Raw genomic sequence first — 68,979 nt, forward strand, 5'->3', positions numbered from 1 at the left:
GTGGTTTGAAACAATCAAATATCATAGGTGGTTCATAATCCATTGACTTTTAGACTTCTGAGTGAGTATGGCCCCTATTGAATACATTAATGGGATTAAAATTTGAGCTCTCTCTTAATGATCTCCTCAAGATGAAGATATTGGGCTCCGACTATGCGACCTAGTAAGTAATATTGGAGCAAATGGTTGATCGGTGGTCCCTCGCAACGTGTATCTGCATTTTGTAAATAGGAAGGAATCTTGATATGACTTCCAAAAAAAGGTGGCAAATGGTGTGTTCTTGAGCTTGATTGAGACAAGGAGATTAAGACGTCATAAGTAATGCGAAACGTGGCTAGGCCAAGGTGGAGATTTGAGGTGAGATAATATTGGTGGACAAGGATGACTAAATTAAAGGGGAGTGAGCCTAACGTATGGGGGCATGGAGGGAAAGATCTATTGAGGTGTACGTATGAGGGTGTTAGGTGAATGAGTCCTACTTAGCGGAATGAAGGTAATGCAAATCTCAATTCGTGATACTATTAGAAACTAACAATACTGATGAAGCACAAGAAGCACGGGGCGCATAGAAAAAACTCGCAAATTTTTTTGATTCAATGACAAAAGCTGCTTACAAAAGAGAATAACACGAATATAAATTGAACAAAATATTAAACAAATCCTAATAAAATATATGTAGAAAACTTCTAAAAATTAAAGAAAATCCCTTAGAGTATTATTTAAGATTTTCGCATAAACAAAAAGAAAAAAGTTACTTCAAATCCATAAGATAACTATGTGAAATTTAAATCCTAAAATAATGTTAAAAAAGTAAGTTATAGTTAACTCGGATCAATTTAAGCCAAATAGCGCATATATCAAAACCTACAATCGATCTATCAACTGAAGTTTTCTAATGTTTGTGAGTGATTCACAAACATGCAGGATTGCACAAGATAAGAGACAAAATCCTCTTAAAGCACATGAACTATAATTAGCAAAAGTTGCATTCCTCTAAATAAAGCAGTCATTTCTACCAACGAAACCCAGGTAATCTAATTAATAGAGAAGGTCCAAAATTCACAAATAAAAATAAATGGACTAACTATATGCACATAAATAGGCTTATAAACAGAAAAATTAAGATTTGGAGACTCGTGACAATGGATTTTGAGATGAAAACAAATTACACTGGTTTTCTCTGGCCTTCATATAGAATTTATAACAACCAACGTTTTGGATTGGTTATATCGGTCTTGTAATTTGATGCGAGATTGGATAAAAATCAAGATTGCTTTTTAATTGTGTTTTCGTCTTCTCTAGGACGTTCAAACTATTTTAATATTTAGGTGACAAAACAAGAGGCCCTCAACCTAGCAAACCCTTAATAAATCATTATTAAAACATTTTTTTGGACTTCGACGTTCCTGAATGTTCCAAAAACTCGTTAGCAATCACGCCCTCATTGTTGGGAAAACTTCTCTTTTTTAAGATGACAAAATAATCTATTTGGTTATTAATTGATAGATGCGGATTGTGCCTCAAACGGGTGAGTTGAAATAGGTATGCTCTGCCACTACAAATGTAAAACAAGATATTAGGCATTGAGGTGTCCATGAGTTGAATGGACCCAATAGAAGGTTAACAAGTATGGTAGAACGAGGAGTCCATGAGGACTTGGAGGAACCATGAATAGGTGAAAAACTGAGTAAAGCCAAGAATGATAATATGCTTGGAAGGATTAGAGGATAGTAAATGAAAGTTAGTTTCTGGCGGGTAGCTTGAACAGACTCAATCTATTGCTAGGAGAGGCAGCTCCTTCTATCAACCGAACAGAAGAAGTTTTGACTGCTTCAATCACCTTGATGAGAAGACATTGACTATTTTTTTTCGAAGTCAAACAAAAGATAAGTGGTAATCTTTAAGGTCTGGAATTCGCAGTAAAGGATTGGAGTTTTTTTTTTTTTTTTTGGTTGAAAAAGATTTGGAGGTGAATTAGAGCAGTTTTTATGTTTTGAGCAAGCAGCCAAAGAAACAGATAGTTGACATAGGCAGCGTACTCTATTAGGGAAACCTCACTTTTTTCAGCGAGAGCAGATTTGCGCGGGCAGTCTATTCTCCAGCGATTCTGCCTTTCGACTCCAATGGCTCTTTGACCTCTTTGAAGACTCACCAATGGCTAGTTTGTCCATATGAGGGATTCAAAGCGTGATAAGGACCTATGGAAAATTGAGAAAGCTTTATAACTCTGAATTGTCTTGTTCTCTCTATTGCTAGTAAATGATTCACTTTGTTAAGGGTCTTATTGCCTATTGTAATATGTGAATTGAGAAATATACAAGTTCAACAGAGGTGATTGTGTATTAATAGAGTCATTTGTGAGCTTTGGGCAGAAGCAGCACTTGCTACTTTGTAACAACTCTTGAGATTATTAGTGAATTCCAGTTTTGTTGGTGTCTGTTAGTTTGGGAGAGTGGATATAGGCTTAACATAAGCTAAATCACTATATATCTGCTTGTTATTGTTAAACTGATTTGCATCTACCAAAGTTTAACTAAAAGTATTCTGCGAAAAATTGTCGAAAATAATTAAACAATTTATTCACCGCCTTCTAGGTAATTTTGTTAGCCTCAACACTCATCGATATCAAAACAAATGAGGAGCGAACTTTTGATAATCTAGTTATTGAATCTAGTAAGCTTTGTCAATTATCTCTAACTCTTTAATTAATGAAACTACAAGCATAATTTAATATTTAATACTTGTTTTGCTAAAAAACTCTCTCCTCGAATTGTCGTCTTGATAATGAAAATTATCACGTTTCAATTGCTCAACAATCCTGATCACACATGCTTATTTTCCTCAAAGTTGATCTTGAATCCTTTATCACATAGTTGCCTTATGCTAATCAAGTTGTATTTGAGTCATTTGACAAGAGAAACGTCTTTAATGAATAAGCTTCCCAACTTGATAGTTCCCTTGCCAATGATCTTGCCTTTGCCACTTCCTTCGAAACTAACATTTCCTCGAACAAATCTTGTTAGACGAATGAACTTGGTTAAATCACTAGTTATGTGTTGTTAATACCTACATTTTGGCAACCCATTTAATTAGTCATTGCATAGAAAAATTATGGATCTATCCTGAGCTCTAAACAAAAATATTATTAATAACATTTACATATTAGGAGCATTTACTAGTAATAATTCCACATAAATTGCATTTTGACTGGACTAATGCAGGGATGCTTTGAGCTTAAAATTAGCTGGACTAAGCTCACAAGAATGCAAAATTTGGCCAAACCCATTGCAGCGACCTCCCCTAATGGTGAACCACCAAGGGTTTGGCTAATGGATTATTAAATTTACATTTAGCTCAGACTCTTCTAAACCCAAACCAATTCGTAATCTAGATTAAATTTTTAACGTGCAAATTAATTTCATTTCAAAGTCTTCACTAATCTATCATCGGTGAGTCGATTAAAAACCTAATAAAGTGTTTAAGGGTGCTTTATTTCTATGAACCAGAGATTAAATGAATTTGGAGATTTGATTACGCTAGATTACTCTAACTCCCTTTCGGTACCTTTTCTCTTTTATTTTAAAAAAATGTTTTCCAAGTAACTTGGATTGATTTTAACCTAATCACTAACATATAAGAAGTGATCATTCGAGTGCGTAATCAATAAAATCAACACTCAATAATCAAAGCAAATAAATAAATTGCAATATAGAAAATGAAAGACAAACACCACTAACTATCGATTATTTTTTGGAATTTTCTATTTATGTAGAAATAAAGACTAATCTATATGCACTCACCCATCGGTGGCCGCGTTGGTTTGCGCTCAGTTCCTTTCACGAGAGGTCCTGGGTTCAAACTCGCCCATCGGTGATTTAAGTGGGGGGTCGTGGCGGTGGGATGCTGCGCTAACCCCCCTTGAGGACTAGTCGGGCATCACCGCTGGTTTGAGCCTTAGCTCGGCGGCCGCGCGGACATCTCGGTTATCAAAAGAAAAAAAAAGACTAATCTATATGCAATGCTGTAATACAAATTTTAAATCTAGATGCAACTATTTTAATATCATCTACATGACCTAATTCTAATGACATGCACATGTTATTTTTTGATTTTCTAAAAATTAACTACCCAAGGTAAAATGTTATCTTACTCAAACCAGGGAATAATTTAAATTAAATCATATTTTATTCAAAAACTTATCCTAACTAGATAAATATTATCCAAACATGCAATCTAATCTTGTAAAACTATACTAATCTAAATTATATTCTAAACATGCAATCTTAATCTAATTAGGAAACTATCCTATCCATTATGCAATTCAATCTTTTTGGTATTTGATATTGAAATTCTAAATCAATAATTAATGAAAATTAATTACAAAAAGCAAGATATTATCTAATTCAAATTAGGAAATAAACTAGGCTAAATCCTATTTTAATTAGAAACCAATCTTGAACCTCTAGATAATATCTAACATGCAATGTTATTTGAAATCTATCATAACCTATCATGCAATCTTATCTAAACATGTAATCTTTTTTGTATTTTATAGATAAGGAAACAATCAAACAAGATGAACATCCAATTGCACAAGATAAGCATCAAATCAAATGAGCTAGCAAAGAATATCCATCCAATCTAAATTTGGTAGCGAATAAAATCGGCAACTTGATCTTAGGGCTTAAATATCAAAATTACGAATTTTCCGTCCATCACAAGGCTTAGAGATTTGAATTACTAATTATGTGCGCGTCGCAAATTAGGAAAGTTTCCCAATTGGATATGCCTATCACTAAAAAATATTCAATTAGATCATGATAAACACAAATTAGGCAATACAATATTCAATTCAACTTCGAATAAAATAATTACCTAATTTGAATATTTGCTTTTCAAATTGGACAGTAGATGTTCTCATGAACGATGGCGACCGGCAGTGATTCTCGGTGCGGTGCTCTCGGTGAGGCCTAGTCTCGATGATGAACGACAAAGAGTGGCCGACGGTGATATTCATGGCCAGAGCCGGTTTGTGGCTTGTGGTCTTGTTCACAACCAAGGATTGTCGTGATGGGGCTTGGCAAACCTGCAAAAACAGAGAACAGCGAATTGCAATGGCTGGGGGAACTTCTCGACCGAGGAAAAATAGAGTAGCAACTCTGTCACGAAACGGGGCAAGGTTAGAAATAGCTCGTTGGTCGTGAGAGTAGCAATAATGGGCTCGGCTAGAACAAAGACAAGCTCATCGGGCTCGGCTGGAACAGAGGCAGAGAAGCTTGTGGTAGGGAATTCCTCGTCGTGGTGCAGGGGTCGTCAGATGGCGGGGGAAGCAGGAGTGTCATTGCGATGCAGTGAGGCGAGGCAATGAAGGAAGTAGCAGTAGGCGATGCCAGGATCTCGAAAACAGCGAGAGCGTTGGAGCAGAGGACTCCTCATCGGGAAAAAGTGTCAAAAAAGTCCTAAACCTTTTTTAATGCCAATTCAGTCATAAACATTTTGCATTGGTGTCAATTAAGTACTAAACCTTTTTTTAGTGTCAATTCAGTCATAAACTTTTTACATTTGTGCCAATTCAGTCTAAACCTTTTGCATTGGTGCCAATTTAGTCCTAAATCTTTTTTTGGTGCCAATTTAGTCCTAAACCTTTTGCGTTTGTGCCAATTCAGTTCTAAACCTTTTGTATTGGTGCCAATTCAATCCTTTGACACGTGAATAGCTATTAGCCGGAACCTTTTGTATTGGTGCCAATTCAGTCCTTTGACACGTGAATAATTATTAACCCGAAGGACTGAATTGACACAATTGCAAAATGTTTAGGACTGAATTGGCATAAAAAAAAAGTTTAGGACTAAATTGGCACAAATGCAAAAGGTTTAATACTGAATTGGCACCAAAAAAGGTTTAGGACTAAATGGCACAAATGCAAAATGTTTAGGACTTTTGTGACACTTTTCTCCTTCTCATCGTCACAACGGCAACGAGCAAGGCAAGAGGCAGCAGGCAAAGCAGCGGAGCGGTTATGGCGCCGTCGAGGTGGATGACCACTTAGAGGCAACTCGGCCGAGAGCTTTTCCTTCATGCTCTCTCTTTCTTACATTTTCTCTCTACTTCGAGATTTATGGTTGTGGACCTAGAATTATAAGGCATAAACACCTATTTATAAATGTTGTGAGATAGGTTTAACTGCATTTTTTTTTGGTCAGTAGGTTTAACTGCATTAAACGGGCCAAATTCCAACCTCATTAAAGGATTAATAGGCTATATTTCATTAAAACCAAGGCATTCACATTAATTCCAGCTCACATGGGCTTAACTTAACTTTAATAAAAGTTCGGAACCTTCTTTTCCCTCGTAAATTTCGACCAGAGAGGTCCCCATGGGCTTGGCCAAGTTCAATTTCGCTTGTGGGCTCAATTAAGCTTAAAACTCTTAACAAATTCCAGCCTTGATTATCTGGGTCTAACCCATCTCAATTAGAACTCATAAGCTCTCTTTTCCTATGTGATTTTCAGCCACTGTTGCCTCATGCTCGGCCGAATTTTGCTACTCCTCACTTTGTCAATCCATATAATTCAATTAAGTTTAAAACCTTAACTCACCGCCGGTCCAATTAAATACTTTTATGAATTTATCTATACGCAAAGTGCTCCTAAATTATATGCAATTTATTTAATTTATTTTTGCCATGGGTCGAGGTCAATCCCTAATTTTCTATGCAACAAATAACTAAATGAATCACTAAAATTTAGATGTCAACAACTATCCCTCTTTGAGGAGATCTTTAAGAGGTTTCATCAATGACAAATTGATGCCTAAATTTTGACAATGCAAATGCAATTGATTCTTTTTGGCGGGAAAGTGAATCTCATTTTTTAAATGCAATGCAATGTTATGAAAATGCAAGGCTTATAAGCAAATATGAACTTGATTAACCGGTTATTGAAGTTTAAATATCTTCTTTTTTGCTCTGCATTCTCCTTTTTTGAGTCATCGACAACTTGCTCCCTTGTCCTCGCTTCTCACCAGCCTTGAACTATTGTCCTTCTAGAGGGTCATAAATAATCCTTAAAGTTTGTCGATGAAATGGCTCTGGCCTGTTGACTCTCCTAGGAAGCGGATCATTAAACTCTTCTCCTCATACTATGGGCATGATATCTACAACATTGACACGAGGTCTCGGCAATGCAGAACTCATGGAAGAATCAAACATGTTACTTGGTTCACCCAATGTACAGATTGTTGGATCTCCTTCCCCATATCTTTGCTTGAATGATTTTTTCCTTGATGAACCTTTAACAGGGAAGCTAATGGTCGTTGGACCTAACCAATAGGAGGTAGAGCTTAGCTGACTCTTCGTCCATGATCAGGTTGCCCACTTGCCTTCATTTTTCCTTTACCTCAATCGAAAGAGTTATTCTCAATCTCTTGTTTGTATTGAGCACATAGATTCTTGTCGAGATCTTTACCTTTGAACTTGCCTAACATCATTCTAGTAATTTGAGGAAATAGATCGATGTCAATCTCCATGCTTTCCCTTTTTCATCAACATCAGCAAATTTAATTTTTCAACACAATGCAATTGGCAGTGTTGTGGCTCCATGAATATGCCACTTACAATATTTTTTATTTGCCAATTATTCCTTACTCAGGATATTTGGGCCTTCCGTCAATCCTGTTAAGCCATCTTTCAGGAGTAAGTCGAAAATTTCATTCATTTTTTTATTAAATTTAGGTGTCCTTAGCTTTAGTCATGATGGTTTATTTTACCTTTTCTTTTGCTTTTGTTGGCTTCGACGCTTGACAAACATAAGGCTTGTCGAGCACCATCTTGGCCACAACAATTTCGGCATTTTCCTTCTAATCTAGCTCTTCTTCAAATTCATAATTTTCCACCCAAGCCACGTTGTGTTTAAAGTCTCCATTGTGTTTGAAGTCTTTGTACGGTTTCTTGTCCTTTTCTTTTAGGAGATGCTCATACTTAGACACTTGTAATTAATTGAACAAATCAGCGAATGATTGGCCTTCAAACCTTTCCCTAGGGCTTCGAACGCCAAATCAGTAAACTCTTTCTAAGTCAACGAAGTAAGACATATATTCCTTGACTTTTTAAATCGAGAGATGAATTGGTCTGCCGATTCATTGTTATACTGATATAGTCTTGCCAAATCGGCAACTGATGTCCTGTGCACCGTCCGATAATATTAAGAGTGGAATTGCCTCTCCATCTCAGTCCAAGTGTATATTGAACTGGTTGGTAAGTTAGTATATCAAGTAAAGGCGGTCTTCAAGAGGGACAAAGGGAACGACCTAAGTCTCTAATACTCATTAGAGCTATCCTCACCACATTGTGCTAAAAATCGACCGACATGTTCAATAGTCGATCGATCATCTTCACCGGTGAAAATGGCAAAGTCAGGAGTTTTGAATCCTCTTGAGCCGGAAATTGATCAACAACAAAATATCTTTCACCGAAATTCGTTCTTCGATTTTATTAAGAGAAGACGTGTTATGTGGCAATTCCGAACAAGAGTCTTATCGATGGAGCATAAGAAACAAATATGATTCAATGGAATTTAATCAACAATGAAGTGCGATGACATAAAAACCTTATCCGGAATTTAATCGATTGTAAAGTGCGATGACATAAGGATATCATGCCGGAATTTAATTAACGATGAAGATCTGAAAGCTACAACTAAGAGACACGCTGAAATTTAATCGGCAACAAAATATTTGGAAATTACAGATAAGGTACCGTAATTTAAAGATAACAAGTTTTTATTGTTTGCTCATGGGGGGGTCCACAATGCATAAACACTAGTATTTATAGTATTCACAACATAACTACTCACAGGTAGTTCTTGAGCGGTTTCAACCACACTTTTGTGTCTTCACGATTTTCTGCTCCACATCTTCTTGTTGCCACACCATTTTATTTCTAGGCGGTTACTCCTCCAAAATCGCACCTCGATCTTGCCTTCAAACGATCACAATCATCATGCTTCGTCTTCTTGTCTACCTTATCTGCAAATAGTAATAGCTCGACCACCACTGCGCTTAGACTTCGTGCCCATTAAAATGGTTGCATTCCCTTGAACATCATCTAGCTTAATCGATATCTTCCAATTGATGTCTTCACCTCTTTCAATACTTAGCCAAATTTGCTATATTATCGTCGACCAATCGTTATCATAAATCGATAGCTATAGTCATGGTCATGATAAGCATGATTATCGGCAGGAATTTCCGTAGTTGGTAGCTTATCGGTAACCATACCATACCTGATCTCAAGTTATCTGGTTACTCAAATAAGCATTATGTCGATTATTAAGACTGGCTTATTTTTTTATGTAAACAATTATTAATATATTTCATGTTTTTATGACTCGTACGACTTTTGGGTGCTCAGCGAGTGACATAAGGAACAAAAAATCCCCTTAAGACCTACCTAGGGAGGAGAGAGAGAGAAACAGTTTTGCGATTGTTTTTTCATTAATGTAAATTTCTGCAGTAAATGGTTGGGTACTTATTTTCTGTTTATATCATGGCCTTGGCCCCATTCTGAATAGGAAGATAATATGTATGTATCATCAATTGACAGCGAAGCTCTAGAAAAGAATGATTTTGTCCGGTTTGCGACTTGAGACAAAGCAATCACAACATTAAGCCGTATAGTTTAGCTATTTTTATGTTCAGTTACACCGTTTCTTTCCTTCGAAATTGCAAAAGCTGCTCAATACACTCTTTTTTATTTAAGGTATCCTACAACATCAAGTGTTGATTTTCTCCCAATGACTAAGATGCACCTGACCTTCCTGCTTCAACTGCTTGTTGACTCGCCCTTTGTCTCTATGTTCCCCATCCAGATGCTTGTATCATCAGGCGAAAAGGGCTAGCCCATAATCCCCGCAGTTGGTTCTTTCTGAAAATATCATCATCGACTAAAATCTTCTTTCGCATATTAGTCAGGTGAAATACTGCCCACTAATAGATGTCCAAGGTTCACCTAGGCTCGAAGGAACTGTTCGATATGGTGGCGACTGAGTCCGATGTCTTAGGGTTCAGTGGAAAAGATGGCTCCTCACACGTGTCGTTGAGCATCATTGTCTTTTCGTCTATGAAAGGGGGATTTGTAGGTGGTGGGAGTTCCTCATCCTTCTTTGTTAGCATCTGCAATGCTTTGGACATTTTTGGCCGCAAAGAAGGAGCCTCTTGCATGCACAATAGTCCTATATGGATGACTCTGAAGACCTCATTCTTGATGTTGCTGTCGCGGTAGTTCTGTAACATCAAGTTCGGGTCCAAAAGCTCGTCCACTCTGTTTGCCTGGAAATGGTTCCATGCCTGTCTCCCAAACACATGAGAGGATTAAGATTATTGCGAAAACAAATAATTGGACGATAAAATAAACAAAATAATAAAATAAATCATATACCAAATTTATATGATTTGGTCGATATGACCTACGTTCACGGGGAAAATATAACAAAATTGCATTATAGGTCAAGTAATATAACATGAATTACAAACATACTCGAGTCACTCAAACAGTCTCGGTGTTTCCCAGCCTCCAATTACACCTAATAGATCTCATAGTGTTTAACCCTACAATTCTTCACGAAATAATCTCACAAATGAATATATCTTACCACATGATTTAATCGCTCAACACTCATATTGCTTTCAGGGTGTAATTCACAAAAAAGTCGCCTCTTGGACGTTCTTCACAAAGAAGACATTTATTATATAAAGACAATAGTTTTATCGAAAATTAGAAACCTACTCAAATTAGGTAACTACTCCATTATGTCCATCTTGACTTGACGTTTGAGCCCAGTCATAATCATTTTGTTGAAATTCGAACTTTACTGTTGCTCTCTCATACCCCTTGATGGATTCAACTGTCACGGACATCTTCCAAGAATTTTATAAAACCGTGGATCTTATAAAATAGCAACTCCACTTGCACATTTAGCTACTCCACAAGGATTTTCAGACACAGCCTCCTCAACCATAAATAAAGCAAGACCACTATTGCATCCGTATTTGTTAGGAGATTGAATACGCACATTGTCAAATTCAGTAGATACAATAATTGCTGGCTCCACGTCTATAAGCATGCTAGTACCCACTACCTTAGGAGTTTCTTGTTGCAACTCCACCCTTAGTTGAACATTGCCCAAATCCGTATAAGCACTATCACAATCACTCCTACTTAGAAGTACTGGGGACTTGTCAAATGTAACTTGTTTCGTTGATAATAGGTGAATTTAATTTCGGGCACCACAACTAATAGCCCCACTCACTTTGTGTATAGTTTAGGAATATGCACTTTCTTGCCCTTTAACCGGGCTAACCATCATTGACTCGAACATAACACGAGCAACTAAATATTCTAAGAACACAATAATTGGCAACATTACATGACCACACTTCTTCGAGAGTCTTAATCCAATTGCGAACCTCATCAAACGTCAAGTTTCTTGACCTAAAGAAATTACTATTAGCAGTGACAGTAGTATTCTAATTATTAGGCAATTAGAATAATATAATCAAAGCACGCATCTCATCTTCAAAGTTAAACTCGAATGAACTCAATTGACGAACAACCGCATTAAATTCATTGATATACTCAGCAATCAACACACAATCACCCATCTTTAAGTTAAAAAGATGTTAGGTCAAGTAGACCTTATTAATCACAAAGGGCTTTTCATACATGTTCGATAGGGCATTCATCAAACTCAAACCCACAGTGATATTATCTTTCATGATGTTAAGCGCGACATCACAGGCCAATGTCAGTCGAATAACACCCAATGCTTAGTTATCTAGCAAATTCTAATTAGCTTCCGTCATCTAATCTGATTTCTCTCTAGACTGGGGTAAGTGTAGATTCCTTAGGAACATGTATACCTTAATTAGCAAATTTAATCAGCATCTTCCGGAAATCAAAATCCGTACCATTGAATTTTTCGATCTTTACTTTTCTTTCTTCTGTCACCATCGATTTTCTTTAACTCCAAGCCTGACTATGCTATGAATTGTCACAGGAACAAGCGATCGAACAATAAAATAAATAGAATAAGAAAATAAATTTCACACTAGATTAACGTGATTCAATCAATGTGACCTACGTCCATGGGGTGTGTAGCACATAATTTCACTATAGATCAAGCGATACAGTGGACATTGCAATCATAATCGAGTCACTCAAATAGTCTCAGTGTTTTTCAACCTCCAATTACACCCAATAATTCTCACAGTGTTTAGCCATACAATTCCTCCATAAATAATCTCTCAATGTCACAAATGAATTGACATATCTTACCACAAGATTTAATCGGCTTCAACAATCAAATTGCTTTAGGGTGAAATTCACAAAAAGTTGTCTCTTGGATGCTCTTCACAAAGAAGACACTTCTTATATACATACAAGAGTTGGATCTTAAACAGGAAACCTACTCAAACTGAGTAACCACCCAAACAGGAAACCTCTTCAAATTAGGAAATCTACTTATATTAGGAAAGTTTCATTTTCCTGTTTGAGTGGTCTCTTGGATGCTCTTCACAAAGAAGACACTTCTTATATACAGACAAGAGTTGGATCTTAAACAGGAAACCTACTCAAACTAGGTAACCATTCAAATAGGAAACCTCTTCAAATTAGGAAATCTACTTATATTAGGAAAGTTTCATTTTCGAGCTCTTGAGACAAATTTTCAACAAAGAGGAGAAAGGTCTGGGCACAGGTATGTGAGTGGTGACTTAACGGAACTTACAATTGTGATGAGGCTGTCCGAGTATTCTGCGGTTTTTCTTTTGTTGTTCTGTCTTCCTGTGACGGTCTCTAGCAAGAGAACACCATAGCTGTAGACATCTGCTTTCTCTGTAAGCTGACCATGTGCTAGGTACTCTGGAGCCATATATCCCCTACCATATGTAGAATACAAAGATAGTTACCCGCAATTTGGATATACATGCGTAGACTGCAATATTAAGACCTTATCATCAATCATTCTGTTGATTAGTCTCTACCAGCATAAAGTAACGTGCCTTGACTCGTCAACACTAAAATATATGACCTCTTGAGAAGCTTGGTTTATTGTCTGAACAGCACCAGAGAAAGTACTTACAATGTTCCAGCAATGGCGGTGCTTATGTGACTCTTATCTCCCTGGAAAGATCTGGCCAACCCAAAGTCAGCTATTTTAGCGCGGAGTCTCGAGTCCAACAAGATATTACTTGCTTTTATGTCCCTGTGAATTATCTTGGAGCTTTCGTGAAGGTATACCAGACCCTCTGCAGTGCCAACCATAATATCCACTCTCTTTTCCCAATTTAATGCCTGCCCTCTGTTTGCATCTGTCAGTTCACGGATAAGAAGGATAGATTAGAGCTGGCAAGAAGAATTTCATTAACTCAAATCTTCTAATTAACTAAAACAGTCAATGGTACACTTCTATGTTCAACTACCGAAAATGAAACAGTCGAGACTCTTGTTGGGGAGGAACTCATAGACAAGAAGGCTTTCAGGTCCAGAGCAACTACATCCCAACAATCTGACCAGATTTTTGTGCTCCACACTGCTTATAATGTTCACTTCATTGTAGAAGTCAGCTGCTCTATGCCTATTGTTGAAGAAAAGCCTTTTCACAGCTATCTCCCTTCCGTCGGGAAGAACTCCCTGGCAACATTTTCTGATTGTTGTTAGCTAGGTATATTTGCATAAACTGCAATGAGTGTGAGTCAGAGGAATAGCTGAATCACCTTATAGACCATGCCAAATCCTCCTTGGCCGAGCTTGTTGGCGCTGTCAAACGATTCGGTGGCCTTCTCGAGGGTAGAGAAATTGAAGTTCAAGCTACTGTCGTGAAGTATATTGACAAACTTCTCCGCATCATTAGAGCCTAGACCAATAGGTGCATCAGGGATCTATATCCATACATATAGCCAATAATGTTTACCAATGGTACAATACTGGTCCTGATTCCAAATTCCCTCTTACAAATTCAATAAACACAACTCTTGGTGGAACCCAAAAACTGGAAGCATAGGGAATGACGGAATTATTATTAAGTAGAGCAAACGAAAGCTTTAGAAAGTGCTCTTCACTGTCTTTTTTTGTCTACTCCATTTGAGGGACATTTGCACACTTAAGTACATATTTCATTATTCATGAACTTATAGGCTTCTTACCTTTTCTTTTCTTTTGAATGTATTTGTGCTTCCAGACAAGGTACACTATTGTTATTCCAACTGCCGAAACAACCAGGGCACTTACAACTGGTACTGCTATCGCTATTATGGTTCCTGGAAGGAAAAAACCATGGTTGAATTCTTGTCTTTTGGCTTGTCAAACAAGCATAGATCTCCTTAAAAGGGAAATAAGAAAACTCAGGATGCAGCTTTACCTTTCTTACTCCCCTTTCCTGGTTCCTTATTGAGGAAATTTGTGTCGGAGTACCTCATGAAGCAACCCGAGTATAATGCCCTCCCCTCCGACCAGGGCAAGCACCCTAATATCGACGTCGACGCATTCTCCAAGCATGCCCTGCAAGAAGTGGTGTTCAATGTCCTCCAGCAATCAGCCAGCATGTAAGCCGATTCATTGGCTGTCCCCAGCACGATCACTTCGGCATGTGCATAGCCGTAGTTGTTTGGCGCCCTCGCCACAGCGCTTGCCATGGCCCGTCTCACTGAATCATGGAAAGTCGCATTCTTCCGCGTGACGTTCGTGCACACTACGACATCCTGAGGCCCTGTGTACTCTTGATAGAAGCTATAGTTCTCTGCTCTCATGAAGCATCCGTCCAGGTATATGCGGCCGCTGTTGTAAGGGTAGCACAGTGGAAGCACGGAACGTGCTTCCACGTAGCACAAGACACAGTCGAGCAAAGAGAGGTCTCCGTAGCACTGAGAGAGGGCGTAGCTAGTGTCGGGCCCTGAGCCTATCGTCGCAAGGCCGAAGCCTGATGTTCTCATCTGGCTGCTGATGTTCTCCATGGAAGCCACAAAGTTGGGCACGAAGAGAGTGGTGTTGTGCCCGGGCACGTGCGAGCACATCCTCTTGACAGTCTGGATTCTTGGATCTCCAACGGCCATTTCTAGATGTACAATTATAACGGCAACGAGCAAGAGATGCAGAGTGGTCACGCATCGGATCATCCTCGCCATTTCTCTGAGAAAATGGAGCTGCCGATTCTCCTAATGAGGTTGCTTGTTAAGAGAAATAAGATACTGATAAGTAATTCTCTTGGTCACATAACATAATGTTTATCATGTCTCAAGTTTGAGCCTGTGAAAAAACCTGATCTATATTTCCAAATCCGAATAGGACTTGTGGCTTGACGTCCAAATAAGTAAGAAATTATTGAAATACTTTCCAAGTTGGAGTTGGATTCTTAGTCTCAGTAGGTTTCATAGTTTGAGTCGGCAAGTCACATAAAGACATAAAAAAACGGAATTTTTACTCGGTTATTATACATTAGAGCAAACAAGAGGAGTGATAGGGTTTTCTCTCTATTAGTTTTATGGGCGAGTTTTATGTGAGATTGTGAGATGACACTCATGGATTTTACTTTGGGCAAGGATTGGGAAACACTTGAGTGATTATGTGATTATAACTTTGTAATTCTTTGGATTCATAGTGGATTTCTTTGCAATTGGTTGTGTCGGTGAAGTAGGTATAAACATTTGGACCGAACCACGTAAATTTCTGATGTTATTATCGTTTATCATTGATTTCTTTGATAATTGATTTCTCTAGAAATTTCTTATTCTCACAAAAGACTTAAATTGCAATGTCCGTCAACTTGTTATTTATAATAATTGGCACCAGAGCTAAGTTAGGGTTTCTAGCTCTGATTTGAAGGTTTTGGTCATCTGATCATTGCCTGAAAACACTTCATTTGCAATTATGTCCTGAACAAGAGTTGAGATTGAGAAGTTTAACGGGAAGAAAAACTTTGGGTTGTGGAGCATTAAGATATGTGTCCTGTTAACAGCGCACGGTTTGGCGCAAGCTTTGGATGACAAGTATAAATTGCCAGCAAATGATAAAAGAGGTTGATAAGGGAAAATTGATGGCTAACGTGAAAAGCATAATCCCGTTGAATCTATTGGATGATGTATTGATTGAAGTGACCGAAGGAAAGGATGCCGTTGTGTTGTGGGCAAAATTTGAGTCACTTCATCTGATGAAGGGTTTGAATAATTGCTTATATATGCTTAAAAGGAAGTTTCAATTTAGGGTGGTTGAAGGCACATCCATCAAGGCCATTTAGATGAGTTTAACAAATTCATGATGGACTTGAAGAGCAATAATGAGGCCTTGCTTGATGATAAAAAAAGGTATGATATCAATTTTACCGGATTCTTTTGTGTACTTTAATGATTCATTACTATAGGCCACATTACAATTACCTTGGAAGAGGTAAAGCCCCATTGTTTTCTAAAGAGTTGGAAAAGAAGTTATAGAAAGATAACTTAACGCAAGATATGGGACATGGTTTGGTTATTAGGGGTAGACACGAATGTAGAGAGTCTTGAGGTAGCAGATGGAAGAGCAATTATAAATCGAGGTCCAACGATCAGAACTATCAAGGTTATCATTGAAATGAGGTAGGACATTATAAGAGAGATTGTCCAAAGTATAGGGGTGCATGAGTAAAGGTGGAGTTTGCATGTTATGCCAATGTTGTTACCACAATAGATTATAGTTCAAGTGATGTTGATGATGTATTAGCAGTCACCGTGAATTCATTAGGTGATAATTGGGTGCTATTTCGGATGTTTTTATTATGCATTTTTGCTAGGCATGGGTTTACGATCTATTAGTGTACGAAAGATTGTAAAGGTGCTTATGGAAAACAGGGTTTCTTGTGAAGTAGTAGAGATCGGAAAAGTCCCTATTAAAATGCATTATTGAGTGGTGAGAACATTGACTGACACAAGGCACATACCAGATTTGAGAAAGAACCTTATCTCACTTGGTGCTTTTGACGGGTTCTGATATTGGATCTCCAATGAAGGTGGATTTGTCAAGGTCTCTCAGGGCTGCTTACTGTGATGTGGGGAAGATAGACGGTGGTTTATAGTAAAATTCTGATTTAGGGTGCACTTTTGTTCTAGTAAAATTCTGTAGCTTTCTTTTTAAATAAAAAGTTTCCAAAAGCTGCATTCCTTCTTCATTAAACACGCCGTGTTGAATTTCCATTACTTTTCCGATTAGCATTGGAAGAGTTAGAATATAAAGTTGTGTGCTCCTTTTTCGAGTTTCTACTCATAAATGGAAACCCACCAATAACGCATCTTCCCAGCAATTTTACGCTTTCACTTCCATTAAAGCAGACATTGTCCGCCTCCGCTTATAGGAATAAGACATTAGATGCTTTTTTAATTCAAGTTTCTTTTTGTATTTGTCACAATTGACAAAATTAGTCAACTCTCTTTAGTTTATTAAACGTTTCTCAAGTAAAAGAAGTGCGATTACACCAAATCATGAAAGTTTTTAAGTATCAATATTACAAAAAATGTTACGCATGTCTTATATTATTTTGTAATCGTACCTATAAATTATAAGTTAAGTGGCCAAAGTATGTATCAACCAGTCGGAACTAATAAAAGCAATATATACTTCTACAAAAAGCAAACATTTACTTCTTAATAAAAATTCCAAATAAAATTACAACTATTTCTCAATTACGAAACAATGCTGATATATTTAATAAAGCACCCAAATTCCATCAATGAAATATGAAAGACAATTTTAAATAGAAGAGACACGCTTTCATTTGGTACCAAAGAAAAACAGAAAAGAGAGGGAACTGCGTGAGAGAAAAGTGAGGTTTCATTTGCCCTGAATTGATGATTTATTTTATTATCGTAAGGGAGCTCAGGTATTTTCCAAGATCGATCTTCATTTTGAGTATCATTAATTGAAGATAAAAGAAGATGATGTGCCTAAAAGAGTTGTCTTGGAGACTTTCCATGAAAAGAAGTTGTTTGTTAATAGTCAATGCTGCCTCCAGTTTGATCATATAGAGTTCTTGGGCGACGTAATCTTGAAGCATGACTTTCCGTTGATCTAAAGAAAATTGAAGCAATTATTTAGTGGAGTTGCCCTACTAATGTTATAGAAGGGAGAAGCTTTCTTGGGTTAGCTGGCTACTGCATTTGATTTGTGGAAGGATTCTCCAATACTGGTCCACTTATTCGCCTAACTTAGAAGGGGGTAAAATTTGTGCGGTCAAATTAGTGTGAGTACAGGTTCCAAGAATTGAAGAGGCTGCTAGTGTAACTCTTATTTTCACTTTGCCTACAGTGATTGGATGGTTCACAATCTCCTGTGAGGCTTCACGTTCTTACTCAAAATGACAATATTGTTGCCCATGCCTCTAAATAGTTAAAAACACATGAGAAAAACTAGCTCACTCATTATCTATAGTTAGCAAATTTTTTTATTACTTTGAAAATATAGCAACGCTACTTGTATGGTGAAAAATGCTAAATCTTTATCGATCACAAAAGTCTTAAGTGCGTGCCTATCAATTTTGGGCAAAGCACACGTAGTGGTAGATGTCTTAAGTCGTAAGTCTTTTGGAAACATGGCAACTTTTACTCTACTTAGAATTTGGCAAAAGGACACTATAAGTGCCATAACTTGTGTACGGCGCTCACTTTGGTGCCATAACTTTTTTTCGGATCACTTTGGTGCCAAGTCGGAGGAAAAACGATCACTTAAGTGTCATAACTTTTTTTTGAATCACTTTAGTGCTAAAATTTTTAAAAAACGATCACTTAAGTGCTAAAATTTTTTAAAAACGAACATTTAAGTGCTAAAATTTTTGAAAAACGATCACTTAAGTGCCAATCTCCGGTGAGACTCCGGCGAGCCACGTCAGCTTCAGAAATTAATAAAAAAAATGCCACGTCAGATTTCTGGCGAAAAATTGTGTACGGCACCGGAGTTGGCACTTAAGTGATCGTTTTTCAAAAATTTTAGCAATTAAGTGATCGTTTTACAAAAATTTTAGCACTAAAATGATCCAAAAAAAAGTGATGGCACTAAAGTGAGCGCCGTACACAAGTTATGACACTTGTAGTGTTCTTTTGCCCTTAGAATTCTATCCTCGTGGACAAGGAAAAGTAGGACATAGAGGATTGGCTCATCATATTGGTGCTCGGTTAGCTAACGAGTAAAATTGACCTTACTTGACGGAATCAAGTCTGAACAGAATGAAGACCTTAGTTGTAGAAATCAAAGAAGGTGTAGAAGCTGGGAGACAAGTAGATTTTAGGCTCCGTTCGTTTGGCGGAAAATATTCTTCTGGAAAATATTTTCCGGGTTTTCTGGTGTTCGGGGGGCGGAAAACGTTTTCCGTGGGAAAATATTTTCCTTCCCTCCCTCACAAAATAGCCTAAGTCTACGGAAAATGACTTCCGCTTCTTCAAAAGCGGAAATCATTTTCCGGAGCTTCTTCTTCTTCTTCACTAAGGTCGCTGTCGCCGCCGCGCCGCGGGTCGCCGACCGCCGCCGCCGCCGGTAGCCGGCCGCCGCTGCCGGCGCCGGCCGCCTGCTGGTAGCCGGCCGTCGCCGCATGTTGCCGGCCGCCGCCGCGGGTAGCCGGCCGCGGCCACCGCCGCGCGGTCGCCGGCCGTTGCCGCGCCGCCGCCGGCCGGCCGCCGCCGCGCGCCGGCTGCCGCTGCCGGCGGGTCGCGGTCGCTGCCGCCGCCGCCGCTCGCGGGTCGCTGCCGCCGCTGCCGGGCCGTCGCTGCCGCCGCCGGACACCGGACGTTGGCCGCCGCTTGCCGCTCCGCGCCGGCCGCCGCCGGCGCCGGCCGCCGGACGCCGCCGCCGCCGGCGAAAAATATTTTCCAAAACTTTTTCATATTGGTCGCCGAACACCGGGAAATTATGTTCCAGAAAAACATTTTCCAGGAAAATGACTTCCGGAAAAATATTTTTCAAAAGTAGAATATTTTCCGCCAAACGAACGGAGCCTTAGTATCCATATCAATGAGTCCTTCAAGTTTCACGGTTGGTTATGTGTTCCTGATGATTTGGAGTTGAAAAAAAGATATTACAGAAAGCTTACAATACTAGATTCTCAATTCATCCGCGAGAGGCGCAAGGGGGCACTAAAATAAATAGGGATTTGGGAGAATATTTCTGGTGGATTAACATGAAGAACGATATTGTAAAATTTATTGAACGGTGTCTGATTCATCACAAAGTGAAAATTGAGCACATAAATCAAGTGGACAGTTGCAGCTTCTTGAAATATCTAAATAGATCTGGGAGCATATCACATGGATTTTATCATCAGTCTACTAAGAATGCCAAGTGGTAAGAATGCTATATGGGTGATTGTTGATGGATTTTATCATTATTTTTGTCTTTTACCGGAAGGTATGGCAAAATGATATGTCAATCAGTTAGTAAAGTTTCATGGAGTTCCGGTGAGCATTGTTGTTGATAGAGATCCTAGATTTGTCTCTAATCGTGGAGGAGCTTACAAGATATGTTGAGTACTAAGCTCAACTACATTACAACTTTCCACGTGCAAAAAGATGGACAGTTCAAGAGAACAATTCAAACCTTAGAGGACACGTTGATATCCCGTGCTATTGACTTTAATGACTCTTGGGACTAATACTTACATTTGTTAGAATTTAAGAGCTATCATCCATCATTAAGATGGCTCCTTTTGAAGCTTTGTGTGGTCTAAAAGACAATACTCCTATTTGTTGCGATGATATTGGTGAAAAGAAACTAATTGACCTAGAGTTTATTGAGCAATCAGAAGAGAGAGTCAAGTTGGCTTGAGAGCATCTCAAAACAACATAAGTTGTTTGCAACAATATGTATGGCCACTAATAGGGAAAATTGCCAAAAAAGTCCTAAACATATTACAATCGTATCAATTTAGTCATGAACATTTTCTTTTTACCAATTCAGTGCTAAACATTTTGCATTTGTGCCAATTCAGTCCATCCGGCCAATTTTGGCCGGTCGGCGTCAACGTGGACACCAATCGATGTTAGTTGTTCAGTCGATGCTGACGTGGATAATTTTTAATAATATTTTATTTTTTCGAATGATTTATTTATTTTCCTTTTCTTTTTCTTTTCTTTTTTTCCCCGCGCCAGCCATTGGACGAGGCTTGGGGGCCGCGGGCGAAGGTGGCCTCGCTCGTGGATGGCGAGGCCATGGCCGCCCTTGCTCGCAACAGGTGAGGTTGGTCTTGCGCCAAGATTGCGAGGCGCAGCCGCGGGTGAGGCCGCCTTCGCTAGTGTCGGCGAGGTTGGCCTTGCCCAGATTGCGAGGCGTGACCACGGGTGAAGGTGGCCATGGCCTCACCTAGATCTGGGTGAGGCTGCTTCGTCCACGGCCCAAAAGCCTCATCCAATGGCCAGTGAGCCTTGCTGGAGCCTTGTTGGCCACTGTGGGAAAAAAAGAAAAGAAGGAAGAAAAGAAAAAATAAAAAATTCGAAAAAATGAAATATTATTATAAATTGTCCACGTCAGCGCTGACCATGCCACGTAGGACAGCCGGTGTCCACGTTAGCGCCGGCTAGCCAAAATTGATGGGATGGACTAAATTGGTAAAGAAAAAAATTTAGAACTGAATTGACGCAATTATAATAAATTTAGGGCTTTTTTTGGTAATTTTCCCTCGTTGACATTGAGCATTATGAGGAGTGTGAGTACTCTCTCCAGTACAATCTGCTACTACTTACATTTGTGATTATGCCAAGTTCACAATTTCTCAAACGCCTTGAATCACATTAAGGATCGAAGAACTCGCTTAAAGAAACAGAGGAAAAGGAGCTCAATCAGATATCAACAACCAATGAAGCAGTCAGTGGTCGAAGGGCAGCTAAGTTTATTATGGAATCCAACCCGGCCGCTCCGCGAAGACGGAATCGAAATCGCCGACTCTCAATCTCAAGCTTAATTCTGGAAGAACTTCGAATCGAGAGTGGCTAGTCTGCTAACCTGATTGATGACGAGACTCGAAGCAAATGCGAGCGCGGCAAGTCCAATTCACAAGAAATTCGCTGAAGCGAATCGCATGTTTCGGGAGAGTGAGAGGTCAGGTCAGTGGTAGTACGTACCTTGGATAGCTCGATCCTCTTGGCGCGATGTTGTCCGGCGGGTTTCGCTGACCAAAGAGACACGGTGAGATTAAAGGAAAGAGCTAAAAAGGAACCGTGAGAGATAGAGAGAGAGAGAGATCGTCTTGAAAAATTCAAAGAGGAAGACCTCCCTCCCGTAATGAAGACGAAAGCTGTCGTGAAGACACCGATGAAGAAAGTAGAAAATACGTTGGTGACTCGGAGTCAAGAAATGTTTTGCACGCAGTTTCGGACCGGAAATTTCTGCACCATTGACGTTTTTAGTTTGAACCGTTGTGGGGGGCAATGACCGGGACAAAAACAATGTACTAGTACACTACAAATTGTTACGGTACCGCATAATACATTCAAAAACAATGTACTAGTACGCTACAAATTTTCGAAATTTGATATTCATATCTACACTTGGCTGGTCGGTTAGAGGCCAACCCACACACGCCTGTGTTGACGGCAATTGCGCTCTTTGTGCCCCCCCACAATGTCCTGTCCCGTTGTTCAGATCATACGGAAAAGTGTGCGGACATTGCTTTTACACTGCATGTCGGCCTAGGCTCGGGAAACCTTTAATATCATCGAATTTCCATATGTCGGTGCCTCTTTCTTTCGGTCGATTATCTAACTATGGTACATTGACATTCAAACGGGCCATCTGTTGTTTGGTTGGATTGCCTAATGTGAAGAGTGTAAGAGTTTCTCGACTTTTGAATGTCGATCTAGGAGTTTCTCGACTTGTCTCTTCCTCTGGCATTGGTTCTTTATTTATGGGCAGATTGGGTTTGGTATTTTTTTTGGGTAACGGCTAGCTATTGGTTAACGGCTATAATTTTGTAATATAAAAATTAATTTTCGAAATTTAATTAAAGACACTCATCGAGTTAAATGGGAAAGAAATACATCTTCAAATTTACAAAATAACATTACACATACAAGTGAGACAATTCTATTAAAAATAAATTACACACAAGAAATGTCAAATTAATTTGATGTCTTTGAAGCTATGACCGCCATCATGATTCGGATGATAAAGTGTTGTCGTTGGCCTCTTAGTCCCGTTAGGCACGTTCAGCTAGAATCAATCCTTACGATAGCCAATCACGGCGTATGACGGTCATTGTGACATGTTTCACAGTCAAGCTATGTTTGTTGTCTTCCAAAATCCGCTGGCTAGTATTAAACGTGGACTTTGATGGTACCGTAAATGGCGATGGGTTAGTAGGTCATGAGCCGTGATAGAAAGAATTGGAAAACGTGAAGCTCCACTCTTGTACCACTTCTGACGTTGATATTGTCTTGCACAACTTTTTCAATATATCTAGAGTAGTTCATCGTCAAGTACGTCTCGACCCCATAAGGAGATGACACCAAAGAGCTAGCAAAATAGCAAAGACCATACGGATACCCCGGTCGATGAGGGCGGCATCTCCACCGCAGGGTATGCATCATACATAGGGAACAAGCAGAGTTTTGAGCCCATTCAACTTGATTCTTGGATTCAAGACAGTGGACACAAAAAAGAGCAGATGGAATGTCCTTGTAATATTTGACAAATTTTTGCTTCATGACCACAGCCGCTCGATTGAAGAAAGAATCACCCTCCTTGTTCGCTAAGTCCATCGTGATCATGCAGAGAAATATCACGACGCTGTTGCTTGACGGATAATCATTGGACGACGTCAAAGCAGTTGTTGCATCACTAAAAACGTACAAGAACTCCCTAAAGACTTTGGCTACCCTGCAAACTTGCGTCAACGGTGAGAAATACATCCTTGCGCTATGAGTGATTGAGTATAGCATCAGCATCTCAACATCTTATACACGGAATTCCACCTCGTTTGTCTAGAGCGAAATTCTCGAATTTTCTTCCAAGCGTCACGTACACGACCTCCAACTCTTGTTGCTTGAGGGAGATGGATCTAATTTGTTGAACCCACCCACGTATACTAGCTATAGAATCGTAAGACTAACGCAGACCATCATGCACGCACAGATTAATGAGTGGCACACGCATTGTACATGGAAAAAAATATCATTGCAAGCATATAGAAACTACGAGACCATATTCCAAACGAGGAATGTGTTGAGCGTTATTTAGGACAATGCTGAAGATTTTATCAAACATGCCTAAAACTTAGCAGCTCTCATGATTTTGGCGCTGCGATATCGGTGATCGTTGGGATATGATAGTTTTCTAAAAGTAAGGGTGCGAATGACAACCATTATATTTCAAAAATCAATTTCTGGCCAAAAATAGATTTTTTATTTTTATTCCATGGATGAGTTTCTGAGTAAAAAAACGCGTTTGATAACTACACAAAATTTTTGTTCTTGAAACAAAAATTTATTTGATAACGGCACAAAATTTCTCCCTATCGGGCCGGCGAGTGGATGGTGGGCGGGTGGCGACAGGAGACGGCAGCGGATGGCGGTGTGGCTAGTGCGGAGGATGATGATAGGAGGCAGCTGGCGTCGAGCAGCGGCAGGAGGTGGCAGGAGGAGGGTAGCGATAGCCGGCAGGAGGAGGGCGGCAAGAGGTGATGGGTGGGTGGTGGTGGGCGGCGGGTGGGCAATTGGCTAGTAGCAAGGGCGAGCGATAAAAAGAATTTTTATTTCTCATTTTTGTTTCATAAATAGAAAAGTAGAAAATTTTTACTTCTCATTTCTGTTCCAAATCTATTTCTGAAATTAAAATTTGTTCCAAAAATAGAAAAATGAAATTGCATTACCAAACGGATTTCTATTCCAAACCTATTTTCTGGAGTAGAAAAATAGAAAAAACAGAATGATTATCATTTGCAGCTAAGAGTCCAATGACGTAATTCCCAATTGTCAGCGATCCAATGGCCCATGACAACATAGTATAGTACGCATAATTAGTAGATGTACTCCTTAAATCAAAATAAAAGGTGCATTCGAAGAAACCAAACAATGGATAAATTCCAATCCATAATAAATAGCAAGTGAAAACAAGCATAAATCAAATGCCACACATTCATTCCCTACAACTCGTGCATGCATGCGGGCCCTATGTTCAAATGTGAATACTGAATTGGGAAGCATCCGATCCCATTAAAGCAGTGTTCAAGTAGAATAGGCAAGTATTAAATGCCAAATCGATCAATGCACCTTGTGTACACGTGCAAGAACTTTGTTGAATGCAAAACCAAGCAAGGAGGACGAATTCATTCCAATCAAAAGAGCGTCTTATTTCAGTCAAAGTGCAATTTCGTTCAATTTCAAAACAGCTATATCGATTTAAGTATCATCATTTCATGGGAAAATTCCAATTAAGGATCCCAAGTAGAGCTTTTTTCCCAAAAAAGGACCCCAAATGGACATAGTGTCAAATAAGGGCATGGAGTGTCCAATCAGTCTCAAATAATGACCTAAAGTGCCCAATTAGTCTCAAGTAAGGGCCTGGGTTCGCCAGCCGGTCAAATACTCACCGGCCGGTGAGCACGTTACTGTTCCGGCGACCGGAACAAGGGCAATTTCGTCTTTTTCTTTTTAACTTTTTTCTTTTTTTTTCCTTTTTTTTTTCTTTTCCTTTTCCTTTTATGTTTTTTTTTTCCTCTCTTTCCTCCGTTGGCCATAGCCGGGGCCGCCCTCGCCCGACTCCGGCAAGTGCCGCCTTCGCCTAGGCAGGCGAGAGTCACCCTCGCCTGGGCTAGGTGGGCAAGGGCGAGGGTTGCCCTCACCGGATTTGGCGAGAGTCGCCCTCACCCGCCCAGCCTTGGTGAGGGCCGCCTTTGCTCAACGCCGGCGAGGGCGGCCCTCACCTAGGCTGGGCGGGCGAGGGTCGCCTTCACCGGTGTCGGGCGAGGGTCGCCTTCACCGGTGTCGGGCGAGGGTCGCCTTCACTGGTGTCAGGCGAGGGCTGCCCTCGCCTGATGCCGGCGAGGGCAACCTCCGCCTTAGGCCGGCGAAGAGAAGAGAGGAAAAAAAAACAGAAAAGGAAAAGAAAAAAACAAAAAAAAGGAAAAAAAAAAGAAAAAAAATTAAAAAGAAAAGATGAAATTCCCTTGTTCCGGTCGCCGGAACAGTAACGTGCTCGCCGGCCGGTGAGCATTTAACCGGCCGGCGAACCCAGGCCCTTACTTGAGACTAATTGGGCACTTCGGGTCTTTATTTGAGATTGATTGGACACTTCATGCTCTTATTTGACACTATGTCCACTTGAGGTCATTTTTTGAGAAAAAGACCTTACTTGAGGTCCTTAATTGGAATTTTCCCTCATTTCATTAAATGTTCCCCTAAAAAAATAAATAAAAAAATTAAATGTTCCACAACATGCAATTCATACCAATTTGCAATTCAAAGTCAGCATGCGATCTTGGTGTTATTGTGCAATCAATAGCATGCAACTTCGGTCAGTGTTCAATTTCATGCAATTTCCATCATAACAATGCGTAACAGCAGGTGATTTCATTCAATTTTGCAAAGAAAGTTACATCTAACATTCAACTTCAATTGTGCATTCTCACTCTTTAGGGAAGAAAAAGATTTGGAGAGAATTCGGGATACGCAGGGATCGGCACTTTAAAATAAAGAACGCATCTATAGAGTTTGTTATCACCATATATCAAATAGACATGCCACGGAAGCTCCAGCTCCTCTTCTGTGGTGAGTTTAACCTTAACCAGACACCAATGATCCACAGGGGTGTTGGGGAGTGTAACGCACATGAGGCGTATATTTGGAAGGCCAAGATTGATCCAATGGTTCACAAGCCGTGCCACTTTTGACGTAATCTTACCATCAGATCTTGCGCCTTAGGATTGATCCAACACTTCCTGTTTCATTGATTCGCTACACTGCACTAACACTAGATCCAAAACCCCTTCTTATCTTACCCAAAAACGGTGCCCCTCTTTAGTTAACCTTATTCTACCTTGTCCAAACTAAAACCAAATCCCAAATCCTTGAGTTAAGACAAATACCCAACATGTTTGGACTTAGGACAAAGATGTTGGATTAAGACAAAAGTGTTAGAATCAAGACATATTGTCCAAGGATAAGGGAATTAGGACAAAAGATGTCAGCATTAAGACATGGTCCTAGGATGTTGGAATTAGGGCAGGAAAGTATTAGAACTAAGACATAGTCCTAGGATCGGGGGGGCGTGGGAGGCGAGGAAGACCATGGCTGAACTGGAAGGGGGGAGACAGATGTTCACGGTCGAGAGAGAAGAAGCGAAGGGGAGAGGGGGGGGGGGGGGAAGTGGTGCCAGGTCAAAAAAGCCCGGCCCGGCCTAACCCGGCCCGATCTTAATAAATACCCACATCTAAAACCCATACCCAGAGAAAATAAGACCTGACCCCAAAATACCCTAAAATTTCGGGCCGGGCCGGGTCGGGTTAGGTCGGGCCGGGTCGGCTCGGGTTTTTTTTACACCCCTACTAGGATGTTGGAAAACAAGCTCCCATCATCTTGGAATTAAGACAAAGTTCCGAGAAGTTTTGGAATTAGGACATACTCCCTGGATCTTGGATTTAAGACATGCTCCCACCATCTTGGATCTCCCATAATGTCGTAGTTCCCATGATCTTGCTAGCCTAACTATTTTGATGCTCCAAGAAAGTGGGAAAACTTGATTTTTAAGCTCTTCTCTCATGCCAAACTTAAAATTTAAGCTCATTTCTCATGTCGGGCCACTAATCGAGTTCCTATCCAACCCCCTTGCAGCATGCTTGATGCAAACGAGTCAGTCTAAATGCTACTAGTACCTAAAATGCAAAGAATGCAAGTGCAGGATTGATAATTTCTGTGTAGGGATTGAGTTTGATTCCTATTTTTCTCTTGTAAGATGAGTGAAAAGTCCGCGAGCCAAAGTTATTGTGTCAAAAGAGTTGCGTATATCCGTCGTTTCTTTACCTCTTTTTTTTTCTTAAACAATCATAACTTGCATAATTGCTAGATAAGTCTACATTTTCCTAAGGCATATATTCGGGTTCTTGATTTAATTGATTCCTTGAAGATTTGAAAATAAAAACTTGAAAGTTTATTAATTTTTACGATACACTATATATATATGGGTTTTTTGAGCAAGAATTTGATTTTTTTTAATACAAGGTTTCTAATATTAAATATATATCAGTCGCCTGGGCTTATGATGCTTTCCCCTTCGGAGGAACCTACGGAGGAGAGAGAGAGAGAGAGAGAGAGAGATGGCTTCATCTGTTCATTTCTCTGTGCTCTGTCTTCCCGGCGCTCGCCTGAACCGCGACCGGAGCACTCGCGGCGCGATTCGGTGCTCAAGCGAACGCCAGGCCCTGTTCGGTCGTATTGCTCCGGTCTACGATAACGTGCTTATCCACATTGTCTTCGCGCTCCAGCTCCTTCGTTTTCCGTTCCCTTTTTGGCTTTTTCTGTAAAGCACGTAACTTCACCTTTTTCTCTCTTCTGGTTCGGAATGCAGTTAAACGACCTGTTGAGCTTGGGTCAGCATCGGATTTGGAAGCGCATGGCCGTTTCGTGGAGCGGGTATTGGGTCGTGTGATTTTTCTGTTCTTGAGTTGAATGCTTGTGGAATTTTGTTTCTTTTTATTTGGGTTGCCGAGCATTTCTATTAAATTGAAGCTTGTGGAACAGGGCGAAAATGGGGGATTGTGTGTTGGACTTGTGCTGTGGGAGTGGCGATTTAGCGTTCCTCTTGTCTGAGAAAGTTGGTCCCCATGGCAGGGTCAGCTCTTTCCTCTCGATCTCCGCCTTTCGGTTTGCGAGACCAGCTTTCTTGTTTTGCTTAAGATGGTTACTTTAATGTGGGAATTCTTGTCTAGTTAGAAATTATCTGTTCACCATGATTGACATGTATGAATTTGACAGTTATGTGCTACACGCTCAGTGGCAAAGCCTTCTGTAAAAGAGTTTCAAAATCGAAGTCGTGTCGCATGGAAGGGCTTCTGTTTGTATTGTTTATCTTCTGAGGAGTTCCAAAACATTATAGCACTGATTTTTCTTAGAGTATCCTGAAATAGAATAGGACAGTGAGATGGGCGGATGCCCTTTTTCTAGCTTGTGAGTAACTTGTTGGCATGATAGAGAATTTGACGATGGGCCATTAGCTTTATTATCCAAGTTTTATTGAGTCAAAAAGATTATTGTTGAGTTAAAATGGTGTCCCTTAGGGGGGATCATTACAATTCTTGTTGTGTCCCTTAGTAGTATTGAGAAAATAGAGAATCTTCAATCTATCATCGACTATGGCTCTTTAGCTGCATCAGCTAGGCTTACCTTTATAAAATCTTGCTCCACATGAAGGGTGTTTGGCCTGGAAAAATATTTTGGTAAATGAGCTAGCCATCATCTAGCAAACTAGTGGTCACAATTATCTTCTTGTAGAAATTTCGCATTCAAAGTTGTTCTCAGGAGTATCACATGTTTTGCTTGTCAAGAATATTTATTAGTTTGCAGATGGTATTTCTTCTTTCCATAGATATGTTTCCTTGCTGTTAAACCGCATTGTGTAGTACAGAAGTCCTGTTCTTGCTTTTGCAGATGGACCTATATGTGGCAATGCAAATGTGCAAACAATTCCTATAAATTATAAAGCAGTATGATTATATTAGCAACAGTAGCATGTTTCATCATGTTGCATACTTTTCACTACTTGTAGGTTGCTGGTCTTGATTTCTCCAAGGAGCAGTTATCTGTTGCTTCATCCCGGCAACGCTTGCGGGCGAAGGCTTGCTATAAGAACATAGAGTGAGCATTGGTAAATGTTGTGCTCATTGTTTTGTAATGTATGGGACATGAATAATGGCACGCATTATCTATTTAAAAGCTGATATGCTTTGTTTTTTTTTCCTTTTTTTTTTTTGGGGGGGGGTTGCATGTAATGCTAAGTTGTTTTACTCCCACAATTGCTGAAACTACAACTCAAAAGATTACTCGTGATGATCAAGGAGTCACGATTAATATTATTGGAGACTCTTGACTTTAACGATACCATAAGTTCTTTAAACAACCCTTTCATCAACTGCCATGCAGGTGGGTGGAAGGCAATGCACTTGAATTGCCATTTCCTGGGGGTTACTTTGACGCAATCACAATTGGTTATGGGCTAAGGAATTTGGTAGATAAACCCAAAGCCATGCGAGAGATGTATCGAGTTGTGAAACCAGGTCTGATACTTTAGGTCTTTGGAAAAGTGAAATGTGATGGAACCATATCTGAATTTTCTTTGTTTTTTTCGTTGTGGGTTTTCAGGGTGTAGAATATGTGTTCTTGACTTCAATAAAAGTACTCAAGCATTAACAACCTCATTTCAGGTATGCGCAGCTGGGAATAGTTTTGTTCAGTTTGATTTAGAAAGCAAAACATTAAGTTGGCTATGGTAAAAAGAGAGTGGAATTCATTGTTAATTTATTGCCAATATCAACTTGCCTACCTCTAGTAACTTCTGCCCTCCCTATGTAGTTCTTACTGAAGTTAGTTATTCTCTGTTTGGCATGGGTCTTCATTAAAGTTTATCAGATAAATGCCAACGCTGCAGGCAGTAATGTGCTTATTGCTTGTTAAATGTTGCTTTACAAGGAATGGATGATCGACAACGTTGTTGTCCCTGTGGCAACTGGCTATGGGCTGGGAAAGGACTATGAGTACTTGAAGAGCTCGATTAACGAATTTTTAACAGGTTAGTTCTGCGTTGAGGTTTTATTGTGCATCAATTTTATCCCACTACCTCATTTGGCTTATTAAGCTTATCAAGTTCTTTTCTTAATACCGCTAGACACATGGATTCGTATTTTGAGTCGATGAAACTTAATCCAGTTCTCTTGTCATGTTTTTGGGGAATCATACTTAGACAACAACACTTTTCTCTGTTATCCAAAAACAAGTTGCTTTCGTGTAAGATCCCTTTGCGAAAAACTTTTTTTTTTTTCCTTCTTTCTCGTGAGCATATGAGTCAGCTGATGCATGCATTGAGAAGATTTTTAGGAGATGGATGGAGGGAATGTTCTTCTTTTTCTTCTTTTTAAGTGTAGGGCACTCAATAATTCTTTGGTTTATTAAGATTGGCATTCTGATTCAGGTCAGGAGTTGGAGAAACTTGCTTTAGAATCTGGATTTTCTAATGGCAAGCATTATGAAATCAGCGGAGGCCTCATGGGGATCTTAGTTGCGACACGTTAGAGCGAGCGACCTGACAATTTTACCCAAAAAGCTTTTCTTGTTGCTTTTTTTTTTTTTTGTATGGAGATGTTATAAAATTTGAATTTATTCTTCAACGCCCAAAAGGTTACTATTGTTTTTTCATTAATGTATATTTCTGCAGTAAATGGTTGTGTACTTATTTTTCTGTTTATATAATGGCCCTGGCCCATTCTGAAGAGAAAGATGATATGTTGGTATCATCGAATGACAGTGAAGCTCTAGGAAAGAATGGTTTGTACAGTCTGTGACTCGATACAAAGCAATCAAAACATGACTCTGTATAGTTTAGCTATTTTTATGTTCATATACACCCTTTCTTTCCTTCAAAATTGCAGAAGCTGCCTTAATGCACTTTCTCAATTTGAGGTATCCTCCGACTAAAGTGGTGATATTCTACAAATGACTTAGATGGTGCCGACCTTCGTGCTTCAACTGCTTGTTGACTCGCCCTTTGTCTGATGGTCATCACTATGTTCCCTGTCTGGATGCTTGCATCATCAGGCCGAATAGGTCCAGCCCCTGATCTCCATAGTTGGTTCTTTCTAGATATATGAATATCGACTCTTCTTTCGTGTATCTTTATTAGTCAGGTGAGATACTGCCCACTAATAGATATCCACAATTCACCTAGGCTGGAAGGAACTGTTTGATATGGTGGCAATTGAATCCGATGTTTTAGGGTTCAGTGGAAAAGATGGGTCGTCAAACGTGTCATTGAGCTCCATTGTCCTTTCGTCTATAAAAGGGGGATTGGTGGGTGGTGGGAGTTCTTCATCCTTCTTTGTTAGCATCTGCAATGCCTTGGACATTGTTGGCCGCAAAGAAGGAGCCTCTTGCGTGCACAATAGTCCTATATGGATGACTCTTAAGACCTCATTCTTGATATTGCTGTTGTGGTAGTTATGTAACATCAAGTTCGGGTCGAAAAGCTCCTCCACTCTATTTGCTTGGAAATGGTTCCATGCCTGTCACCCAAACACGGAAGATAATTAAGATGAGAAAGGTTTGGGCACAAGTTTAGAGTGGTGCCTTAAGAACACATAAAGCTTTTAGAACTCACAATTGTGATGAGGCTGTCTGAGTATTCTAAGTTTTTGCTTCTGTTGTTCTGTCTTCCTGTGACAGTCTCCAGCAAGAGAACACCATAGCTGTAGACGTCTGCTTTCTCTGTAAGCTGACCATGTGCTAGGTACTCTGGAGCCATATATCCCCTACCATATATAATATAGAAAGTTATTTATCAGTAATATGGATATACATGCTTAGACTGCAATATTGAGACCTTATTATCAATCATCTTGTTCTGATTAGTCTCTACCAGCATAAGCTAACATACCGTGACTCATCAACGCTACAATATGTGACATCTAAAGAAGCTTTGTTTATCGTCTTAATATTAGCAAAGAAAGTGAGTACTTACAATGTTCCAGCAATGGCTGTGCTTATGTGACTCTTATCTTCCTGGAAAGATCTGGCCAACCCAAAGTCAGCTATTTTAGCCCGAAGTTTTGAGTCTAACAAGATATTACTGGCTTTTATGTCCCTGTGAATTATCTTGATGTTGGAGTTTTCGTGAAGATATACCAAACCCTCTGTGGTCCCAACCATAATATCCACTCTTTTTTCCCAGTTTAATGCCTTTCCTCTGTTTTGATCTGTCGGTACAGGGTTAAGTAAGATAGATTAGAGCTGGCAGAAGAATTTCATCAACTCAAATCTTCTTTTAGCTAAAACAGTCACTGTGTGTACACTTCTATGTATGAGTAGCAATGAATTACCGAAAATGAAACGGTCGAGACTCTTGTTGGGGAGGAACTCATAGACAAGAAGGCTTTCAGGTCCAGAGCAACTACATCCCAACAATCTGACCAGATTTTTGTGCTCCACACTGCTTATAATGTTCACTTCATTGTAGAAGTCAGCTGCTCTATGCCTATTGTTGAAGAAGAGCCTTTTCACAGCTATCTCCCTTCCGTCGGGAAGAACTCCCTGGCAACATATTCGGATTCTGTTTAGGTAGGTGAACTTTGCATAAACTGCTATGAGTGTGAGATAGAGAAGGCAGCTAAATCACCTTATAGACAGTGCCAAATCCTCCTTGGCCGAGCTTATTGGCGCTGTCGAAAGATCCGGTGGCCTTCTCGAGGGTAGAGTATTTGAAATTCAGGCTACTGTCGTGAAGTATCTTGACAAACTTCTCCGCGTGGTTAGAGCCTAGATAGATCAATAGGTGCATCAGGTATCCATTTATCATTATATGTATAGCCTATACTGTTTACCAATAGTACCATACTGGTCCTGATTCCAATTCCCTGTTACAAATCCAATGAATGCGACTCTTGATGGAACCCAAAAACTGGAAGCTATTGGCATGCCGGAATTAACATTAAGTAGAGCAAACTAAACCTTCGGAAAGTTCTCTTCATGCCAGGTTTGTGCTGTTCCTTTTTATCTCCTCCATTTGTGGGACATTTGCACACTTAAACTACATAATCCATTATTCACGAACAGATAAGCTTCTTACCTTTTCTTTTCTTTTGAATGTATCTGTGCTTCCAGACAAAGTACGCTACTGTTATTCCAACTGCCAAGACAACCAGAGCACTGACAACTGAAACTGTTATCACTATTATGGTTCCTGGAAGGAAAAAACCAACGTTGAATTGTTGTCTTTTGGCTAGTCAAACAAGCACAGATCTCTTTCAAAGGTAAATAAGATCACTTGAGATGCAGTTTTACCTCTGTTACTCCCCTTTCCTGGTTGGTTGTTGAGGAAATTTGTATCGGAGTACCTCATGAAGCAACCTGTATGTAACGCCCTCCCCTCTGACCAGGGCAAGCACCCCAACATCGACATTGATGCATTCTCCAAGCATAACCTGCAAGAAGTGGCGTTCAATGTCCTCCAGCAATTCGCCAGCACATAAGTCGATTCATTTGCTGTCCCTGGCACGGCTACTTCAGCACGCGCATAGCCATTGTTGTTCGGCGCCCTCGTGACTGCGCTCGCCACGGCCTGTCTTGCTGAATTTTGAAACACCGTGTCCTTCTGCGTCACGTTCCCGCACACTGCAGTGTCCTCAGCCCCCATGTACTCCTCAAAGAAGCTGTAGTTCTGTGCTCTCATGAAGCAGCCGTCGAGGTATATGCGGCCGCCGTTGTTAGGGTAGCACTGCGGAAGCAAGGAACGCGCCTCTGCATAGCACAGGACACAGTCGAGCAAAGAGAGGTCTCCGTAGCACTGAGAGAGGCCATAGTTAGTGTCAGGCCCCGATCCTATCACTGCAATTCCGAAGCCGGACGTCCTCATCTGGTCGCTGATGTTCTCCATGGTAGTCACAAAGTTGGGCACGAAGAGAGTGGCGTTGTGCTCTCGCACGGCTGAGCATGTCATCTTGACAGTCTGGGTTCTTGGATCTCCGACCGCCAGTTCTAGAAGTACAATCAATACAGCAACAAGCAAGAGATCCTGAGTGGTCGCCCATCGGATTGTCCTCGCCATTTCTTCGAGAAAATGGAGCTGCCGGTTCTCCTAATGAGGCTTCTTATCATAGAGAAAGGAGAAACTGGTAAGTATATCTCTAAAGCCACGAAACATATGTAGCTGATGTTCAATGCAAATGAAATTTAAAGACCATAGACAGTTCTAACATGAAGCTCTTGGTGTGAAAACTGGAAAGACCTGAGCGAAAAGCAAAGAAATTCTCAAGAACAATCACTTGGTAGATTTCAAACCTACCAATATATACCAAATCAACTCTTTTTATCATAGGCCTAATGGGCGTGACAGAGGGAAGCAAAAGAATTACGTGTGAAGTTGTATACAGCAACCATTCTAAGATGGGCGGTTTGGTAGGGTTCACGATGTGTAAAGTCAAAAAGGTTGGTCTTGGACTGGCTCGGTGATGTCTGGATCATACTTTCGCTCGAGCTTTTCACACCTAAATCAAGGGTCCCTTGAGAAAAGCATCCACGATTTCATATCAAACAAGGCAAAACATATCAGACCGACGCCACGGTTCTTGGACGTCAACTAGTCCGTGTCCTGGACTGATTCCGAAGCCGCGAAATGAACACATAACAAGACTGCTGCGACAGCAGCGCCGGTGATCCATAAAGTAGGAGAGCGAACTGGACGTCCGGTAAGGGCAATCCACGACACGATCGTGTGCATCGTCATCCTTGTTTTTTTTTGCGGACATGCATGGCTCCAGCCCCACCAGAGATGGATGCTGTAGGAGCAGTAGTAATTCGTCTCCAGAATCACAGAGGGTCGGCATTGAATTACTGGGCGAACTTCTTAATGAGCACAAAAAAAATCCCAACTTGATATCTCATGCCTATGGACCCACGCGACAATAAAAATTTCAAATATTTTACGTCACAAAAAAAGGTTCCTTTTATACACTCACATATTCAACTTTAGTGAGAAAATAATGTAGGTACTATTGTTTATAGCTGAATGAAACTTCCTATGCATATGCTACGAATCCCGATTTACATATATTTCGAAATATTTTTCCCTATAACGTGATTGTTGTTCCGAATTCATATTCCCGAAAGTCGCTGTGATGAATTTCCATTTTTTTTTTGTCTGTTAGCATCGGAAAAGCTAGAATATAAAATTTTGTTCTCCATTTTTCAAGTTTCTACTCATAAATGGAAACCAACAATAAAGCATTTTCCGAGCAAATTTACACTTTCACTTCCATTAAAGCAGACATTCACCACTTATAGAAATAAGTAGGGGTGAGCGGTTCCAGGTTCCTTACAGGTTCTACCTAGAACCTAGAACCTACCCGTTGAAACTTGGAACCTAGAACCTATCCTGTCACAGGTTCTAGGGTCTAACAGGTTTTTTTTTTTTTATATATTTCATTTTTAGTTAAACAAATTGAAAATGAACGCAACAATACCGAACAAGCTTGTCATTCACCAAAGAGAATACAAAAGACTAGTTTTCCTGGCATTATGGTTCAAATATACAATTAAAATGAGAAGTTATTACGTGAATCGATATTAGGGGTCAATGATTCCATGTTATGTACAGGTTCCACTTGGAATCTACCTATGAGAATAAGTTTATCATTTTTTGGAATTTGGAACCTACCCTATCATAGGTTCCAGTTTGGTTCCAAGGTTTACATAGGTTCCACCACTTGCTGCTTTGATCCACTAACCACAACTTGTATTTAGATACACGAAAAATATGAAACATTAACAAGTTATGAAATGAAAGCCCAGACTAGTGGTTCTAGATTATACATTCATCATCTAATGCTATGAAATACCACAGGATCACATGAAGACATAAACCAAGAAAAAACACAAAAAAACTTATTTAGGTTCCGGGAACCTATCCGTCGAAACAGGTTCTCCAATTTTTGAAACCTAGAACCTACCCTGCATACCTTGGAACTTGGAACCTATAGGTTCTCAGGTTTCAGGATAGAACTTGGAACCATGCTCACCCCTAGAAATAAGATATTAGGAGCTTTTTGGATTCAATTATTTTTTCATATTTTTCGGTAAAATCAGTTAACTTATTTTAAATTTATTAAATGCTTCTCAAGTAAAAGTAGTTTAATTACACCAAATTATGCATGGTTTTTAAGCATCAATATTACATACATTGTCACACATGTCTTGTATTTTCTTTTTGTACTAATCCCACCCTAAGTGGTTAAAATATACATCAACCAGTTAGAACTAATAAAAGCAATATTTACTTCAAAAAGAAAACAAAATAACTGTTTTATTTACTTCTGTCGTGCATTCACCACATTTAATCAAAATGTGAAAGGAAAGACGGATCGAAATCAAAATGCCATAATAATAACGGAACTCCTTTTGGGTACTCTCGACCTAGCCCGTTTCACATGAGACGCTAGATCAAGCGGGTCCCCCGCGTGGGTTTCCAACCCGATCCGACGGCTCGTGTGAAGTGGACCGACGACAGGCCGGGGCTACCTAATGATTTTCCGGGCCTACACGTGTTTAACAGCAGAGGGGTTAACTTTTTTCTAGAAACAGAGAAAACAGGGTACTTACGCGCCTACAATTGGTCTGCAAGCGGAACGATGAACACAATATTTTCTCGCTGAACACATTGACAAGAGAATGAACTCGCCCCCCCCCACCAACCAATCTCAGATTTTCTTGATATTCGACACGGCCACGAACAATGCTTAATTTTCAGAACAGTTCGAAGAACACAAAAACATGAAGAACTTTGAGATTGTGCAATCTGAGGAGCGTGAGAACTCTCCCCAGTACAATTCGCAAATTTCGCAAATTTCTCAAATGCCCTGAATCACATAAAGGGGCGAAGAACTGGGGTGAAACTAACAGAGGATAAGACAAAAAGCTCAATCAGGAATTCAACAACCCATCGAAGCGGACCGTGGTGGACGAGGGGGGGGCCTAAGTTTAGCATCGAATTCGACGCGCGCGCGCGCGATCGGAATCGCCGTCTCTCGATCTCAAGCTCAATTCCAGATGGAATTTCGGCTCTAGAGTGGCTAATCTGCTGACCCGATCGACGACGACGTCGGAGACTCGAAGCAAAAGAGAGAGCCCGCGCGCGGACCCGCCCACCAAGTCCAATTCACTAGAAACTCGCCGAAGCAATCGCATATCTCGAGCCCGAAACCTCAATTCTGGAGAGAGAGAGAGGGAGAGGGAGAGGTCAAGATCAGTGGTGGGCAGTACGTACCTACCTCGGGTCGCCGGAGCTCGATCTCCCCCGCGCGATGCCGTCCGGCGCTTCCCGTCCACCAAAGAGAAACGGGGAGAGAGACAGAAGGAAGAGTTCGCAAGGAACTGCGTGTGACAGAGAGACAGAGAAGTCAAACGTGAGGCTGATGGATATAGAAAGAGAGAGAGAGAGAGAGGGAGAGGTGGGCGTAGAAAAATTGGAAAGAGGAAGACCGCCCGCAACGAAGACGAAAGCTGTCGAGATCGAGAAGAGGAGGAGGAGGAAGACGAAGACGACGACGGCGAAGAAGCGAGCGGAGAAGATACGGGGCGGAATTGCGCAGTCAAACAAACGCGCCACGCGGTTTACGACCGGAAATTTTGCGCACCGCATGACGTTATTGTCGGACCGAACCGGCTGTGGGGCCCGGCGAACGACCGACGACCCAAACCCCCCACCCCCCTCTTATTAATATGGGATAAATCGAAATACAATAATAAGTTCTTTTCATGGTATCGAAGATGCTACCTATAATACGTTCGGAATACGACGTACTGATATACTAAAAAGTATTTGCTGTCTGATATCCGTATCCCATCCGCACGCGCTCTTGTTGATGGCAATTGTGCTCCCTATGCTCCCTGGGAATGTCCCGTCCCGTTGTTCGGATCACGCATACCAGTGTTGCGGACATTGTCTGGACGCTACGTGACAGCCCGGGCTCGGGATATCTTTAATTTCAGAGAATTCCCATAATGCCGGTGCCTCTTTCTCTCGAGCGATTGCCCAACTGTCCCCTTTATCTACTTTTCTTTCGAAGGTAGTTCTTGCATATATGGACAATGTGTAGTGATTGATTCTCATCGGGTTCATTTTTTTGGAATGTTGTTCTGATGGGATTGGATTCGTCCTGGTTGTTTGTTTTGCATTTGAACGTATCCATACACAAGGTGTATCCGTTGATTGGCATCGAATTCGTGCCTTACTGTATAAATGTTGTTCTAATGGGTTGGAGTCGTCCTTGCTGTCCTTTTGCATTGTAACGTGCTTGCTGCAATGCATACACAAAGTGTCTTGCTTGAGATAGCATCGGACTCATGCCTGTTCTCATGAATGCCGATAAAAGCTCCATTTATTTCGAGAAAAATGGATGATTTGAAAAATATTTTCTTAAAAATGGTTGATTTTATCGTTTACAAACATGAATGAACGTAGAATATTTTCATCATCCATGAAAATGTTTGGACATAAGTTGTCATTTTCGATGACTAATTATTTCAAGCGATACAATCGATCATTTTTAGGAAAATGTTTTTCAAATTATTCATTTTCGACTAACAAATCACAGTTCCATTGGATTAAAGTGCGATTGGTTCCACAATAGGTTAGTTTCTGACCTGGAACTTAGAATCGATCCAATGACTAAACCGCTTCTTGAACCGCCCACTTTTTCTCTTTTTCGGTAAAAGGTTAGAATTTATTGCAAAGTATAAAATTGCAAATTTTAAACAAGAAAGCTTGTTTGGTCAAGTGGTCACTAGTTTATATTGAAGACCATGTTTCAAATCTTGGTGAGTCCATTTTTTGTTTTTGGTTGAAACAACAGAAATATGCAGCTTGAAAAACCACTTCCACTTGGGAACTAGCTTGGTTGGACCGGTTCCCAATAGAATCGGTAAATCTGGTCTTGGAATCGAGAATTGAACTACTTGGTGAATGTAGAACTTTTTATTAATATTTGAGACATTAAAAATTGTTTTAAAATTGGAACTGGCTAGGTCGAGAACATTCTTGATAGAACCAAAACCGAATCGGTCTAAGCCAATTCTAGGTTCTCATAACCATCGAACCGAATAGGTTCCTTAGGAACCGGCTCTATTTGAACCAACTAGGAAAATTTCAATGGATTTTGGCTTGAACTGGACCCGATGCTCACCCTTATGCATTCTATGTTACGGTATTAAGAGGAATAATGATTTCCATGCAACACAAACAAACATTAAACCTAGAAACTTGAAATTGTCATTTATACGACACGATTTAATTCAAAACCGACACGAATTGCCATATTTTCACCAATTTTTAATGAAACGCCGTGCTTTGTAAGCACATCGAAACATCTCTGCGATAACGTGACATGACTCAATTGATCGATAAATATCTTATGGAAGCTCGAATTGTCAACACTTTTCTACTTAAAAGAGTTATTACTGTTGTTTTTTCTTCCTTTAATATGGTGCATAAGGTCAAAAAAGCCCTCGCATCACCATGTGCAACAGTACCGGACAGATCTCGAATGGACTTCTCTTTTAACATTCATCATCAACACTCAAAGTCAAAGTCAAGGGGGAGAATAACAATTGATACTCCATTTGAATACGAGAGAGCGCGTGCTAAGACTTCTTGTAGATCAGCCGGTCAGCTAGTCACTGCACCAGTCTTATTCTAGAACGTCTGGACTGTGTTAAAAATTCCCCCATCAATGACCTCGGAGAAGACTATGTACTAATCGGACCTGAGCAGATCCTTAAAAGACTCTATGTCAGTCCTCATCCATATCTTGAGATTAACGGAATGTAAAACTTCCACAGGGTATTTTCTTTTTCTAGGAATGACAAAGATACAATGGAGAATTGGAGGTGTGAGGCATACGAGCACTAACATGTTAAAGTAAGAAATGCATTCATAGAGTCCGCCTCATAAGATGAGATAAGCCGCGAAGGCCCGATCAATGACCTCGAAGAAGACTCCGTGCTAAGAAACGTACTTGCTTAAATCATTGTTTTTATTTGGTAATTCGATCCACCTTTTTTAATTGAATTTTCGGGGTATTGACTTTTAGGTTTTGCCAGCTCTCCAAGAAACTTTTATTGGGTTACACATCGCCAGCCAACTTAGCGCGTTAATCTCCATTTGATTAGTGTCCCACACATATTTTTTTTCTCTTAATTAAAGTAAGATTTAGCCATAGTAATCACAATCCTAAACATATTATATGGACAATTCACTTATAAACTTTTTAATTTTATCAGTTTTAGTCTTGAACCAATTTTGGTCAAAAGTCGTTGATATAGCGGTGTGTTACGTAAGACGGCTAGCATTGTCCGGATTGCTACATTAGCAGTTTTCGGCGAAAATTGACCGGAAGGACTATATTGAAATTTTGTGCAAATGCTTAGGATTAAATTGGCAAAATTGAAAAGTTTATGACTAGAAAATCCATACAATAGATTTATGACCGATTAAGTAATTTTCCTGCAATCGCACGATGTGTAGATTTCGGTTCTCTAATTTAATTATCTACCGAAGTAGATCAATTTATTTTAATTTTTAGCAATTGTGTCCAAATTCCAATTTTCTTTGGTTCCATGATTAAGCTCACATTTTGTTCGAGCCGCACTTCAGTTGTGTCAAAATTTTCATGAGTGATCACACCTACTAATTTAAGTGTTAACAGTTAAACTCACTTCTTTTGCGAAGTGAGTCAAGAGACCACTTTAATCATGTTGATTTCTTCGTGAAGAAATTTCCATAATTGTTTTAAAAAATATCACAAAGCACCTCTCACACAAGTTATTTTATCAATTTAACCCAATTTTCACAAAACCCGATTAGATGTCAGGATTTTAATTGATTTTAGCTACTAAACCCAATGGAACTGTCCAAATCAAAGGGAGTTCAGCCATCACCATCATCCAACCAATTTGCTGCAAGTCAACTTTTGCGTAATAATTTCTTTAACATCAGCTCCAATTAGCATTTTCGCTTTATCTTGAAAGCCCGTTCGATAGAATTAGTGACTAAACTGTAGCTGAAGTGTTGTGACTTTTACACTTAGTAATAATACAGGTTTTAGGCTCTATTTGTTTCGTGAAATACATTTTTCTTATTTTCCGGCGTTAGGATCATTTAGAAAAATGAGTTAACGAAAAATGTTTTCGTGGTCGATGAAAAAGATTTTTTCTCCCAAAGTTTTAATTCGGAAAATGATTTCCTCTAAAATTGAAATCATTTTCCGAATTTAACTGTAGATATCTGCTTCGATAGAAAACTTTGCGCTTAGGCAGAGAACCCCAAACCTCATTCCCGATCCCTTAGCGGTGGGGCGGGTCCCGTGTCCCACCCTGATCCATCTAGGTTTTGCCTTAGACCCCAATCGCCGTGTCTAGGTATATCGAGGCTGAGCTTGGGACACGATATATGTGTGACATTAAATTTCGACCCGTTTTGGGATTTATAAAACGTGTAATTCGTCGATGTATTATATAGTAAAATCTCGCTTGGAAGCCGATCACTCCAGGTTATTGTTTTTAAAATTGAGATTTTGCTAGAATCGCACTCGATCGAATTTAGCGTTATTTAGAGCCCAAACTTTGGTGTCGAATTTCTCAGTTAAGGACGAATTTAGTTGGACGGTGTCGATATTATTGTGTCATCTCGATATTGCGGGATACGTGGAAAGTGAGTTTTTTAAGGTGCGGATTTATACCTAGTAGACCTCTTTTGCGGTGTGTTTTTATTAATACCCTTTGGCCAAATCCTATATTATTAATTAGGTTTTTTCGGGGACCGTTAGATCGTTTTTGGATTTGAATCGTGACCGTTAGATTGCGATTATTGCGATTTGACTTTTCCTCTCTCTCTCTTTCCACGCCGGTCCCCCTCATGCGCCTGACACCACCTACCCCACCAGCCCCATCATTTCCCCTTTCTTCTTTTTCTTTTTCTTCTTTCCTTTTCTTCTTTTCTTCTTCTCCTTCGCTGGTTTTCTTCTTCCGCCTGGCTTCTTCTTTTCTGCTGCTCACCGCCGGCTTGTCCTCGCCGGACCAGCCACCACCGAGCGCCACTCCTCCCCTCCGTGAACCACCCCCGTCCCAGCTCTCCCCCTGGCCGTGCGGCACCACCCCTGGCCGCCCGGAACCTCCCGTCGCCGGTTCGCCCAAGCCGCGTGCGAGAAGCGCCTCTCGCCGGTCCGCCCACGCCCGCCCTCGCCGCTCGCTGCCGCTGTCCCGGCTGCTGAGACCACCACCGCCAACCTCCATTTTTGCTTGACTCAGCCTCCAAGCCGCACCGGACAGCCAGCCACAGCAGCCGCTCCCTTTGCCGCGCTTGTTCGTCGCCCGTCCGCCGGTCGCCGAGCCCGAGCCGGAGCAACCCGAGGACACTGCGGACCGCCCTCGCCGCCGCCGTCGTCCTCGCGTCGTCGCCGGCGTTAGCCGAGTAAGTTAACCCCTAATCCCGTGTTTAGGGCGTTAAACTTGCTTAGGGTAGTTTAATTTATGTTTAGTTTGTGTTAATTGTGGGTTAGTGGTTAATTAATTGTGTTTAGGGTATAAGTTATTGATTAGTTTATTGTTATTGATTATTATATGAAATGTTATTATTTTCGGAATTTAAATATTATTTTATTAGTTAATAAATTAATTTCGAATTAAATATTATTATTTTATTATTAAATAATTAATTTCCGAAAATTAAATGTTATTATTTTCGGAAAATTTCTAGCGTCAAATTGTGATACCAATGTTGGTTTTCGCCGTATAAGTTGGCGTATTTAGGAAATGATTTGAATGATTTCGATTCGAGGAAATATTTTGACATTTTGGAAAATTAAATTATTTTCGGATATTAGTAATTAATTAATTCCGAATTTAATTTATTGTTATTTCGGAAAATTTATAATTTCAAATTATGATTTCTAGCTTGAATGTTGGCGATTTTGCCGCGTATTGTCGTATTAAATTGATTTTATGGCAAATTGTTTGATCGAAAGTTTTGTGGAAAATTTATGAGACTTTTGGAATTAAATTATTTTATCTGTTATGCCAAGTAATGTTAGTGATACTTTGTGGTTGATATTCGTGTTTGAAATCGAAGATTGCAAGAATTGATTATTTGTTGGCATGTGTGGCCACTTGGTATTATTGTATGACATCGAGGAGAGCACGATTCATGTATGCGTGGGCTAATTGAGAAGATAATAATTGGCCGGAATGCTTGTGTGCTCGTGTGGTCACACGTTGGACCCGTCTTCTTTGTGTATCGCTTGACGATGCCGATTTATCGGATGCACGGGGATTATCGGAGTGCCGATACCCGGATGCCTTGTCGCGGCCGGCGGACTCGTGCTCCTTACGGGATACCATCTTGCGTAGATCGTTTGATGTTGCCGTATTTGAATGCCGTCTTTTGTAGATCGTTTGACGTAGCCGTGCCCAGACGGGCGGGACGGCCCGGTTTTTACCGGTAGCCGCCATCTTCTGCGTATCGCTTGATGTGTGGTGGGGAGGCGTAATAATTGGAATACGTGTGATGTATAGTGCTTGATTATGGGGTAGAAAGCTGCTAGGCATGGTATGGGGCGTGCCCAAGTGGGTTTACCTTATAATCGAGACACGCGGCTTGTGATGCATTAATGCATGGAAAATCTCTTTAAATGCTTGAGTATGTGACATATGCATTTCATCAACGAGTGTGTCCAAGGCGAGGTAAGGATGCTGTGGTTGTTTAATAATGTATTGTTGGTCTTTGTGTTACGCTTAGGGACCGTGCGAGTAGGCCTCTAAGCGGGGCTTAGGCCGTTAACTTATTGAGACTTTCGTCTCATTTGTTGTTGTTAACCCCTTTTTCGGGCCCTTAGCATGTCGCGCACCCAGTGTGGTTCGGGTCGTTTGAAAGCTGGTTTTGGAGTTCGACCTGTTGGTGGAGTGGACCGACCCCACTGATATCTTTTTGCGGCTTTTTGTGGCAACGCCGAAATGGGCTTGTAAGAATATTCCCAGGGGTTAATCAAGTGGGAATTAAAATAATGTTGTTTAGTACATTTGTGATTTGTTTTCCTGACTATCCCTATTTGTTGTTGTCAGGGATTGTTGTGTTCGTTTCCGCATGCGTAATTAAAAGATAAAATGAAGGGTCGGCGCGAGTCGCTGGGACGTCGCATCATAATGACCATAGCGGGATGTTGCGTGTCCGTAGGGTTCGGGGCATGACAATATGTGGGTGCCCGGGACGCCGGGCCCGATAACATCGAGGCCCGGCCCCTGGTCCTCGGCGCCTGTGCCCATGTCCATTGAGGCCGGGCCTCGAACCCAGGCGCCCTTGCTCGGGTCCCCAACTTCTGAGCTTGAGTCTAGGCCTCAACGGAACCAGGCCTAGCCTCTATAGACTCGGGCCAGGGCGCTAGGGAGTCGAGCATGGGCACTGAGTTCTTGGGCTTGGTTTCGGTGAATCCAAGACTAGTGTCCATGCTTGTGCTTGGGAGTCGCGGATCCGGGCTTGAGACATTGGTGCCCGTGCCAGGTTCCTTAGCGCCAGAGTAGGGTATGTCTATTTAGGAAAATCAAATGAGATTTCCCTTATCAAATGATGAAAATATTTTTCAATTCATTTTCAGGTCTCGGCCAAATACCGGAAAATATTCTCATTTTTCTGAAGAACAATTCCCAGAGATTTTTTTTTAAAAATCTTACATTTTCCGTAAAAGAAATAGAGTTTTAAAATTATAGCACCACCAAATTGTGTTAGATAGTTTCGTAAAAACCGCGGTAAGCTAGTATAGCTTTGAAGGTACTGTAATTATAAAGTGCTTTCATTAGCTGTATACTAACTCCAATACCTTTTCAAATTGAGGTTGAAACGGGAAAAATCCACTAAAAATCTCGAATTTTCCCCCTGATTACATAACGATTTTCAAAGTGCCCCCCGTACCAATTTGTTTTTTCAAATTGGCCCCTGGTGACCCTAAATCTAACTGGACATTCAAATTTCTCGCCGCCGACGAAGTACGCTTATTTTAATTGACTCTTCACGTGACGAAATAAAGGGCATTGGTGGATTGAAAATGCCCTACCCCACCATCACATGGAATGAATATAAGAACCGTACCCCACGCAAACCCCAAAATGAACAAACTAGGGCAAGAAAAACGATTTCACTATATTAGAAACGTCATTGAAGGATTAGGACATTGACAATCAATCAAATGCCCGTAATGATTCGAAAGCAATTCATTGATTCGAGAAGTGATTATGTCCTGCTTTGGAAGAGAATTGCAATCTATGCATGCTGATACAATCCGACGGTCCGACAAAGCCGCTTGTTCTGGAAGGCCAAAATTTAGATGAATTGGCTTGTGCTTCATCCCCGCTCCCACTTGAGGTTCTCCGTTTGTTTTTGGAGGCCATCGTGAGTAGGTCGAACCGGCATCTTGTGGGGGAGAGGGCAAACATCGCGGGTCTATCACTCCACGTATGTATGTGATGCATGATGTTCCTTCATCTCTCCTTTGGGATATTCAAAATGTTTAATCACCTGCCGACAAACATATTGAGCGCTCTCAATGTCATCTACTTTCTTTCTGTGAAAATTCATATTGAATCGGGACCTATTGAGGTCTGCCTGGGCGAGATCCGATTAGAATTAGTCCGACCTTAGTGTTGGTGGAACCTCCTAACGTACAGCAAACTATCGAATAACCATGAGAGGGGACTACGAGGAACGCCCTCTAGGTCCCATAAGAGAAACCGAGTTATTCGACTTGGAAGTGAGGCACGTAAAGTGGATTCGGGTTCGTCTAGAGCGTTCGTCGGGAGTAATATATTTCAAATGATCAAACCATTCTAAAAAGTATCTTTTGTAAATGAAACTTGTCTTTTGCAGAAGTTTCTTAACGGGATGGATATGGTTACTAAGCTCAAATATCATCATGTTAAAACCTAATTCCCCAGCGTGAGAGAGAAACCAATTCTGCTGCAATGTACCGAGCGCATGCAGACTTCCTGTCTGCCTACATAACTACATGTGCAATCAACAGGTTCATGGCATGCTTGGTATGCGGGAAAATGACAACATCAAAGAAGGTTAGTAAAAACGCTTTGGTGGATTTACGCATGTGCTGTGGCATCTGGTATGGATAGTGTTCAATGGAATATGTGAATGGACAAAATTTTCTCCACTTCAACAAGCTCGATTTTCATAAACTCTGCTAGGATGGCGATGTGTTTTAGACCAACAGTGGGTTGAACGAGCCTAGTGACGGGGTTAACTCCTACGGCGACGTTTTATTCCTTTATGGTTGGGACTAATTCGGGTTCCAAAAGTGAGCGATTGCTTAAATTAAACAGACATAGACCTTGACGTGTTAACAGGTATATGAGCTTTCCAATCCTACTCTCGACATGAACACTGTTGGACTTGTCTAGTCTGCCCTATCATTTTGAATGCATGCTGTTGGAAGCGGGGATGATCCTGATGTCATACCTTCCTATTGTGTGCCTGGAGTCCTGGGCATTTGATTGATTAGATGCAGACAGCTCCAAAATTAATTTAAAGTATGAGAAAGTTAATAGAAACGAAAGGAGAAAACAAAAGTTAGTACTAAAAAGATGAAAATGCGCACGAACTATGTGAGGTTTGATGCCTACAGGGTGAATATTAGCCAGGGCTTAGGTTCCCAACGCCACGTTTCATAACCTCCCATGAAATGAGTGAAGTTGATTCGACCTAATACTATCTGCACCTAGCAGATAGCCTAGGCTTTCTCTCCCCTTTCCATCCTCCATCTCCTAAATGCAACTCCGGGACTTTGGGTGGCGAGACGCGTGCGCGGAAGTTTCGTGCTAAAATGGAAAAATATGCACAATCTTTTGTATGATTCATTCACTGCTACTAATTGCAAATGTAAATATACACCCTCACACCACCTGCAGGAAAGTGGTTAACATCCACAAACCGCTTATATCACCCTGCTGCAAGACCATTTAACATGATCGCTGGTAGCATGCCTTGAGTTCCTCATGCCAATCAAAGGATCAGTAAAAGCCTTTTCTTAAAAAGAAAAATTCAGGCCTAAGTTCTCTATAGATTTTAAACAGTCCTAGTGGAGTTGCCAAGCTGTCGCGGTCCTCCCAAAATAAACCTCGAGGTGTTCTAAAGGACTATTAGGCAAGCGTGAAGAACCCTCTTGCAAGTTGGCACTTACGCTTGGCATTGATTCTCCTAAACCTTATTGACCAAATGTCGGTTTCTCCTACACCATTAATTAAGAAGACTAGACCCATTACTGACCTATTATAAGTCGGTTAAGAGTCGAGGAAGAAGCAGGAGTCTGCCTTACTTCTGCAAATCAGAGATTTAGGATTAAAGAATTTGGTTACCCTAATTTTACTTAATGTTTGTTATAGGTACTTTTCTCTTTTTAAGTAAAACGTTTCTCGTGCAATATAGTTTTTATTCCTAATCATGCAATCCATGGGGTATTATATTTTTCAAGGGGAGGGAATGTATTCTTTTGGTCATGTTATCTCAAGTATATAGTCATTCTACCATTATTAATGTTCATGACCTTTCTTAATCATTTGGTGAACCGACTTTGGGTTGGTAAAGGGTTAGTTGTGAACTTGTTATTTGATCGAGGAGGATCACATATTTGAGTTTTAATATGACATTTACATTTGTTAGAAAATCCGACCAATAAATTTAAAGCAATCATGTAAGGCATAGTCAAATCTAGTAAGCAAGCAATGTAGAATTATTTTTGGGATAAATACACTAAAAGTCCTAAAACTTGTTGCAAAAGTGCGATTGAGTCCTCAAACTTTCAAAAACTGCTATCAAGTCCTAAAACTTGTTGCAAAAGTGCCATTGAGTCCTTAAACTTTCAAAAAGTGCAATCAAGTCCTAAAATTTTATTTAAGTCAAATTAAAAAGAATAAAAAATGATATATATTTTTGAAAAAGCCCAAGCTAAGAAAAAGAGCCACATATTTAACTATAATAAATAATCATCTAATAAAGTCTATAAATATACTCATGTACTTACCATACGATATATTTAATACACATCCAAAAATTTGCATTTCACATATTTCTTATCTTGGTATTAGATCCTGAGGTGCATCGAGTGCGATGTGCACCCGATGCACAACGGTGCACATCCAAGTGCAATTCTTGCATTTCGTGTTATTGTCTTTTCTAATAACTACTAATATCCCTCACTTAACGTCAATCCTCAATGCTGCCTGTCTCGTTTGATAGCCAACGTTAGCCTATTTTGTTGTCATATAGTTTGCAAAGCCTTGTTATATCTGGAAGCGCTCATCAAGTTTGTTTTGTAATAACGCCAAGTGATCAGACGCGTTTCTCCACGATGCTCGTACCAACTCCATTTGCACGTGCCGCGTTTTTGTTTAGAGACGAACATCACCACCAGACTTGCCACACTCAAACTGTTCATAACAACGCTAGTCGCACCAGCCATGTTTCTCCACCTGTCCATTGATGAATACAATCACCAAAACTACAACGACGATAGCCTCTAACGCGATGGCAGCCTCTGGCCACATAGCTGTACAACAACTATGACAACACATAACAACCATGGAAGTAGCGATGTCAACGTTAGCTGGTTTTCTTTTTGGCACACTGAACTACTTCAATGATCCACCGGATGTATCTAAACTCAAGTTGACTTTTATGCACATCGAGTTTGAGGGGATGTTAGAGATACCTAGAATATTTTCTAGAGATATTTAAGATATTTTCATATCTCTAGTGATTGTGCATATATTTGGGAGATTCTTCATATCCCCGATTGTGAATATATTGATTGATTGTACTTGATTTGATTACCTTAGATAATTATTTAATAAAATCTATAAATTGACCCTTGTACTTTTCATTAGATACATCCAATACACACAAATTTCACAATTTTGTATTTAGCATATATCTAATCTATCATACCTCTACTCCGGTCATCAGTAAGGCCTCGGCAACCTCTGTTGGCCCTTTTTGGTGATGGACGGCACTGACAACCCACCTGTGAGTGCTTGTGGCTCGTTTTTTTTTGGCTTGGGTTTTTAAAAAAAGAATTATTTTTTATTTTTAAATCTAATGTAAGTAAAATTTTAGGAAGAAAATGATAAAAAAATTGCTGCGTAAGAGAGAGAAAATAGTTAAAAAAATTGCACGCTTGACAAAGTTAACGGAATGATTTGATTGTACTTTTTGAAAGTTTTAAGACTCAATTGGACTTTCACAATAAGTTTTAGGACTTCTGATGTGCTTATCCCATTATTTTCTAATGCCCCTTTTACGTGCAAACCAAACTACGAACATACATATATAAGACTTAGTCCAACCTAATAATCAAGCAATGTGGGATTATATTGTAACATATTGTTGCGAAATAACAATATCCCTGCAGAGTCTCCAACATAGGTGCCGTGACAAGCCTCAACATGAGTGAGGTGGTGAAAATGGCACGATATTCCTTATCGAGAGAGTGTGGAGTATTCGACCCAAAAGAAGGAAGAGAGAGTGTGGAGTAGCCTATATACCTCCTATTATATAATAAAACAGTAAATATCACTTACCAAAATTCATAAATGGGCATGAGAGAACATGGAAAAGGTTACAACACTAAGGTCCCTTCACCTTAAAGAGACGTCACATAAAATAAGCCTTTTTCTTCAAAAGAAGGGTAAAAACTGCTAAAAACCATAAATTATACCCCATGTGACACATTTACTATAAACTTTTTTTCATGACACAAAAAATTCCCAAACTTTTATCTATATGATACATTTACCATCCGTCAAAGTTCTATAAATGAAAACTATTAAAATTCTGCCTACATGGACACCAGAAAGAAAACGGCGCTCACGTAGCTTAAGCGAAATAAAAAAATGATGTTATTTTGGCTGAAAAATTATTTAACGAAATTTTGATGGACAGTAAATGTGTCACATAGGTAGGGGTCTCCAAAAGAACCGGGACCGCACGTAACTTAAGTGAAATAAAAAAATGATGTTATTTTGGTTGAAAAATCATTTAAAGAAACATTAACGGACGGTAAATATGTCACATAAGTAGGGGTGTGCAAAGGAAGCGAGAACCACTCGGAACTGACGGTTCCCATGGGGACCGATCTGATTCCCAGTTCCAATTTACCATAATCGGTGAGTAGCGGTCCGGTTCCCAATTCTAGGCATGAAACTACCCACCCTGATCATACCGATATACATACATACATATATATATATATCCCATGCTATAGTTATATTGTGAAAATTGCTTATTTAATTTCACAAGTAACTTGCCTACACAAGTTCGATGATTTTGGAAGCTGACAAGAAAAACTCCTATTAGATAAAGTGATGAAATGTTTCTTTGGAGAGTGGCTTTTGGTCTGCTTCCCTTGAGAATAACTTTGTCTCAACTTTGTCTCAATGTGTTCGCATAGAATCAATACTTTTTTTATTATTTGCATAATGAAACCGAAGAAGTACTGACATAAAAACTAGGTTTACCATTGTATTGATTGATAAATGCAATTTTGTATGTATTAGAGACCAGTTCCATGGACCCACCTGGAGATCGAACTGGACCGGCGATCCGGTTCCTGAGTAGATCCATGGAACCAACGAGTGGTTACCAGTTCCAATTTTTTGGAACTAATTCTTAGTCGGCAATTCTCGGTTCCAGGGTGGGAACCGCCCACCCGGACCATGCTTACCCCTACAAATAGATACAAGTTTGGGATTTTTTATGTCACAAGAAAAAGTTTAGGGTGAATATATCACAGTGGGCATAGTTTAGGGTTTTAAAGATCATAAAAAAAATTTAGGGTAAATGTGTCATAATAAACAAAATTTAATATTTTTTGTGACTTTTTCCCTCGAAAGAAATTGGGGAACTGATCCAACGGACCTTAAAACTCGAGCTATGATCTAAGAAAAATGCGAATGGCCAATGATTGCAGAGGCCAAGAGCTGTCCCACTTGGCCCACGGCATGCTAAGGACCATAAGACAGATAACAAACATTTATTGGCTTGCCCATACAAATAACAAAATCAATTCCATCAAAAGTAAACTTTCTCCACCTTCATTTTTTATTTTTTTTATCTCCTCACTTGACATTAGTGTAACATGCGAACCACTTTCCTCTATCTTAAGAAAAGCTGTACCTAAACTAAGGAATCTTAGAGGAACCCTCATCTTGTCCCTAGAAAACTGCCAAGGCTAGCAAACCAGAACCCCTTTTAGGCCTTGCGAGCTTTCCGGGCAAAGCTTTTTTACAGGGTAGGCGATGGACACTTAGCTACTTTAAGAACCATATAGGAATTAAATATACGCAGTGAATACAAAGATGGGTGCTCATCTTCGTTGGCCAACACTTAATATGTCTAGGACCACCTACCTTCCCACTGGGGGTTTTGATTTTGGGCCGGTGAGTGCATTAAGTGAGGAGCAACAAATGCTAGGGATGATGTGGACGCTTTTTTCTTCACATTCGTCAGTGTTCTAACTATAAAAAATGAAAAAGTGGTCTCTCTCCATGTGGTGAATAAGCTAGATCAGGGTAAGCGGAACGATAAGCTGCTTGGCTTTTAATGGAGGTACCTAAAACATGATACTTTAAGAGGATAATCTCGAAAAATTGTTGAGTACCGGATTGCCTCGTTGGAAACATAGCCACCATAAATCAACAAATGTTGAGTGGTTAGGCATTTGACTCGGATGAAACATGTTTAGTATATGAATCATGACATGTCAATTCAGAGTATTCTCGAGGGCTAACTCCACACCCTGCAAGTGGAGCAACATAAGCACTTGGACGAGTTGGTTTGCATGCATAATCCGTGGGATAAATTCAGCTCGAAGGTTTCCTATGTCATTCAATGGAGTGACAAAATGTTGGAGTTATTATTGCACATGCCCTTATTAAAGAACATAGTCTTTAACAATCAATAACAAAATCTGATAGATCATAATAAACTGCCTTCGTCGCCCTCTTGGCTTTTCACCACTTCTCTTCATTTTTTTCCAGTAATTTTAAAAATGAACTTCATCAAATACATGGACAACAAGCCCTCAGGATGGGAGTAGTTGATTGACACGTCAGGAGATTTTCTTTTAGGAACTAAAAATTACCTGTCTTAATCATACTGATTGTGTGCAAACTACTATGAGTGTACAACATATGCATAGACCCAAGGTATAAACTTCACAGGCTCATAAAACTTGAAGGATGTTTCATAGACATTTAGATAGTCAGGGCTCTACGCTTTTAGATATTTTAAAAAGTTACATGAATGAAAAGAATTATAAATTATATATTACATTCTCTGATGAAATGATATGAGAGAGCCACGAATATTTTCCTCAAAAGTAACGGTGAAAATTTCTAAAAGAAAGGAAAACTCCCCCACTCCCCCAAATAAAATATACTACATCGGATCTTGGGCTAGCCTAACTAATGTGCCTGTGGTTTTTTCCTTTAATTAGTATTTGTCGGATCATATATAAAAATGTCAAGGCATGCCCGGAGCTTAAATAAGTCTATTATCAATTTAGTATTGTATTGTACACGCTCTACTTTTGAGGTAGTCCTCCACTATGGACTTGCTTCCTACCTCAGTGGGAAAATCCATCAGCTTTCTTTTATGAAATTACGAGTTTGATTAGCGTCATGAGCGTATCTCTAAATGGGTTCGTACAATATTGCCTAACTACACAGCATCTCTTGTGTGGAAAGATTTTTCACTTCCAAAATCTTGGTTGATATTTTGGTGCGTGACTCAATCCGAATATTTTGTACCGTGGGTGGCCCCCTCATAATAAGGCTTAGAGACGATGGCTAGTACTGGTTGCCCCTTCTGCCCCTTACCAATCAGAAAGACTAAAAAGTCGCTTTGGTTATCCAAACCATAGAAGAAACCACCAAATAATCTCGAACATATCAGTTAATCGACCAAGAAAATGGACATTTATGATTCATATTAACACTACCTGACATTGAATGCGTAAACTGTTTTTCTGTCTAAAATTGATGTGGCTGGATGTTCCCATTTCGTGTCCCTGAGCTATTAGAAAAATCAAGAACATCGATGTAAAAGATTGGGGATAATGGATCACATATAGAGCCATAAAGATATTAGAAAGAAAGTCTTCAGACGCATAAGTTCGCGCCCATCTTTCATGTTAGGTACAACTGTAGAAGGCTATCTTCGTAATATAACACGGGTTTCAACTGCATATAACTACCTCCTACCAGCGTCTCTGAACAGAACATACCTCATACTCTCACTCCTTTTCCAAAATCAAACTCAGAGAGGCTGTAAAATGAAGCAGAGCGACAATATTTCATGCCTCCAACTTGTTCGTCTGATAATCATAGCCGTCCTAACAATAATGTTCATCGTCATCACGCATTGCAGGGGTCAAGTCGAGGCCAAGAGGAGTCACATGATCAAGAAGAGCAAGAGTCACGGCCACAACCATCATAATTCTCCTGCACCAGCTCCTGCCCCACGTTATGGTGACCATCGCGCTGAGTCAAGCATGTTCAATGTGCTCTCTTTTGGAGCTAAAGGAGATGGAGTGTCCGACGATTCGAAGGTATGTGTTTGCATCTTCTTTAGTCTGCTTGTGAGTGCGTGTGCGAAGCAATGGTCGATTTGCATTAGTCACTAGTGGAAAACTTTAGGATAAGGTTAGTCTGCTATCTTAATGCAATGCTTTAACTACAACATATGAATCTCCCATTTAGTAATTTGCATGCACTCTTTAACGTAAGGGAATACAAAAGTTGAATGGTGCGGAAGGCGCGAAATGTTATCTGATACATTCACTATATAGGCTCTAACTCACATACAGTACCTAAAAATGGTGAATGTTTTTGTGAAGACTTTTCATTTTCTCGATCGTACAATTGGTTTCTGAGTCGTGATTGGCTAAGTTAACACAGTAAGCTACACTGAATTTCGGTGTGACAAATTCTTGACCAATGTCTGAGTCTGAATCCTCAAGCCAGTTCAAATGAACAGGCATTTTCAGCGGCATGGAAAGCGGCTTGCAAGGTACCCTCGGCCACTTTGGTAATCCCGCAAGGACTCAAGTTCCTGGTCAAGCCCATCTCTTTTAAAGGCCCTTGCATGCCTAATCTTGTTCTTCAGGTTCATTCATATCACAACCTCTTCCTATGTACCCTTTTTCTGGTTCAAGTTTGGAAGTATTATGTCAGAATTTATTTGTCATCACCATTTTCATGATTGTCATTACCATTTTTTTCCAGATTGATGGAATTGTTCAAGCTCCTCCAGAAGTAGGCTCCAGGAAAAAATACAGTTTATTACAGTGGCTGAATTTTAAATGGGTCCAGAACTTTACAGTCCAAGGCACTGGGACTGTTGATGGTCAAGGGTCCGAGTGGTGGAGTCTCTCCCAGATGCTGCACTACAATGTGCAGGTCACTCGAATTAATAAGACCAGTCTTCTTCTCTTCAATGACTACACATGAAGTTTATTCTTAATGTTCCTAAATTTCATGGAACATTAGCTGGGTGCTAAATGTGCTTCTTGTGTTTCCTTTCTTTGCAGAGCACATCGAAACACATTTTGGGCATGAAACCAACGGTAAGGATTCTTGCATTTGAACATAGATTAATGCGAATGCTAGGTTTGTTCTTGATGGTTTATTTGTTTCTATCTGTGCAGGCTTTAAGGTTTTATTCAAGCTGTAATGTGATGGTCCGTGGCATCAGCATCGTCAATAGTCCTCTCTGCCATCTGAAGTTCGACAATTCCAGAGGGATCAAGATTAGTAACATCACCATTTCCTCGCCCGAGGACAGCCCAAATACTGACGGCATTCACCTTCAGAACAGCCAGCACGTAGAAATCGAACACTCGAATATCGGTTGTGGTATGTACATAATTTTCCTAGATGAGCGATCCCTTGATTGCTCCTCATTCTTCTGGGCAGATAAAGACTATATTCATAATCCCATGCTTGCTCTTGATGTAGCACATGTTTGCAGGAATTGTTTCTTAGTCAGTAGAAGGTCACCTGTTAAACTTTTCAAAAAGCATCACACTAGGCTAATGTTTTTGTTTGCCTAATACTGAGTTAAGAGAATGGATTTTCTGTTTTTTCCCGTTTGGATCCAGCAAGCACTGACGTTGGAAGTGCATTATAGAAAGTAAACAGTCTTGAGAGCACTTACTGACACTGCTAATACCATATTTTATTATCGTCGTAATTAAGATTATCTTATGTTTTCCTTTTCTTTCTTTTTCACTCGTTTGATGAAATGTAGGAGCTGAAAGTATAAATACTAAAAATTTAATGTTAGAATCTTTAGCTACTAAAAATGAAAACAAAAGTTGTATCATAATAGTTGAAAATTGAATTATGAATTCCACTAGTTTCTTACCTAACATGGGTAAATAGCACTATTGGAAGGTTTTAACAGTATAGTTGGCAAAATTTTAATTTCCATCAAGTAATTTATTCTTTGCTGTCGATTTGGTAAAACTGAAAATGAAGTGCTGAATTTTAAGCATTGATTTATTTTCAGAATTGCTAAATATTTGGTATTGAACTATTTCTTTTCTTGTCGAATTTTGCACTATGAATATAATTGGTAAGGTTTAGCCTTCTGGCAATGTAATATGAAACTTTTTATTTCCTATTTTGATACATTTTCTATTGAATGAATTGAGTAACCACATTCTTTCTTAGCAAATCAAGTGATTTTTTGACTTAATTGAATCTTTTAAGTCAAGTCAAAACTGGTTATGCTTATCAAACGTGCTTAATTTTCTTGAGTGCAATATATTCATTTTCAGCACTTATCGGAGGTATCAAAAAGACCCAAATGATATTTAACTTAAAACAATCAATTAAGTTGCGGGAAGTTAGAGGTTATCAAATGCACTTAATGGCTTAGTGTTGAAAAGTTCTATTCAAAACTTAATGTAGTTATCAAACACACCCTTAGTATTGGTTTCTAATCATGCAGGGGATGACTGTGTTTCTGTACAGACGGGCTGCTCTGACGTTCACATCCATCACATTAGTTGTGGCCCTGGACACGGTATAAGGTATAGTGATACATATATAGAAATGAGAAGGAACAAATATAAACGGACATGATAACTGTTATGGGTAGAAAATAATTAGTAGATCTTGTTCAAAATAAATCCAATATAAAGTGTTCAACTATCCATCTTGTTAAACTTAGACCGAGTCTTCGAAAAGAGTACTTAGATATTATTTAGGATGGATCACACTTATGAATCTAGTCGTTGGCCCTTTGCCATCAGTGTTTATCATAATGGCCAGTAATACTCCCTCGCCTTCAATGTGTCATTTGGCACATTCTGCCCCTGGCCTTCTGCTATCCAATAAGTATTCTAAAAGCGGCACCTTATCCAAACCTTTTGGCCTTGTTGACTATTCCTCGCCTTCACCAGAACAACTTAGCCCCCATGCGTCCTCGAACCACACATCTACTATTGGGTTTTCACTTCAATACTATCTATAATAACTCAGCTGATTTCACGTGAGTCAAACTTCCAAAAAGAATAATAAAGTGCAACACCACAATGTGATGACCATTTGAGAGTAGGTCCCCCCATTATGAATGAAGTCATAAATTCTCTCCATCTATACGGACTTTGGGTATCACAAAATATTTGTTTGGGCCTAGATTATTAATTTTAATTCATTGTGAGTAATAAGTTTTGATATATTAGGCATCGCGTTCCCAGTATTGTGACCCACATTACCAGGTTCAGATAATTTAATTTTATAAATACCCATAAGATTTTGACTCACCTCTCGCATTAGATAATTCTTGAAATTAGTAGGGTATTTCATGGAACTTATGCCTATTGATGTGGTCCTTATCATAATTTTAAATGATAAAGATCATCTATCATGATGTCTGAAGTATAAATAAAGTCTTACATAGGGCTTGTTCATTCATACTTGGTTAAAGTAAAAAAATCCGCTATTACTTTCTAGCCAAAATTCTAAAATCATGAAAAAAATTTAAACGATTACTAATGATCTCAGCTGTCCATGTATAGGCTTCTTAAGATTTCCAGGCAATAAATAATAAACCAAAGTATAATGAAAAAGTTAAAAGCAACAATTACCCCAAAAAATTGATTTTAAGCAAGCAGTTTTCTAATGTTCATTTTGAATAGACATCATTTTATACCTCTTACGTGTGATAAAGAAAGTTCCAATCATCATGGTTGGACTAAAAAACAAGAAGAGTTCTCCAGCGTTTCATAAACCCTTTTATATGGTTTGTGAAAAGTTGTGAAGAGCCATGAAACCTAATTAACTTTAGCTTATGCAAAATGCATTGATACATGGATATCAATTAAATTTTGGAAGCAAATTGAGTTTTCAATTTAGCTCCTCGTTCGTAGCGTCAATAGACCGAACCAAAGGTTCTTCGTCAGATTCGATGTCATCTCCCTGGTGATATGACGAATTGGGATTGAATGGGCTCACATGTATTTGGTGCATACAATCATTGCTCCCTTCCCTCCATCCCCCTTGCCATGAAAGAGAGTTAGATGTGAAGATCAGAACAACACATACCATTTCCACTATCAAATAGAGATAATATCAAGTAATCCCTACATTTCAAAAGAAAAAAAAAACTATCACATGGTACTCCCAAGATACCACATATAATACATACCTCATGCATCAACAATAGAGACAAAAGGCAAAGATGTGCTAGATTGATGATTCCATACCAAGTTTATCATGGTGACGAATTTTAACCACTGAATTAGAGTTTTGAATTTATTGGTGACAGTTTAGGAGGATTAGGGAAAGATAAAAGTGTGGCATGCGTCTCCGACATTATTGTAGAGAACCTCTCTCTAGAGAATACACTATACGGTGTACGAATCAAGACTTGGCAGGTAAAACAAAAAATGCCAAATCTTATCATTAATTCTTTGCCTAATGTCAATTATTCTACAAAACAACTAACCATTTCCCATGTAATGTAGGGAGGAGTTGGGTCAGTCAAGAACGTATCGTTCTCAAACGTTCAAGTCTCTGACGTGAAGGTCCCGATGATGATCGATCAATACTACTGCGACAAAAGAATTTGCAAGAACCAGACTGGAGGCGTTGCGATAACCGGGGTCAAATTCGACCAGTTTGTCGGAACTTACGCAGCGCAGCCCCTTCACATTGCATGCAGCCATGACGTCCCGTGCACCGACGTCGATTTGGTGGACATTCAACTGAAGCCGTCGCCAGGAGTCGGTGGTTCCCGGGAGGCTTTGTGTTATAACTCTTATGGAAAAGCCGTGGCTCCTCTCGTTCCTGCTAGCATTGACGATTGCTTGAGAAGTGATGGTGGGTCGATCAAGCGAATTGCTAGGTCACCCGATGTAGTTTGCTAGTGAACATGGCAACGATTTCTAATATTGAATTGGATCATCATTTTTTTCTTATTTTTGTTTCTTTTCTTTTCTTTTTCGAGTGGTTCTTCCTCTTAGGTTATTTTCTTCCTTTTAAAATTCTTCCGTCTGCATCCTTTTTTGATGTGGGAAGGTGATGATGTAGATTTTGTCGAATTGGATCTTTAATTACTTTCACCGCATGCTTCAAGACAGGGAAGGTAGTCTAGAAATTGATCGAGCTGAATAAAATGCAAAGTTCTTTTATATTAGTCCTTTCGAAATCTTTTGTTGAAAGGTCTAAATTCGAATCGAAAATGCCCTGAAACCAACAGTACAACAACCTCCACTTTTAGATAATTGAAACTTACCAGTTGGCTTTTTATCTTCATTTAATATCTTTATAGAAACAGATCCGAGGGAGGCAAAATGTTGGGAATCAAATAAGCTTCGCGCAACCTTCAACTAACATGATGCATTTCAAACTTATTTAGCGTGGGTGGGTCACGACCAAAGTAGACCTGGGTGAGACCACCTACAATGGTATTAGAGTCAGGATGCGAATGTTGGGTTTCGAATATATCTCTGATGCCATAGCACCTAGATATGGGATGTTGCACTTTGTAGATAAGTCTCACTAACTCTTCCGTGAGGGGCCTTGAGAGTAAACCTTCTCAACCAAATGAAAAATAACTCGTCGAATTCGTACTACCTATCGATTATATTCAAAGGTAAAATTTAAAATGACTTGATATAGGATGCCTTTCGTTTGTTTTAATTGGCTGTTCACGGGACTAACGGAGTTCGGCACAAGGCCCCTGCATCATTTAGGTTATTGGCCATTCCTAGAGTCCTTGTTGAGCATGTAAAACATCAAATGCGGTGGTGCCACCTAGGACTGGACCTACTCAGTATCTGTTCTCGTATCTATGTTAGTTTATGCTCTAGCAACGATGCTTCTATCAACAGATGATTGGATTTGCTCTTTAATGCATGAACTGCTTGTTATTGTCCAACTTATCCTGCTCTTATCAAAACCGTATCTGCCACTATCCAGCATCTACTACTCCTGACTGATTCTATATGACATTTCTCCTATTTTTTGCTTCTATCCAACATGAATGCCTATCGATACTCCACACTTTTTTTTTTTGTCATATTCAAAAATAGTATAAGCAAGACATTTTGCTAATGACAAAAAGTAGGTGATATAGAAAATGCACTGACCGTACTATATAAAACTCAGCAAGTTCTATACATGCATTCACATTTTTTTCCATCCTCAGAATAATAATCTAGATCTAGGCCAAAATCAGCTCAATCTTGATCAAATTTGTTCATACTTGATCTATGTTTTTCCTCAATGTGTTGCTTCTTTGAGTTGATCATGATTCTCCCATTTTTTTTTAATATTTTTCCTCTTCTTTGGTAGCTTGTGCTCCTTTCAAACTATCCTCAAACCTTGAATAGTCATTCATGATCACCAAACAATACATTTTACCACCGAGGCTAGTGTTCCTTGTTGGTCTGAATAGGTCCATTGGTAACAGCTGCAAAACTCAGTTAGTAGCAACATTACTTATAGATTTGAAGGATCTCTTTACTTGCTTAGCCAACGAGCATGCATTGCACAATTCAGATTTTTCATACTTTAACTTAATGAATCCACGCACTAGGTCCTTTGTAGATAATTTAGCACTTTGGTTCATGCTAATAAGACCAAGCTTTCTATGCCATAGTTCTTCCTCATCCTTAATAGATACAAGGCATAGAATAGCATCACAATCAAGATGAAGAAAATAGAAATCACCATATCTTTTTTGGTAAACGATTGAGATCTAGCTTTACTTACTTCCAACACATTTACATTCCTTGAAATTGATTTTGTAGCATCTGTCACATAGTTGGCTAATGCTAATCAAGTTGTGGTTGAGTTCCTTACTAGAGTTACATCTTCAATTATCAGGTTACTCAACTTGATGTTGCCCTTGCCAACAATCCTTTATCCTTTCCTCTTTTTGCTCTTCATCTGTAACATCCCGAATTTCGAACCGTTACCGGGACCAATAAAGTGTATATTAATTCTCGTTTAATTTTAGTAAGTCTCGCCCGGACTTGATCAATCACGGGATACTAACCCGATGGGAAAGGCTAAATAGGAAATGGTACGTGGACCGGGGACACGATCGCGAGTTGAGTACCGATTTCGAGAAATGCCGAGGGAATATTTTGGGCCAACATGGGCCGATCTTAGGAAAATGACGGATTCGATGTAATCAATGACGTACTCTCGGACCGCGGGTGATTCCGCATGACCGAAAGTTCGCTTGACGAACGAATCCCGAAATTAATCCGAACGATCGCGACCCCCGGCACTAGTGATAATTCCTCGTGTTCTACCGAAACTCGAGGCCATCACGATTCGGACAACCCTAGGTCGATACGTGTAACCCCTAAACAGCCGCCCGTTAGTGAGAGACCCTAAAACTTCAAAACGAGCAAATTTGAACGCGAAATTGGACCCGAGCTTCGATGTCGAAATTTCGAGGGCGTTTGCGACTATTTTGTAAGGCCGACGTCATTTTAGTGTGGCCACATATGTTTGGGGCTAGTACGGCTGAAAATTGGAATTTCGGCAGAAATTGGAAAAATTTACAATTTTGCCCCTGGAGACTCCGGCAACCGTTTTTGAGGCCAAATGAGATTATTTTTCGAGGCCGATGCCATTTTGGGGTGGCCACGCATATCTGGAGTGCGTACGGTCGAAAAATGGAATTTCGAACCCGGGGTGAAAAATTACGGTTTTGCCCTTCAAAACTTTCGGGCTGATTTTCGAGGGCTTAAAGGAGGATTTTTACGAATCCGACGCCATATTATGCTGGCCACGCATATATAGGATTGATATGGACAAAAATTGGAATTTTGACCCGGGATCGGAAAATTACCAAAATGCCCTTGGACCCATTTTTGGTAATTCCGAATTTTGGCCATTTTTGGGAGTTAACTAGGGTTAATTGGGTCAACTATGGTCTGGTCAGCCCAATAATTGAGGGCTAAAGACAAAAAGACCCTTGCATTATTGGATAAGGTGGATTTCTAACCCTTGGATGAAGGGCAAATTTGTCCAAAGCCCTAGATTGGTGACATGTGGAACCCACTAACCCAACTTTAACCCATAATTGACCAGCTCATCTCTCTCTCTTCCATTTTCCCGGCCAAACCTCCACGAGCAGCCTCTTCCTCCGCCGTTTCCTTGCTCGGCCAGCCACCGCCGGATCTTCACCGCCGCCGCGCCGGAGCCCGTCCCGCCGAGCTGCTGCCGCCGTGACCCCACCATCCCCAGACATCACCCACAGCCCATTCGACCACTTCATCCCTTGTTCCGCCGTCCTCAGCCGCCGTTTCAACCGAGACCGAGAAGACCGTCGCCGCCGTGCACCGCCGGTCGCCGTTCAAGCCAGCCACCGCCGTCCTCATCGCCGTACCTCCGTCCCCGACGTCCCTAGCCTCCAGCCGTCTCCGCCGCCGCCTCCCCTGTCTCGGCCGTGGGTGGCCGTGAGTTCACCGGCGCCGCCGTGAGCCGCCGGCTTGTTCCCCCCGGAACGCCGCCGCCGATTTTGCCGCATGTCGGTAATTGGCCGCCCGTTTCCGTCGAACCGAGTCGATTAGGCGAGTATTAAATCCCTAAACCCGAATTAGATTAATTTGCATTTTAAGCGGGTAAATTAGGGGTTAATTAGCCTAGATTATGATTAAATTATAGGTTAATGTGTACTAGTTGATTATGGGGTATTATTAGAGCCTAATAAAATGATTTAAGTGTGATTTTAGGCCCAATTAGGGGCTGTTCTGGTACTGTTCATCCAGAAACCGAGAATGCATTATTTTGCCTAAGTTGTGGATTAATTGGGTTAATGTGTGGTTGTTTGAATTGGGTGACCCAATGTCTAATTAAGGCGTGGTTGGATTAAATTGTTAAGGCCATAATTGTGGGACTAGTGGCTGAATTTGATTCGTCCATGGCGGGCCTTAAACGCGTTGAATTGCATTGTTTTAAACACGTGAAATAAGTGCCGGGTTTAAGTGGACTAAAATGGAATGAATTGTACGTGCCGATAATGCGTTGAATTCGTCGAATTTATGAATAATTGTACTTGGCATATGAGCATTGATAATTCGCTTGGATTCCATTTCTCGTGATTTCGTTATTAGTGTTTCAATATGATTGAAATTGCGAGTGCTAAAAGATGCACGTACCTGATGTGACTAAATTGTGGCCTTCGGATCGGGCCTTCGGGTCGTTTTAAATTGTGGCCTTCGGGCCGGGCCTTCGGGTCGTTTTAAATTGTGGCCTTCGGGTCGGGCCTTCGGGTCGGGCCTACGGGTCGATTTATTGCTGAAAGTGGCCTTCGGGTCGTGGCCTTCGGGTCAGGATATCTATTGGCCTTCGAGTCGGAATAATCGTGTTATTCATGAAAATGGCAATCGTGTGCCGAGAACGTTATTTGTGTGTGTATTCAACAGTTTGCACGTGATTATTGTTGATAAATGCCTAACTTGCAGGGCTGTGATATAAACGATTTGGGCCGCGGGCCTAGGAATTTATGGTGATTTAATGGCACACTGCATGGTGTGTTTAATTTACCTGTCAGGAGGTGCATGTTAGCCTAGTTTAGGTTTAGGGGTTATTTACTTGCTGAGATTCATCTCACGGTTGTTGGAAACCGACTTTTCAGATCCCCGGCAGTGAGGATGGCAGAGGCGCCAATCCGTTTTGGGACTCCCCAGTTTATCGAGAAGACTATGTCTATGCATGTCGCACCTTTTTGACCAAGCCCCGCCTTAGTCTAGTATCCCCGGGCCACCATCTTTTTTGTTCAATGGCCGTTGCTCAGTTTGTCTTCTAGTTGCTTTTCTTGTAATGGATGTTGTATAAATTTCTGCAGTAATGTAAAATGTTTTTATTTGTGCTAAATTCCAGTGCTGTGCTATCCTTGGTTGTCTTGTATATTGTACGGGTGTATATAATATATATATATATATATATATATATATATATATATATATATATATATATATATAGACGTTGCTTCCGCATGTGCATTGGTCTCTGTGCGTTGGGTGCTGGGTCGGCGACGCGTCCTGGGATGTCGCAACAAATTCGACCAGTGACGGGATGCTCGCGCTTCGTGGGGTGCGGGGCGTGACATCATCTCTTTGTTTTCCTCTCTCTATCGTCGTGATAGTTCCAGCAAATAACTTTAATCAAGAAGATTATCAAATTTCACATGGATAAATTTTCTTACTACCTCCATTTTCTTTTAAATACCATGATAATCTATGCAAGAGAGTAAGCATATCGGGAACATACCTTTCTTTGATTTCTTGGATCAAACTTGCCAACAATATAATATGTAATTCTAAGAGCACAGCAAGTGCATCCAAAAACATAAGAGTATGCAATGGTTGCTTTCAAGATCAAGGGGATTTTCCCTTAGCAAAATAATCTCGGATGCTTTGAGAATATGACATGTTGTACCAACATTGTTAGCAAACTGAGACATAGATGCTTCTATTGTATACAAGCATTACACATGCCATGTCTTGTAATGCATGTAATGTCTTATACTTATGACAAGAAAAATATGAATATGAATTATATATAATCATCAACAACTAAGCAATTTGCAAGCATTATTATCATCAAGAATCATAATAAATCCATTTTAAAATTTGCAAGGCACGTATGAGCTTTTTATTCTCTTACCCAAGGTAGATGTTTAACAAATACCTTACCTTTAAATATGATTTTTGTTAATCCTTACATGAAATCCTTCTTTTGTAGAATCAATATTTGGATAGGATCAGATTCGGGCATCATCTTCTATAGATCATGGGCAATGCTCTTATTGATCTTCTTCTGGCGCTATCTAGGTTTCATTGTTACTACCAGTTAATTCTCATTCTAATTCGCTCGAAATTTTTGCATTCTAGAATTTTCTCTTCTTTTTGTGTTGTCCAAGCCTTTTGCATTTCTTCTTTTTCTTGAACAGCTTTTGGAGTTCTTGGATTGACAAACCCACATCTTCATCATCATTATCTTTAGAGGGCAATCCTTTGGAACCTACATGATGAGTGTTGGCTTTATATGTAATAAACTTTTTACCTTTGGATTTTCTCGACTCATTGTTGGATTCGATTTTATAAGCCATAAGAGTTCCAATAAGCTCAAACAAGGTCAAGGGTTGAAGTCTTTGAGCTTCACAAATTGGTGTTTTCACATGAACCCATTCTTTTGATAGTGCTCGAAGAATATTGTTTACATGTTCCTCATTTGTGTATTACTTGCCATGTTCAGCAAGTCCACTCATGATGTTGTTGTTGCGCATGAATATTTTGTTTATGTCTTCATATGGTCCCATCTTGAATGTCTCATAATCTCTAAGTTGGATATTCGTCTTTGTTTCTCTCACTTTGTCTGTTCTTCAAATGTAACTAGGAGTCTATCCAAGATTTCTTTAGTTGTAATGCATGAAGAGATTCAATTAAATTCAATCTTAGACAATGCACAACATAATAAATGTTTAGTTTTCGCATTTATTGCAAGTCTTCTCAGAATCTCGTCACGAGTAGGAGCAAGTGGAGTTGGTGGTTGTTCATCTTCAGCTGGTGGAGGAATTGCTGGTCCATTCTCAATCACACCCCACATTGTAAGTTCGATTTTTTTTATATAAGCTCTCATTCTATGTTTCCAATATCCATAGTTGGTACTATCAAAGTAAGGTGGCTTGCTTGGAGCTTGTGCCTCAAATGCATAAAAACCAATAATTAGCCCACAGATAAGGATTTTTATGCTCAAAAGTAAAATACTTCAAATAACATGAATGAAGCAATGATACCAATAATTGGGGCTAACAATACAATCTAAAGGGTGATGAATAGGTTGTTTGAGAACTATCAAGAACCAAAATATACTTGACAATTAAAGGTGACAAGTGCAAGTGATGCTATCAAATAGATATTGATAACAATGAACAGATAATACTACTAGCAAGGAAATAGAAAAGAGCACAAAGAGATTTATAATAGTTCGGCTTTATCCTCAAGCCTAGATCCACTCTCCATACTAACAGCCACAACAAGGCTGTAATCCACTAATAATCTTTAAGACAAGTTCCAATTAGCACATACTGCTCATATCAAATGATAGATTACACTATCAAGACACAAGTACCGATATCACTCTTGTGCACTTGCTTTTATCACAACTACAGACAGTAGAACCTCATAGAGATATTATCAAGAGTAAACAATAAATACCAACAAAAATAGAGGAATGATGAATGCTCAAAGTACTAGACTAGTTTTGTTTGTTTCTTTTTTTCCACCCGATCCCACTACTTCTCTTGGATTGAATTAATAGCCATCCAGCCTCGGATGACCATTTCCAACTCAAATCCCTCAAGTAGCCATTGGTTCTACTATTGCTAGTAGCAGACGTCTCTCTGTCGCTCATTAGCGTTAGAACGTCTTTCTAACAATGGAAGTTTTCCAAAACGGTCAGTCTACTTTTGTTAGAGTCCGTCTTCGGCTCATAATTGCCAGAATTGCTCTGATTCAACTTCAGTGCTCTTTTCCGATTTCCGAACCTTGAAGATAACCATTAGACACTAGATTGAGATTGGAAAGAGGTCATCAAACATCTTCCAGTTCTCTAATATCTGTAGCTACTCCTACCAACAATGTGTTGCTCCTAATAACAATCAAATCTTTTATCTTCAAGCATATTGGCGATTAAGATTCTACCAAACTATTCACCTTCCATGATCCTTCCAAGATTTACCGAACTTCCTCTTTCTAGACTTGTTTATCATCACTAGGTCGACCCAACTGTTCACCAAATCTTGGTACCTATAAGACATCACGAACATCCCTTGTTCACCCTTGATCAAGGTCTTTCCGGCTGTTCACCTTATCTCAAGGTCCTTCTAGCTTGTAAACACTTTAGTGCCCAATCTCTTGTTTAAGCTTGATATCGGCAATGATCCCTTGATATTGGCAAAATACTCTTTATAGTGGCAGTGCACTCCTCACATTAGAATTACCTAGCTAGAACACCATGTGCATATTGGCTTGTGCATATATCACCCGGTCTTACTTAATCAATACACACATTAGTTATATTTGATTATTTTTGTCATCTTCAAAATAACATATGGGATTTTCCCAGCACTTACCACTGCGACAGGAATTTTGTCACTTCTAATAGTTGCTGCTCGTGCCGCAGTTAGTGTTCCTACCGCTGCTACTTATGACTTTCTGGCAGCTGTATTATCACTTTGTTGTGTTTTCGTGGGAGTCATTTCCCTATTTGGGAGATGATCATTACCATGTTTTTGCAAAAGATGAGCAGTAGAAAAGAAATGTTGACACATCCTCAAGTGTAGATATTCTCTTTCCTCATGAAATCATTATGCTTTTCCATATACTTTGAATCTTGGAAGACGTTATTCGCCCATCATCTCTACCCATCACAAGTGTTGCTGGGACTTTTAAAAACCAACGTGGGAAAGGGAGAGTTTCCCCATATCCACCTTAAAGAGCTAATCAGTTATGAGCCAACTAGGATATATTAATTGCTCAACACCACATCAATTATTTGATGTGAGACTTCTCTAACACAACTCACACGTGTATCTCAGCAATTAAACTGCTTTCCAGCTGGAAGTATTCTCGTTTTTTTGTCAACACTTTTCTGGAAGCGGTCTATCGCAAGTGTTCCTATCCGATATCTTCATTTGAAACCGGCAGTACGATACTTCTTCTATGATTTTTTTCGTTTCTTAATAGAGTCTATACGTTCAGTACATGTTTATCTCTCTGATTCTTGTAATTAGGGTCGTGTTCTTTCACCAACTCGTGGTGTTCTAATGGCTTGCTCATAGAATCCGATGAGAAACTATACTCGATTCATGAGTTTGAGTGGACTACTTTCAATTTCAATACCTCATATTTTGATTACATAGATGCTGTCACGCCCCGAACCCTATCGAGCTCGCGACATCCCTCTTTGGTCGAATTAGTGCGACGTCCCAGGAAAAACGTCGCCGACCCAAACGATCACATCTGAGTTTGCACACGGCGGAAACAAGAACATAAACCCTGACACTAAAATCATGGGGTAATAGGGAGAAATAATTCGCCAAACCACCAAACATAACATTACACCTCGATATATATACAATATCCATTCCCGTCCATTACACAACCATTAGTCACCTCGAGCACTCACCAAAATTTCATCAACCTATAATACACATAAAAACTGGCTTCCACGGATCACGTCAACAACTCCAAAAAGGTTAGTAGTCTGGGTATATTCTATTTCCATAAATGGGACACTTCAAAAGGCTTGGTTACCCCTAGTCTAGCCTCCTACGCCCTGTAGACGGCGCCCATTCCGATTCGGTCTCCCCAGAATCCGAATCTGAATCCTCCTCGGGCACGTACTCCTCTGAAGACTCGGAGTCTGCCTTGATCTCGATCGGGTTATCCTCATCCCCCGACTCTAATGGCACCTCAATCCGTTCCTCGGATTCAGACTCTTCCTGCAAATTTTCCTTATGCTCCTCCCCTGGTTCTTCCTCTGGCTCTACCCCTAAATCTACCCAGACTATGGTCGTATGTTTGATCCAAGCCAAATTTCCGTCCACCGAATACTCTACAACTGAATGCTCGGTGTGCATTGGTATACCAA

The 68,979-nt window shown here is 40.0% G+C and overlaps 4 protein-coding genes across 6 annotated transcripts; 2 read left to right on the forward strand and 2 right to left on the reverse strand.

Annotated features, from left to right (window-relative positions):
* Positions 1-9,820: 9,820 nt before the first annotated feature.
* Positions 9,821-15,224, reverse strand: LOC115689943 (cysteine-rich receptor-like protein kinase 2). Its single transcript, XM_030616146.2, has 7 exons — positions 14,415-15,224; positions 14,200-14,313; positions 13,771-13,910; positions 13,477-13,687; positions 13,137-13,365; positions 12,783-12,933; positions 9,821-10,344 (listed from the first exon to the last, which is right to left on the reverse strand). The coding sequence occupies exons 1-7, from the start codon at positions 15,175-15,177 to the stop codon at positions 10,003-10,005; spliced, it is 1,950 nt and encodes a 649-aa protein (XP_030472006.2). The 5' UTR covers positions 15,178-15,224; the 3' UTR covers positions 9,821-10,002.
* A 13,033-nt stretch (positions 15,225-28,257) lies between these two features.
* On the forward strand, positions 28,258-31,421 carry LOC115689944 (2-phytyl-1,4-beta-naphthoquinone methyltransferase, chloroplastic). Its single transcript, XM_030616150.2, has 8 exons — positions 28,258-28,445; positions 28,559-28,623; positions 28,732-28,822; positions 29,756-29,844; positions 30,130-30,263; positions 30,349-30,410; positions 30,676-30,775; positions 31,175-31,421. The coding sequence occupies exons 1-8, from the start codon at positions 28,308-28,310 to the stop codon at positions 31,273-31,275; spliced, it is 780 nt and encodes a 259-aa protein (XP_030472010.1). The 5' UTR covers positions 28,258-28,307; the 3' UTR covers positions 31,276-31,421.
* A 126-nt stretch (positions 31,422-31,547) lies between these two features.
* LOC115689942 (cysteine-rich receptor-like protein kinase 2) lies at positions 31,548-38,279 on the reverse strand. Of its 3 annotated transcripts, none has more exons than XM_056314178.1 (8): positions 38,016-38,279; positions 34,036-34,837; positions 33,821-33,934; positions 33,371-33,510; positions 33,075-33,285; positions 32,717-32,951; positions 32,357-32,507; positions 31,548-32,261 (listed from the first exon to the last, which is right to left on the reverse strand). In XM_056314178.1, exons 2-8 carry the CDS (start codon positions 34,796-34,798, stop codon positions 31,920-31,922), a joined length of 1,956 nt encoding a protein of 651 aa, XP_056170153.1. In that variant the 5' UTR covers positions 34,799-34,837; positions 38,016-38,279; the 3' UTR covers positions 31,548-31,919. The 3 variants fall into 3 exon arrangements, with proteins under 3 accessions (XP_056170153.1, XP_030472005.1, XP_056170159.1); XM_030616145.2 differs by having other exon boundaries at positions 38,012-38,279; XM_056314184.1 differs by having other exon boundaries at positions 34,036-34,840; positions 38,012-38,279.
* A 15,762-nt stretch (positions 38,280-54,041) lies between these two features.
* On the forward strand, positions 54,042-59,489 carry LOC115689979 (polygalacturonase At1g48100). The gene is made up of 8 exons (XM_056319816.1): positions 54,042-54,398; positions 54,827-54,955; positions 55,075-55,248; positions 55,380-55,415; positions 55,497-55,704; positions 56,804-56,885; positions 58,625-58,733; positions 58,824-59,489. Exons 1-8 carry the CDS (start codon positions 54,123-54,125, stop codon positions 59,223-59,225), a joined length of 1,416 nt encoding a protein of 471 aa, XP_056175791.1. The 5' UTR covers positions 54,042-54,122; the 3' UTR covers positions 59,226-59,489.
* The last annotated feature ends 9,490 nt before the right edge of the window (positions 59,490-68,979 follow it).

This window comes from Syzygium oleosum, unplaced genomic scaffold, assembly GCF_021117445.2.
Source record: "Syzygium oleosum isolate NSW1041296 unplaced genomic scaffold, Sole_v2.1 Sole_v2.01, whole genome shotgun sequence".
Classification (NCBI taxonomy): Eukaryota; Viridiplantae; Streptophyta; class Magnoliopsida; order Myrtales; family Myrtaceae; genus Syzygium; species Syzygium oleosum.

Excerpts from the sequence above, each read along its gene's own strand:
- LOC115689943 (XM_030616146.2), bottom strand. The coding sequence starts at position 15,177 with ATGGCGAGGATGATCCGATGCGTGACCACTCTGCATCTCTTGCTCGTT. Across the intron at positions 13,911-14,199 it reads CATTCAAAAGAAAAGAAAAG|GCTCTAATGATGCGGAGAAG; the intron begins GTAAGAAGCCTA and ends CTATTGGTCTAG. Across the intron at positions 13,366-13,476 it reads TCTCGACTGTTTCATTTTCG|ATGCAAACAGAGGGCAGGCA; the intron begins GTAGTTGAACAT and ends GTGAACTGACAG.
- LOC115689944 (XM_030616150.2), top strand. The coding sequence starts at position 28,308 with ATGGCTTCATCTGTTCATTTCTCTGTGCTCTGTCTTCCCGGCGCTCGC. Across the intron at positions 28,823-29,755 it reads AAGTTGGTCCCCATGGCAGG|GTTGCTGGTCTTGATTTCTC; the intron begins GTCAGCTCTTTC and ends CACTACTTGTAG. Across the intron at positions 30,264-30,348 it reads GTATCGAGTTGTGAAACCAG|GGTGTAGAATATGTGTTCTT; the intron begins GTCTGATACTTT and ends GTGGGTTTTCAG.
- LOC115689942 (XM_056314178.1), bottom strand. The coding sequence starts at position 34,798 with ATGGCGAGGACAATCCGATGGGCGACCACTCAGGATCTCTTGCTTGTT. Across the intron at positions 33,511-33,820 it reads CATTCAAAAGAAAAGAAAAG|GCTCTAACCACGCGGAGAAG; the intron begins GTAAGAAGCTTA and ends TGATCTATCTAG. Across the intron at positions 32,952-33,074 it reads TCTCGACCGTTTCATTTTCG|ATCAAAACAGAGGAAAGGCA; the intron begins GTAATTCATTGC and ends CTGTACCGACAG.
- LOC115689979 (XM_056319816.1), top strand. The coding sequence starts at position 54,123 with ATGAAGCAGAGCGACAATATTTCATGCCTCCAACTTGTTCGTCTGATA. Across the intron at positions 55,249-55,379 it reads TGCTGCACTACAATGTGCAG|AGCACATCGAAACACATTTT; the intron begins GTCACTCGAATT and ends CTTTCTTTGCAG. Across the intron at positions 55,416-55,496 it reads TTTTGGGCATGAAACCAACG|GCTTTAAGGTTTTATTCAAG; the intron begins GTAAGGATTCTT and ends CTATCTGTGCAG.